Genomic DNA, 72089 nt, shown 5'->3' with positions numbered 1-72089 from the left:
CATATTTATTTAAAAGTCTATCATACTGCTGTATCTTCATTACTGAATTCAATAAGGTTTTCATGTCGCAAACATATTTAGAAGAATTAATTAAGAAGTAAGACTTCAAATGACACAAAGATGTTAAAAACAAAAGGATTTTTTTTTTAATAAGAAAACAGTTTATGAATTTTCTTAACTTGATTATTCATTCATCTAGAATAATTATAACATTATTGAGGAACCAAAATGCAGATTTTTTTCTTGTGCTGGGTGGATAAATATTTTAAAACCTTTTTTCTGCAGACAGTAAAGTTTCTAGGCATCTATATGATGACAAATAGAAAAGAAGTCACAACAGAAAAATAAAACTCTGATTGAGTTGGCATATATATCTTTGTATTGAATTCTGCCACCTCTTCCCCTTTTACTTAATACTACACTCCCTCTTTTTCTTCTTCCAATATTAGTAAATCTGGTTCACGGACTATGAGAGCTTGTCTCAACCTCCAGTCATGATGTGGTGGCAATGTTGTTATAAGTGCTATTTAAAGGTCCACTGATTCCAGCCTTATTACCATAAATCTGGGGTGCAACCTCTTTTCCACACATTAGCCTCAAGCAGAGAAAGCTTTCTTTATGGCCAGGCTCATGAAAAGCATACAGTCCATTACTTATTTGACCATTCAAAGTGAATGAAAAAACTTTTGCAGAACTTTAAATATTGTAAAATAGAGAGCTCCCTATCTGCCTCCATGGCCATCTTCACCTTCTGTGTCTAGAGGCTAGCCTTTGGCACCTGACTTGCTACCCACTCTTTTGTGACTTGTCCCCGGCTTAAAAAATCCTTCTTAACCCAGGCTTTACCTCCACACAAGAAGCAGCTTTTATGCCACCAGCTGCAAGGTTGTGTCCCACTAGGCACACATAGGTTTTAAATGAATACACCTCTCAAACACAGACCCTTCCGCCCTCTTACCAAAACAATTACTAAACCGTGGGCCAGGTTCTCCCTGGAAAGCAGGCTCAGCAGAAGCACAAGGTCAGCCCTTGGTACTCCCTCATGCTACAGGTTTCTGAGTTATTAATCCACCATCTCTCATGTGGGCACAGATTGGGACCTTGGACCTGCCACAGTGTGCAGCAGGAGACTTTTGTAAGGGCAGTGATGACTGCCAGCCACCTCAGCCACCTCACAGCACATCTGATGTCATGAAAAAGAATAAGTTAAATTTATTTATCTCCACAGCTACTTGATGTTTACATTGAGAAGTGGGGTTGAATGTCATGAATGAGCAGGGCAAATTCAAAGAAAATCCTGCTACCTGCTTCTCAGTGAAAATAATCCATGAGATCCCATACAGTGTCAAGCTGCTGGAGAAAGAAGAGTTTATAATGACATGAGTAAGTGTGCTAAAGCACTGTGCTGCCAGCAGTGGCTGTGTCTGGGCTCCCAAGTGAGCTCTCGAGTATACACCTTGGCCGTCTCTGAATTCCACGCTGGCATGAGACTGGAGTACACACCACCCCCAAGTGCCCTGGTTTCCTCAGAAATGAATGCCCTGCGACATACAGGAGCCTTTATAAACACCCAGCTTGGCCTCAGTCTGGACAATTGGAGACAACCTGCTCCTGCTATGATGCACAGCTGGAGATTAGCTTGGGTCTTTTTTTTTTTTTTTTTTTTTTTTTTACCTTAAAAAGAAAGACGTTGAGAAAAGCTCAATTCTCATCTGACACAAATCATGATGTCTTCACTGTGCCTGATGGGGCTTAACTGATTTAGTTTAACTAAGGATCTGGAATACTGTTTAGTTGCTGTATAAATAATCTGCAGGATTCCTGTGTCAAGGCAGATACTGCATTTCTGAATCTGATGGCAGTGTACCGCATAAACAAGCAGTAGACCTTAACCACTAGACATAAAAAATTATTACATTAATGATTATTGACACATGCAATAAATACCATGGCCTTCGACTGGGATTTCAAAAACATGTTATTTTACTGCCCTAATATGCCTTAATGGAAATGTAAATGACACAGAAAGGTAATTGTTCTTTGAAAAGCAAATAGCATCAGCTTTAAATTCAAGAATTTGAATTCGTACAACATAATGGGGAAAATCACCAGGTTTATGATACTATTTCAGAAGCAAAATGTATCCCCATTTCCCCTTCAGTGGTGTAACCTTCACGTCTTCTGTATCAAGCTGAGCTTAGTTCATTCCAATATAATCCAAACATTTTCATCTACGAAAAGTAATACTGTTGTAGGTTGCATCTTTTGTTTCAATTTAAAAATATCTAGAAAAGTTAAATGAAATGTTTAATGATTCTCCATCAATTATATTTAAATAGTGTGTCTTGCCATCTTAAGAACACTACCGAATGCCAATGACATTATCTGATAAAATTGATCCCACTTCACTGCAAACTGGCGTGTCAAAATTATATCAGTACTTTGCAAGTTGTGTCATATGTTCATTCATGCAAAATCATTGCAAGGAATTTTTTGTCTACAGGGTCCCATAACCAGAAGATGTGAAAATTTTAGCAGTTTTCAGAAATTATATATATTTTTACTTTGTTGTTGTGGTTTTTTTCCACTCTGAACTATAGGGCACTGAGGAGATTTTGTTAGAAATGGTTAAATTTTGAGTTCAGAATCCTTATTTTCCAAACTACTTCCCATGTTCGTATAATGGGTCTTTTAAGTAATTCACTGTATTCATATCAAAAATTTTACATATGCCTGATTCTGCTTACTTTATGCCTAATTTTGAGACCTAGTTTCATCTTAGTGAAAATGTGAAATTGCTAGTAAAAAGAGGAGAACCATAACTAAAATCTACTAGCTAGAAAATAATACAAAGGAGGAAGGCTTACATTAGCTCTAATTATTGAAAGATTTAACTAAGTTTCTTTAATGTGAACTAAGGAGGGAAAGGTATTGCTACTCACTTTCAAAGAAATCAACACTTATTATCAATTAAATACCAGTAAGCAATGAGTGCCTCTGATCTATGCATCTCTCAGCCCAGGCAAGAAAAATAACATTAACCAACTTACATGTGTAGAATGGAGTAGAATAGGATATGGACATTTGTCTCTGTATAATCACTCTATTGAATTTGTAATGATCTGTGAAATGACAAAAGCTGTGGTCTGTGCTCAAAAAATCTTGGGAATACCCCTGTTGTGCAGTTTATATGAAGACCTGTGCATAGGGCAAGAGCAACAACCTATAAGAGCAAAAAGAAAAACTGCAAGGAGACTGATCTGTTTATTTCTTGCATTTATTCTAATCTTCGGTCTGTGCTTCTGAAACTGCTGCTATTTTAGTTTAGATCATGTTTCAAAAATTCTGTTGTTTTTTTGGTTCCGTTGTTTCTCCCACTACCTGGATGAAATTTGAACATAAAAGTTAAAATACCAAGAAAAACGCAGCTATTTAAATTTCCCAGAATTTGCTTTGCAAAGTTGCTGTTGTGGAAATACAAGTTTCTTGCCTTCCCCCCTGCCACCCCTGCCCCCCTCCCCACCCCATAGTGCACTATTTGGGTGCCATTTCACCATGGCAATAGGATAGTGTTTCCTACTTTTGATCTAAATCTTCCATACTTGTTGTGAAAATTATAATTTACAAGAAAACAGTGAAAAAGGCTGACGAGGAAAGTAATGAAACCTCTGGACCCAATTTGCAATACAGTTAAGTTCTGTAGAAATGAACTGGAGGCGACGTCTCAGCAAGGATATTCCCAGTGAATGCAGGAGGGAAGCTGGCTCCATTATGACTGAAAATTGCCTTTTGATACTTCTAAAAATGGTAAAGAGCAGGGAGAGAAAAAGGGTGAGGGTTTGGGGCAACACTAGTTAGGAATAAAACACTCAGATGAAAACCTCCCAAATGGCAATATTTGTGACTGGCAATAAGCAGTGAGGAAAGTGACACCATTTTTTAATTTGCATAAGTACACCTTTAAAGAATTTTTCTTTTTCTACATACAGTTATGAACTCTTATATCTTTTTCAGTGACATCAAATACAGAGCAGACTGTACTGATTGCTTATAAACCCTTCCTTTTCCTCCCTTTCCTGCTCAGGTGAATCATATTTGTTTAGGTCGTTCTTTTCTCAGTGACTCAGTTATGTAACAATCAGTGATATGCTTCAGTAAAGCTTTTCCTCCATGATTTTCAAATTGAAAACAAATTTTCCAAGATCTGGTTTTAAGGACAGTCCTATGCTCAATTCCTCTGATAATTTTCACCTCCTCCAAATTTTTTCTGTACCCTCCAGAGGAAAATAGTTTTCTTCTAGACATAACCTGAATTTGCTCTGGAGCCCAGATCTGGCTGAAGGAGAAGACCTGTTTTGAGACACAGTGATTGCCGCACTGCCTGAGTCTCACATGAATTCACCTGGGCAGCCCATTCTGGTTGGGTACAAAAATTTTCAGGTCTTTGAGGCACAGGCTGAAAAAAATGCAAAACAACATTGAAGAAATTCTGAGACAAAATATATTGTGAATAAACCATTTGCTAGTTCATTAATAAATCCTTTCTTATGATAGCAGTTTTGCCTAAGGACCAAAAAGTAGGGCAAAATGAGCAGCATGCTGAAGGACTTGAAAGAGCAGTCCAAATCTAGATATCATACCATTTTTATAATACTAATCAATAGTTGAATGCAAGCATAATGCTATTGCTCATATGCAGCACTTTCCATGATGTAAGTAACTACTTAGCCTCTTAGATTTTTCGCTAAAGGAAGAGGGATAATTGGTGCAATAGAAAACACTCACAGCCAGGATGCTTAAATGCTTTGAAGGACATAAAAAACATGGATATGGTGTATGCATATCAGACCTGTGATAGCTGCAGCTGATGCTGGAAGAGCTGTTAGTTTTCTGCTTTAGAATGGGGAATAGAATCTAATATGAAGACAAAGAGGTGGTAATGTAGACGAACAAATCACTACATGAAAAGAAACCTCACAAAGTGAAAGAAGCAAAAACAGTTTCCCAAGCAAGTGATTGTGAATGCTGCTGCATCAGGAGCATCCTGCCTCCCCACCGAGGGGCCAAGTGACAGCACCTAGAAATTGGCCTGTGAGTCACTTGGTGAAGTGATAAATTGGCAACGTTAGTGAGAGTCAGCAAGGGAGGAGAACCCATTTTTCTCTGGTGCTCTTTCTCAAATGGTAAAGAAATATAAAAGTGTTTTAAGCACCCCATGCAGTGCTGAATCAGAAGTTTCATTGAGCATTAAAACGACTGGCTTTGGTAGCAAAGCAGCGCTCACCATTCGAGCGGGAAGGTGGGAGGAGCAGTAGACAGGCTGTCCCGTTTGCCAAAGGAGGGGCTCTAATTTTTATGGGAGTGGAATTGAACATTAAGCAACTTTGAGACATCCAGCTTTGGATGCCATAAATATTGAAGTAAGTAACAGTGAGATGGAGACACATAATGCCTTGGGTCAGAAACCAGTGGAAACTTAAAGACTAGACATAACGTGGGCCAATGCTGAGCCTGAATAATACTTTATCTTAGGCCGAGTGAGGACACATTAAGATCGGTTCAGGAGGAAGATTTAAATGGAGCAAGGAGAAAAAGGAGCTGAACAGTGGCACATTAATATTAATATACGCACTCTAGGGTGTCTACATAAGATTGGAGTTTGCTATTGGCCAGGCCTTTATAAGGCTATAAATTTCTTAATTGGCACTTTCATTAAGTTTAATTTGCTCATAAAGGAGTGCATTTAGATCAGGACTTCCCGGTACAAATCACTGCCCTGCAGCCCCGCAGCAGTGCTGGGGGCAGTCTTGGAGTACATCAGAGGCACATTTTAAAAGTATCACCTGAGACAAGGATTTTCAGACAAAACAGCCCCTTCTCCCTCCTCTCCCCTGTGTCTTTGGAAAATGCATTAAAGTGTCTTGTCTTGAGATGTGCAGCTGTGTCTGCTGACTCCTGAAAGTGATTGAATGTGACTGGATTTTCTGAGCCCCATGGCGCTGCAAAGCGCTAAGGGTAATCTGACTCTGTATATTCACATTGCTTATTGGAGGCGTATTCACATCCAAGGGCCACAGTTCCCATCTGTCTCACAGCAGGAAACATCAGCACCCTTCTCAGTCAGATCCAGAGCTGTTTTTTGACTTTGTTTCCAGGGCAGAGGGAGGACCTGGGTGCAGCCAGTGTCACCCCAGTGTTCCAGGTCTCTTTTGGTGTGAAAGGGTCCAGCACAATGGCTTTCCCTATAGCTCCACTTATCTCTCTTCAATCCCCTACGTTAGAAATGGGCAATTGGTGACTGTGGATCTGAGTTCAGAGTCTCACAATACACACAGATTTGAACATCTATGTCATTCTGGTGCTATATGGACCAGGGAAGAACTGAAATACTTTTGAAAAGAAGCGCAAGACCTGAAGATTTCCCTTCTTTTGGGTTCCTTCAAGAGCTGGTGGAAGAAACACAGCTCTGCTTCCTGTGCAATGCTGCAGTGGATTTTTGGTGTTGCAGAGAAGGAACCTCCCCAGTTTGGACCCCATTTTGCAGATCTCTTTCAGTCATTGCTACCAGCTAAGTCTCCAACTGGCCCAAATTTTGCATTTCAATGGAAAGATCTCTATAAGTTAAGTTTTGTTTAAAAATGTATGTTTTAACACAACACATATGCTTTCAATTTTTATAAAAATGTATTGGCATATTTATTCTATTTTACTTGCTTCATGGCTCTTTTCAAGTCAAAGCTTTCTTTTTCCAGAAGAAGGAAAGCTGCTCATATCATCATCTGCTTTATGCTAGAGCCGTTTACTATTTCTTTTAAATATCTTTTTTCACTGACTCTTTGTGGGTGTGTGCAAATTTCATTTTCTAACGCAGTAGTCCTAACGTGCCCTGCTTTGACATTCAGCTGCTCTGCTTCTCTGAGATTTTTGCTGCTTCCATATTTATCCGTTTTAAATATACTGTCCTTCCTTTCCCTTTCTTTTCACTGTCTTTTCAGAGCACTTGATTAACCCAGCTTTGATTGCTGGTATTTATGAATTGTTATCTTCTGGAGAATTACCATCAAACCTCTGAACTCCATGTATTTGCCCCACACACTCTGCTGATCTATCAAAATCTGCATTAACCCTTACGAAAGAGCCTGAGGCCAGAACCATCTGCATCTTTCACCTCTATGCACAGATTCCTCCAGATCATGCCCTTTTTCTTGCTTTTATATGCCTTTTGCTCTGGTCTTGCCCTGTGCACCCTTTGAGATAGGAAGGGGATTGATATTGCAAAAGATACATAGAAAACAAGGATTAATGAATGAGTGTAAGACAGCTAATTTCATTTTCTCAGACTGTGCCTGTACATTAAATTAATTTTACTACCAAGGGAAAATACAGGGTTTGCGCATCACTGTAACAACATTGCTTTTGTGAAAAAAAAAAAAAAAAAAAAGGCAAAAGGAAAAAAAAAGAAATGAGGACATTGCAGAGGGCACATTTACTTTAGTTTTTGAAGGCTGTCTCATGATAAGGTATGACACGACATTTTAAAGCTTTTGTTTGAAAAAATTCAGCACCATTCTGCATGTATTTCTAGGCTGGTTACAATATGCACTCCAATGAAAGTCTGAGTGTGCATCTGTTAAAGTCACTATGTACTAAAATCTTGCTAAAAATTCAGCACCCTCACAGAAATACGAGGGCTGGGAAGGAAGCCCAGGGAAATGATACGGAGTTGTTCTTTTCAGTGATCTTGGCACAGGTCAGCTGGTCAAATAGTTTCCTGATTAAGATAAGCAGATGAAGAGGCTTCCTACTTTTGCAGATATTTCATCTTTTTCAAGAGAGTTGCAAGACACTAGGGTTAAAATATTCATAGATATTTTTACCTCAGAGCTTTAATCACTCCCCATTGTCATGGGCACAAAGACAGAAAATCTCAACAATTTTATAAAGGTCACTGTGAACACAACTTTGCTGCAAACAGATAACCATCCTGACTTGAACAGGGAGAGAAACTAGCCTTTTAAATTACACCTTGGCACAATTAATCCGTAAGTGAATAAGATTGTACTCTGTTGCAATTCCTCCCTGGCAGTTTTCTCAGTTCCTTGTGGCCAATGACCTTGCTTCTCCTGCAAAAATCAAGTAAGGTCAGTGCTTCAGCGATAAATAGTCCTACCAAAGTCAGCTGGGACAATTCAGTGCAATCACACAGGTTGTGTTAGCAAGCATTAGTAAAATTGAATTTCATGGTATTTGTCACTTGTTCCACATGCCAGGGTGGTTAGACACTTATTACTGGAGTGTTGTACTCACTGTTGGCATATTCTGGCCTTGTTTTTAAAAACAGGAGATGACTCCGTGAGGACAATGTCCAAGAAATAAGATCTGATCAACAACATAGGATTGTTGAAATGTTGGTGTGCTCTATACTACATGGTGAATCATGGAGCAGACTGGGTTCAACACCACATCAACAACAGCTGCTGCATCCAAAAATTGTGACATGCAGGGCAAAACCCAAAAAACCAGCAGCTTGGATCTTGCAACTGCAAGGCTCAGGACTGCAGCAGTGCAAACCTTACATCTCTTGTCACTCAACTTCATAGCTCAGCAGCCAGTGCCCTGCTGAGGCTGTCCAGGTGGCTGCTCAGCATGCCTGCACTGCCAGCACTGCTGGGGCAGGCAGCACACTGGGACTGACACATACGGGGAGCCTGGGCCCACTGCTCTGGGGATACAAAACCAAGAAAGTCAGCAAATGTCTCAAACTGGCTGTATCTACACACCCACGGAGCTGAGCTGTGACTATGAAACACTGAAATGATAGAAAGGTCATTCTGTGCAGAAGTACCTTGGTTTTTGTGGAGTTGAATAGCTAGGTCCAAGATAATACCTAATCCTAATACTAACGAATGAAACCAGATTCTGTGGCATAGCAGTATGATCAATAACTAATAAAGTGCATAGCAGAAGAGGAACCACCCTATATACAAACTTAGGTGTCCACTGTTTTCCCCTTCAGGAAGAAGTTCATGTTTCCATGTTCCAAAACAAGATCATCAGTCATGGCAGCAGGGCTATAGACTGACCTAGATATAAATTACTGCCTGATGCTCCTTTTGAAAAGGTGCAGAAAAGAGTGTAAAATCTTTCTGACCCTGTCAAGTGAGAAAAGCAAGGGCATATTTCTGAGTGGCTGGCCCACCAGGCTCATATCTGAGTTGACCTATGTCTCTGCTGTCGTGCCTCTGCAAATAACAGACTATGGCTATCTTATGAGGACTGTGTTAGGACAGCCTTGAATGCAGGGTCCAATAATGCTCTGCCACTGCAGTGAGCTCTGTGACCCACAGTTTCTTGTGAGTTCTCATGGAACTGGCCAAAATTATGTACACATAATACTCTTCAAAGCAGCGCTGGATGAAGGAGACAAGTAGCTCTGTCTTCTGTTCCTAATGCATGGGACTATATTTTTGCAGCTCTGAGGGAAATGTTTTGGAAGGGAATAGAGTGACACTGCAGACCCATGATTCCAAAGCACAACAATTTTTGCCATATGCCTGTGACACCTGGTCCTTTCCAAGCCCCCCTGAGCAGCCTGATGTTGGCTGGGTAGCATGCAGAGGGATTAGGGGCTTTTCCAGAGCTATTGATTTTCCTTTGCTAATGTATTCAAGTGTCCAGGCCCTGTGCTATCTCTGAATCTTTCCATTCAAAAAAATTAATGAAATAAAGTCTGTTTAGAACTAACTAAAAATGCAGTGTATTTAGAAATAAGCCAAATCTTAAAATATTTAAAATCTTTGCATATTTAAAATTGATGCAAGCTGTGATTTCCCATTTAGAAATGTCTGTTAGTAAAGCCCTATTCATTTCTCACTCTCCATGAAGAGTTTAGCAAATTGAAACACTATCCTGTGGAAACTTGTATATTGATTTACATCTTCCTCCTATTTTCCTCACCTGTGCTGTCTACCTTGCATCATCAAAAACTCTGCCCCTGAGCTCAGGAAATACAGCAGAGTTTCTAAAATGGGAATATTCTAGATTCTGGGCTGGAGTCAAGGAACAGAGACAGTCTTCACTTATTGAACACTTTTTTCCAACAGTAGAGAAGCAATTCATGAATCATACAAATGCTGGCAAAAATAAATACACTTGATCCAATAATGACGAGCTCACTCCCTGCCATTCTGACATAGGATCTTTTCAGCAGCTGCCTTCCTGTGAGCCCGAATGTGGCCCTCTGCCCTCAAATGTTATTTGTAAAGCACCAAAGACCTCCTTGGTGGGACGTGTTGTGCAGTCAGATGCTGATGGAGAATGCAGCGCCCTTCAGCACCCTGGGAGGAGCTCCTGTGCTGCGACAGCTGGAGATGGGGGTATGACATGGGTTACTGTCCCAGCCTTGTCAACAAGCCCCTCAGACTGTGCATCCCAACCCCATCCTAATGGAACTGTGGGTGATGATGCTCCAGTTCTGTATGAAAGATAGCCCTGGGGATTTGATGGACATTCTGATGCTGTTTCACTTTGGAACTCAATACCTGCTTCCAATCGAAACTTGAAGCATGAATGGAAAATATTCAGGCTGGTAAAATCTTGATGTTCTTTGTAAATAAGGCATGACACACTTATTTTATTTGTTATATATGTTCTTTAGGAACATGATATCTATTTGGATTTAAACAATATAAAGCCCTTAGTTGCCCCATAGTGTAAGAGTGATTACTGTAATCCAGCAGTATTACAATAATCACTCAAAAGTGACTGTCACAAACAAAAGGAAAACTCTTCCTAAGTCTTTATTGTTCCAGGAATTAACATAATCTTAATCCTCTTTTGGACTAACATGACTAGTTACAAATTTCCTTGTTAGGAATTAGATTAGGATTGTCAGAGCCACCAAAAGGGAATGACACATATACTGAGAGATTAATTTCAGCAAAAATAAAATAGGGTAGCTTTTATTTTCAAAGTAGTATTTCCAATTTTATTTGAGTACTTCTTTACAAAAGAAAAATAAATGTAAAGGAATAAAAGATCCAGATCAAAATATTTTATCTAACTGAAACATTTCGTTTCGGCTCATATGGTGAAGTAAGAGTCAATTCATCCAACTGTTCTGAGGATGGTACTACTTTGTTAAAATTCACAAAATAATTGTTTGGGATATTTGAAACCTGAGGCTATTGATTCCCTGATTGCTAGAAATGTAAACCAAATTATTCCATAAGGGTTGCATTAAAGCCCTTAGTTATCCAAATTTTCACTGTGACAAAATACATTATCCTCAGCTGACATATGGAAAAATGAAAACAGAAAAGCAATCCTAGGAGAGAGTTTCTCAGGACAAATGAGTTAGTATTTCAGCACGAATCAGGAAACAGTGTCTTTCCTGGTTTTGCTCTCATGGTTTTATTCTTCAAGACTATGACATATTTCACACTGTTAGGCTGTCCTCCCCTTGAGTCCAAAAAAGAAGGGATTAAATCAATAAGGTAGAGAGAAATCACAATAACAGGTAGAATAATGTTTCATTAGTTTAGTCTTTGCAGGTAGAGCAGAGTAAACTCATTGGCAGAGCGCATGATCTCTATGCATGAAAAAGCTGACAGCAAAATTCTGGGATACATAGAGAAATGCTCTGTTAAAGGAAAAGGTTCAAAGTCACAAACATTACTTCAAGCAGAATAAGAAAAAGGTTCAGTTTTTGATTATCTTTTAGTATAGACTCTTGAATGCTGGAACAAAATCTGTTTTAAGAGGGTAAATTGTTTAACCTTGCTACTGGCATGAAGCTTTAACTATCAGATAGAGAACTGAGAGTCAGATGAACTTAGGAAATCACTAATGAGGTGGTATAATTCAGTGCCATTTCATTAAACATACTGGTTTAAATTTTTACTAAGAACCAGAGAGATAAAAGGGAGCAGTTCTCAATTTTGATCTTGCTGCATGAGTAGCTGTGTGCTTTCTGAATACTAATAAAGCACACATTGCAGTCAGTTTTATTTGCATACTTTTTAAATTATATTGGTCTTGTACTTCTAAAGACCCTACATGCAATATGTCTAGTATGTGAACGAGCAGTAAAAAATGCACATGGTTGAAATAACTTACATCAAAATTACATCAAAAAGGAAAAAAAAACTTGACTGTTCTGATTGGATGAACAAAAGTTTCTTCTATTTCTGAAAAATCAGTATTTTAAAGCCTATACGAAGAAGTTAAAAATGCAGGAAATTGTTTTTCAACAGAGTGTAAAGTGGATGTTAGGTGAATGTGTTGGTGAAAGCCCAACTATTTTTCTGAAATTTTCTCTGTATGGGATCATTCTTTACAGATGCCTGCCTTAAAGTGAGTAATTTTGTCTTGGGTGGCCACCTAGCTGCTTCCTGGAGCCAACACCAAGAAACAGTCCCCTCTGCAGAAAAGCTCATCCAAGTCAAAGAAATCCACATCTGAACTGTAGGGAAGGAGTTGCTCTCTGAAGTGTCTCTCCACCTCCATCTTGTTAGGTAGAATTTGGAAGTTCAGATTATAAGTTTTGGATGTCAGAGTACTTCTCGTGAAGAAGGAAGACTTAATGTTAGAATTTCCTCATATAATCTCCAATTAAGGAAGTGAATCATGGATCGACTAAAAGCTTTTATTTCATTAATTTTAACCATCTCTCTTTGGGAGATCAAATTTGACAATTTTCATTCTGCAATTCAGACAGAATTGGGAAAAGTTTTAGGTTTACAAAGCACAAAATTATGTATTAGATAGCAACATGCTCCCATTACAAAATCACAGATACACAGAATGGGTCAGGTTGAAGGGACCATAGTCATCTTATCCAACCTCCCTGCCCAAGCAGGGTCATCTTAGAGAACATCGCACTAATCAAAGACAAGTTAGTCGAAGTTACTAGATATCTCTGTCTTTATTTGATCCCTAAAGTAGCATTCTTTTACAAGAAAAGAACTGGCCAAAATCAAATGAAAATGTAAATTGACTACATATCTAGCCTAAATTTGTGTATTAATCAGATTGTCATAAGGTAATATGAGTAAGAATATGTATTTTCACTAATTTTTTTTAAATATTTCTTTATTGTCATTACTGTATTTTGCACTGGTCTCAGTAAACCCCAGATTTAGTTTGTGCAGAAGTCTAGTATATTTTTAAAAGTTCTCAGTATATATATTGCAATAAGGATGTATAGTGGAATTTTATTAGTGCGATTGCACTCTTTTAAGAAATCTGAAGTATTTTATATAGGAAAAACTCTGTGTTGCAGAAGTTTGAAAATATTTTATAATTATTTTTTCACATAAAACAAAGGAAGAAGAATTCAAAATTAATTGCTTGTTCTGATCGTGATAATGTCTGTTGTTTTATCACTGCTTTTTATATTTTTTTTTCCAACCTCACAGATAGGAGATCCCTAATCACAGGCCAGTTCTCATAATACATCTATCCTCTATCTGGATAATTTCAGTCCTAACAATCTATGTCTTTATAATGTTAAAGAAGGAAAAACATCTTAGTTAAAGTGTAACTGTGTATGACAAAAATATTTTGCACTTCCAAAATATACTAAATTACGTAATTGAGATTTTTTTCCCCTATTATTTCAGAATTGGCCTATAAAATGTTATTTATTGTAGGGGGGGAAAAGGTTTGGTTAACAAGAGTTTTTCTAAGTGAAAAAATATTCTTTTGAAGTCTCCTTAAAAATGTGCTGATTTTAACTTGAAGTCAAGACTAAAACAAATTTAATATACATAAAAAACAAAAAAGCTGCCACCAGAAACCAGTTTATTAGGACATGAGCTTTTACTGATGTTAAATGAACATAAATTTAATTGAATCTAATCTATGCATAAATCTAATCACAATTCCATTCCAGTTATAGTTAAGTGGATTTTCTATCGTCTCTGTTATCAGCTGAAGGTTTTTACAGATATCTGGCCTCTTTACAAAACTTACATGTAGGATATTTAAATTACAAGTCCTTATTTCCTTGGACAGAGAAAAGGGTTGATAAGAACAGGTTATATGGAAGCAAGTAGGTGCTTCTGGAGATGGCGTATAGATATCTAGTAATGGTAAATGAAAAATATTCTAAAGCTGTGGACCTACTTAATTTCAGCTACTCCTGATAGCAAAAGGAATTATTAAGTAAGAAAAAGTCTTTAACTTTCCACGTTCATCCTAGCCCTTCATCAAGGCTTCCCTAGGGACAGCCACAACAATAACACATTTCTCACCTGGTAAAAATAACTGAAAAGTATCGGTACTGCTCACATTTTAAATAAAGGAGAGAGATATTTTCAGGATATTTTTGGGTCACTGCCAAGGTGTTCTTAGAAACAAAAGTAGAGACTTTCTGTGACCTTAGTGATTTATTCAAGAATTTTGCAAGTATAATGAATACCAGGGATAAGACTGGAGTTTGTAGAACAATGCAGTTCATGACATCTCCCATCAAGAAGTTATGGAGATGGGAAGCAGAAATGTCAAAAGTTGCAGAAGTTTCCAGGACAGAAGTTTCTCTGTCCTATTTCATAAGCTGTGGATGGGATAGGGTCACCTAAAAAAGCAACAGGAGCCTCACAATTGAAAACTACCCACCCTAGAAAGCAGTTGCTGACAGTTCGTTGACAGTTTGCTAACTAGGTTGCTCAGATCCTGCATGGAAACTCAGCACTTGGCTTCTTCAGTACAGGCGTAACAACTGAGTGGCTTGGTAAGGTCAGTCATGGCATCTTCCCAAAGGAAGGGCTGTATCCCAAAGTATTTTGGCTTCTTGTCCTTTCATTTACTTTATATGTATAGAAATTTGAAATTTCATTATAGCAACTTGTGTCAAATGTCCTGTGGTCCTATCTGGCTTGGATAATTGTAAAGGGAAGTCATTCATCTCACCTGGGCAACAGGTCAATTAGCAGCAATAAGATATTCAGAAAAATCTGTATTTGTATTTTGCTTCAAGGGTACTAATTTAGACAGTAGAATAGAATTTTGTGTCACATGCAAATGCGTTTAGACTGTTGAAAAGGAAAAAACCCATATATATAAAAGATGTTATTTAAATTCTAACTATTTGGTTTGACAAAGCAGATAATCATCTTCATTTGGGGGAGCTTCAGATCTGGAATAAAAAAAACCTGAAATGTTTTATAGTAGTAAACAAGAGGGAGAGGAGCACTTCAGTTTTTGCTACCTTGACTCTCTCACAGTTCTGCCATGTTTTCTGCATGCCATGTGTTCTCTAACTCAGAAAAAGTAGGAAAGGTCATGAATTTCCCAACCTTTTGTTTTCTGAACCATTTGCCCAAAAGTGTCAGGTGGCAGGTATCTCAATGTGACAATGTGACTCACCAGACTGGGACCTATAAGCAGCTGCAAATTGTTATGATTTTGTGGCTTTTTAGTGGTGGTTACACATAACCCAGAATATTTTAAGCTGTTAACCTGTAGAGAATTGACACCTGTTGGGCTGTGGTGGACACATCTTCAGTCAAGTGATAAATCACAGTGTCCTCATGTGCAGAGACCAGCATAGATAAGCAGTGCTGTGGCATCACCACTGAACGCTGTGAAACAGGATTTGATAGCCAAAGCAAATACCCTGCTAGTACTCAAACTAACAGTTCTCAGCTCCCTATGATATTCTCATTATTGGAGCTCCAGGCTTTCTGCTCATTTGGGAATTAAAAGGGAATTTTTTCCTTTTGCATTAATTGGCATCTAATAACTTACTAGTGCCTGAAGCAGCCTGTAGTCAGGCATAACTATACAGGCTCCAGGATCGACTTGTTTCCCTCAGCTGCCTGTTCCTATTAGCAAGAACTTAATATTTATCAGACACATATGAGTGTACTCTCATACAGAGCCACCCATCATGCTTTGTGATTGCTTTTTGCTTTGGTGAAGAGATCAACAAAAGGGATAGAAATCCTAACTAGCTTTAAAAAATGCAATCCAACCAAATCAATAAAATGAGAAACAGAAAAGGAACAGCAAGGAAGAAATCTGGTTCAGCGCTACAGTAAGAGGAACAACTCTGCCACTGTACTCAACAAAAGCAATGGGCTCTGTATGTCTGTTATTAAATGCATAATATTTCATGGATACACTTTCAGATTTAAAGCTGTCATTACACAAAATGGGGCTTGGTTGTAAAATAAATATAGGCTTGAAGATGAAAAACAGATATAAACTTTAGTTTGGTAGGTTAGTGTCTGGGAATATACATTCTGTTCAGCTGTGAGGTCAGCTTTTGTCTCCTGACACACAACCAGACTCATCCCAAGCTTCCTAGCATCCCAAATCAGGGCAAATCGTATAGGTATTTTCTATTTACCCTGCTTTTTCAAAGGAAAGGAATTTAATAGTTTTAACAAGAACTGTTCTGTGCCTGCTGATTAGAGAATGGGCCTGGACCTGTTTGATTTACTAGTATAGATACATATTTCTTTATATATATACACATGCATTAAAATTTTCCATGTACAGGTGGGGCTTCATGTAGTATTTGTATTTTAATAAAGACTGATTTAGCATTTTAGCCAATGCTAAAGGGATGATCTGAATACAGCATGTCAATCTTTTGTAGTTTCCTTCTCACAGTTTAGAGACTCAGAAAAATTAATGATTGAGTTTAGAGATGTCCATGTTTGGTATTAGTGTAGGAAAAAAAAAGCTGTTATTGCTTTATTTCACTCAGCACTCTGGAAGAAAAACCCATCCCAGGGGACATCTGAAGGATTCACAGTGAGTTGCAGTCTACTGACTACAAAAGCCTTTCCTAATCACTTTTCATGCATCTCACAGAAATATTTCCTAGGTAGTGAAAATAATGTTTTGGCATATTTCCACTTGCTTCCACAAATTTTCAACCAATTTTAAATATTTGGAGAAAGTTAAATAATTTTTGCCTAAATGGACCTTGTTTTTAAAAAGATTGTATATTACTGAACAGAAAAAGAACAGTGATTTTTTTTAATGTAAATGAAAGGTCGTTTATGAGTATGTATCTCACTCTGGACAGCTTGGGAAGACCATGGTCTTCATGACGAATGGCATCCTTCTCAGGGCATTTCTCAATTTTTAGTGAACTGAGAGCAAGCAAAAGGACATCAGGATTTTTTAAGACCCCCATGTTTTATTTTGGAAAAGCATCCATGTTGTGACACGGATCAGTTTTGCCGAACAAAAAAATTGGTTATGAATATGACTGATGCCCCTAATTTGGCTAATGTTTGGTTTATTTCGGGAAAATGTTTAAACAAATTATAATAACTTTCCAAACATCTTGCATCTGTTACTTACTTCCTTTGAGGATCTTCTTCTTCCGTCTGTTACAACAGTAATTGGGAACAAATCAGCAGGAAGGAAATATACTCCCTGGTTTAGCTAAGACTATAATGTTTGTTTAAGTTAGTGATGCATGAGTGGTTTGCTAAAGATTAATTTTAAAGGTCACTTCCTACTTGGAAAGGAGCCTGTAATAAGATTTTCTTCAAGTGAAGAGAGCTTTTTCTTCAAAATTTTTATTCTGGGTGGTCTGCTTTATTCCCAGCTCCCACAGAAGTCAATGGGAAGGAATGTTCCATTGTCACCTGGGGACACTTCTGGCTCTTTGTGAAAACAAAGAATGTATTTCAAGGAGTGAAGGTAGGAATATAAATACTGTACAGTTCATATATATATAAAAAGGGGCACCTTTACCAGTATTGTTAGGACAAAAAAAAAATCTAGATCCTTTAATTATGTACAGCCAGAAAGAATTAAATAAAGCTTTGAGAAAATGGATGAACTGGATTATCTAACTCCCAAGTATTTTTCCTATTTTAGGTGGAACATAGCAGGAGGTTCTGGTGGGCTTTTATATCTCACACTCCTTGTAGAAAACATCACTTCCTCTAATTAGCATTTGTACTTGTTTGGTAATGATTTGGCCTCACAGGAATGTATAGCATACATTCATTGCAAGAAGGAGGGAATGAATTTCTAACACACTCAGATTTTAAAAAAAAAAATCTTCTCGAGGGCATAGCCAGAAATTTTGGGGTTAGTTTTTGAAAGAGTCAGAGCTGTTGAATGACATTTAGTCAAATATAAGTCCTGAGATTCAGACCTACTCTTTAGAAAAAAAGCTTGATATAGTTAGGGCAGATAAATCACAGTGACCCTGAAACTGTTGTATCAGATATCCAAACACAGAAAGGGAACACAAAAGAACCAAATTCCTGGTTTGGGGCAAAAAATAAGGCATTTCAGCATTTATTAAGCACATGACAATTGGGGAGGCATTTGTAGGAGGCAAAAAATTCCAAAGGGAGAGCAATCTGTTCTCAAGATTTGCCCATGTGTCATCATAATATTTTCTGCAGCATTACAGGACTTAAATAACCCGGTCTGCAGACTGTATCCAAAATGCTGGATATTGTGAGCACTCCCTTCTCCTCAATGACAGTTTCTAGATTTGCTCTTCCAATGAAGTAGATAGACTGTGGTTCTTTCACAGATTTTGAGTATTTAACTCTCTCCAAGCACTGTACAGGGAATTTTCATCCCTATGTCACAACAGGTAATTGCTGGTAATTAAGTGACATTTCACAGTTGTGAACCTGAAATTTTTAACACTGAAGCCCATTTCAGACCTGGCTCTGAATAATTTTTGAAGTTAGAATTCAAATTATTTGTTTCTCAAAGTACTGTCCTTGGTCCAGTATTTTTTACTGTCTTAAAGGCTTGAATTTAACCTGACTTTTGAACTATGGGAATTGTGTTTGCACAACTTTGTACTTGCCATAGTAGTTATGGACATAGTATCAGAGCTGTTGCAATAGAGAAGCCTTAAGTCTGCCATTTGTCCATTTACCTAAATTAGTGAGTGTTTGTGCTGTGGATTATGTAGTACAAGTGTTTATGTGTCTTCTATTGGCATGGGGCAGCTTTTTCAAGTCCCCACATCTCTCCTTGGCAAATGGAATTATAGACTTTATATTCTCAATTGAAATTAGCAAACTTTTTGTCACAAGAATGTGACTGAGAATGTTAATAGTGGCCATAGCACTATAAAACGGAATGAAACATATATAAAATCTCTGTTCAAGTAATGTTGGTACTGTAACGTATATAAAGTATATTGCTATAAAAAACATATATTATAGTGCTATAAATAAGTATATAAAGTATGGTGCTAAAAAAAATATCACCAGGATGTTTAATTAACGCTAAACTCATTGCTTTGAGAATAAGTGGGTTTATATGCTGGAGATGCCAGAACAATTCACTTGCAAAGACACAATAAGATGAGTAGCATGTACAAAGCATCCAGTGCTGTGACAACCTCTAGGAATCTACTGTTTTGTTAAACTGCAGGAGTTTTATATAAAATTCTTCTATTTTCCATAATGAATTTGGATTCTGTTGTGGAGATTTTCACCTACGGAAGTAGCTGAGTCCCTGAAGGAGGTAACCTGCATCGCAAAATACAGTCATGAACAAAAGGGCTTGCTGAAAAAATAGAGAACTGCATCATAATCTCACACCTGCACAGCAGTTGGCACTAGCCCAAACCTCCACATATGACAGTAATTCACTATTTCCTCTTGTCCTTCCTGCCCCAGAACCCTTAATCCTGACCATTTGCATTCATCAGGCAGGAGATTATTCCTAGCCTGCACAGCAAATAAAACATAAATAAATCTCACAAACAAATAAAGCAGACTGTGAAAGTAGTTTTCTAAGCCTTTTCACCATTTATTACACAATAGGAGAATTTTACATCAGTGGTTCACTGAATTTTGTAAGCTGTTATTATTCCCCCCTATAAATCTTGTACCTAAGAACCTCTCTTCCCCAGATAGATACAGTGTATGCTCAAACATGACAAGACACAATTATTAGCAAGGGAAATTTACTGTCTCCAACTTAAAACAGTTAAAAGTTATGGAAAAATATGGAAATCAAATGTTCTGTTAGCCAGGGTTGTTGTTTCAATATTTTAAAATGTACTACACAAAAAATATTTGACTACATTTGAAAACACTGTATATGGCATGTGTTCCATTATTCTCTCAGATTGCAAATTCAAAATTTGTCATGATGAGATTTTTGTTAATTAATTCACTCAGCAAATAATCTAAAGCAGTAAATTTAAGATTTTTTTTTTTACAAGAGCATCCCATTCTGCAAGGAAAAAACCCATCTACCTACTCTACTAGTTCAATACACCTAATTTTTAGAAATCAATATAAGAGAGGTGAACATAAACCCTCTCAGGGGAACATGACAGTGACATGGAATCACCTGTCATTCACTCTTAACTAAAGAGTGAATTAAATACTAGATTTAATTAAATTCTCCCCCATTAAATACTAGATTTCCAGCTGGAGGAAACGCTGAGCCATAAAAAACAGCAAACGTCTGCAAAAAGAGAAAGATTATTTCACATCTTATTCTGAAATCTCAAAATATAGACAAGTGAAAAATATTATTAATTTAAAAGAACCATCATTTTTTAACCCTGCAACCTCATATCTTCCTTGCTCTGTGACAGATTTCCTAATTGGAGGTATAAACTTCTGTGACAAAATCTGAACTCAAATAATGAATAATGATGAGGTATCAATTATTTTTGCCCAGGCCAGACACTTTTCAGGGTAATAGGCTTTTATGTCATGACCTGCAAATTTATTTGTGTCTTTGCATGGAGGGCAAGTTCCAGCAAAGAGACAAAACTCTTCCACTCACTTAAGTGGTCTGACAGGACCAAGAACATGTTTGACAAAGCCTTGAGCCAAAGACCCTGGTGAGACATAATTGTGCTAAACATTTTTGACCGCTAGAGTTTTTCAAAATTTTAAATTAATTTATTCTTCTCATCAACAATCCTCTGTCTGCAACCCCCTTAGTCTCTCATGTCAGAGAGCACAAATATCTGCCTATCATGCTTTCAATGGCATTGCCATGGTACATCTGTGTAGGGATCCTCTGTTTTCATCTGATATGAGTCAGATGCCATTAGCTCAACGGGAAAGGATCTTGACAGCTTGCTGCTTCCCGCAGGGGCTTTGCACAGTGACAGGAGAAGCCCGCAGCTAGACTGTGCAGGGGAAAGAAGTGATGTTATTCGTCTCATGCATTTGTGGGCATGAAAGGAATTGTCTTGGACTGCCCTTAAGATTAGATTTTTCCACCAGAATGTAGGGTATTGTGTCAATTTAATTTCCTTATATGGATTTTGAAGGATTATATAAATCTGTTTTTCTGCATTCAATTTTAAACAAAAATAAGAAAGGGGTCTGGAGTTTGTGAAAATTATTAGCAGCATAAGGATAAAAAAAGAACTCACTTTGCCTCAGCTCCACCACAGCCTAAGTGAAGAAAATTGTTAATATCAGAGTTCAAAATACAGAACATACAAGCTCTGCAGAGTTTGCTCAGCTGACAGCAAGAACATCCTGAGCATGTTTGTTCGAGGGAGAGGCAGTCTGCCATGGGAGATTAGCTTGTCAGCAGTGAGCAGGCTACAGCCAAACAGTACAACATTTCCCTTCTCAATGACCAGGAGAAAAGGGTCCAGAGTGAGGGCAGCTGTGGCCACAATCCTGCAGAAGTTGGTGCTCTAGGTCAGACTTCCCAGGGCTACAAGACACCAACTGCAGTAGGGCTGCCATAAATGGGGGATTGCAGCTTGCTGCTCCAGCGTATCTGTCTGCTGAAAGTAATTTATTTCAAAGACATGATATAAACATCCATTGTTCAGTGCCTGATTGTCCGTATTACAGTCCCACTTCAGAAAATAAGACAGGATACATGCTGTACATGTTCCAGTTCCACACCACATTTCTTCAACTCTTTAATCAAAGCTGTTACTGAAGACAGTGAAGTCAGCCTTTTTTTTTTTGTACCATTTCCTTAAATTCTGTTCTGCTCATTTTTCATTTAAGCAAAAGTTGAAATCATTTTCATTTTGCGCTTTTTTTTTTTTTTTTGGTTGCCATTGCAGGACAAATGTTTTGCCCCCAGAGATCCAGGAGTTTAGTGACATTTTTCTCTTATCTCACAAAATCTGACCCTACAGTAATGCTTCAAGGAGTGTTCTAGAGAGGCATCAAAACATGGGGGAGCTGGACTCTGAGCAGTATGCACCATGCGGCCTTTTCCTGAAGCTAACATACATATAGTGCAGCGTTAACCATTTCTCTGTTTGGAAAAATAATGTTTTTCCATTTTGAAAGCACATAGTGTTGGAAGTAGTAAATGTAGAGTGGAAATAAATGTGACCTCCACCTTGGGAATTTAAGCTAAGGGATCTGAGCTGGAGCTGGGTCTATTGAGTCCCAGACATTTTACAGCTAAAACCTAGAAGAGTCAAACCATATTTTGTCCAGGCCTAGAGTTTTATTTTCTTAGTACAGTAGCTACTGTGATTTATACAATTCATCTCATAAATAATGGATTTTATGATGACTCATAATCACTGGAAGCAGGATTAAAGTCTTCTTGATAAGTGAATTAATTCTGTACATTGCTAAGAATTGCTGGTATAAGCTACTTGAATCTGCCCTTTATGTTGACTGTGAATTAGTATTTAAAAATCAATGTGTTCATGCAGAAAGGACATCTCAAGTGAGGTCTCCATGATTATATTATGTTACAGTTAGAGTCAAGTGTGTGTTTCCATCATGAAGTGTATTTTTCTTGTGTATGTACTTTGCACATAAATAAAATTTTAAGTGCTTTGAAACACTCCAGAGTGTTTCCAAATAATAATAATAGAAAATGATAATAATTCTAAACTTTAGAATTAGAAAAGGATTTTTAGGAATTAATTTTTCAATGCAAATTTTGTCTGGTTCTGTACAGTCTATATATAGAAGGCATAAAATCCAAAGTTTACTGTTTAAAATGCTTTTGGACTCTTGAATTGCTCAAAATGTATCTAATTTGAAATATTTAGCAGTTCTACATGTACTAATCCATTAAGTGATTTTTAAATGAAAACATAAACACAATGAAATTATTAGATTTAATACATGCTTCCCCCCTTCCTCCCCCCCCTTCCCCTCATTCTGTTAAGGCTCATAATCTGGACAGAATTTTATGGACAAGTCTGATCCATATTTTAGCATTACTGATACATTCCTGTTGACGTTTGTACATCCCTACAGTGAGAACTTGTCCCCAGGGATATGTTTACACTGCAGCCAAATGTTTAACCACAGAATTCATAGAATTTAAACTCTTTAGGCTGGGGAATAATCCTGTTCTGTTGTGTCAGTCCAGACTCCAGCTGATGTTCATCTTAAAACCATGTATGTAAAGATAGCTTTGTCATTCCATATGAAAAACTCAGTGCAACAGCCAGACATCCTGTTCACACTTGCTATGGTGAATTTAGAGCAGATGAGACTACAAGTGCTGTACCAAACACCTGGATGGAAATGAACATCTAAGATACACTTTAAGGAATATTTTTATGCAGGGTATTGCTTATCTATTTCTCGACATGACTAAATTGTGCAATTGTGATGTGAGGCATGACTTATAAGTTGTGAAATTTGATGATTTGGAGGAGTTGCTACTGAGCCATAAATATGTTTCCCCAAATATTCATTTATCTTTGGTATGAACAATTAGAATATTAAGGCATTTTCCTGTTAGTTATAATTCTAATATTATACATTTGAAACTGGCTTTGGAAACTTGGGAAAAATGTTATGAATCAATGGTTTAAAAATATGGCACATACACTTATATCTGTAATTATAGTTCATGCAAATGGCAATGAAAAATACTCCTAGTGCATATCTAAATATATTGAAAAGGCCATCTTCCACTTCACAGAGGTTATAATTCATATAATGTCAGCCTTATTCTCCATTGTCATGTGTTCAGTATGGTCAAGCAATGTCTTAAAAAATGTTGTTGCTCTGTGAGAGCACCTCATGCTCTCTTTCTGTATCCATAATGCACATAAAAGTGTATGGACAGTGGAAACAGGGATTCTGTATAAATATATGCAGTCCTTTGAAACAGTGGGTCAATTGAAAGATGTTTTCACCACTACCTTTACCCATTTTTATTTGATAGAACCAGGACTCCTTTCTAGGCTTGAGAAGGGTCATCAGACGCTCTTTTGTCTGAAGCAGCGATAACCTGAAGTTGTCTCAACTTCTGTGAGCCTCATCTAGTCACACCTAGATAAGACAATCACCCTGTTTAAGATAGCTTTGCAAGTGACTCTGAGGCAGCTCATTGGGCATTTAGGGCTGATTGGGTTCCACTAACACAGGTAAATGTTGAGCATGTTTCAAGAAACCAGCACACTGATGAATTTAACACAATAACCACTTGATATTTCAGCACCCATATTTCTAATTTCAACAGCATTTATTTAACTATTCCTGGTTGTTGCTTGACAGCTGTAAGAGTTGTTACCTACTACTGTTATTATTTCCATATGGATTTAAGAAATGGCAGCGAGAAAAGACAAGCTCTACAGTCTGAAATCTCGGATTTGTTTGAAATCTCGGATTCAGGAATTCCCCTTTAGAAATTCATATACATTTACATTATAGATTGTTTTACACTACAGGTGATGACGATCTGCTTGACTCAGGGAAAGTCTTGGCAGGGCAAGCATATTAAGTTTGTAAGAGCAGAGTTTATTTTTTTTTTTCCAGACAATTTTCTAAACTCATGGGAGCTCATTTCCAAATAGCTGCCAAAATTTGAGTATAGTCCAAAATGAATTCTGCCTTTGGTGGGTCTAAATGAAGATGTAGACATTGCAAATTTTATCCATTCCTAGAAATATTACATATTCACTTAATATGTCTGTGTGTCTTGGAGAGGGTATCTTACTTCTGAAAATAAGGCCACTGATACTTGGCGCACATATGTGAGAATCTGGGCCAAATTATACCATTACCAGTTTTTATTTAATGAACTCAGTGAGGGAAATAAGTAACAGATTAGGAAAACTTAAGCTTTTTATTCTTGCTCTTTTTATAGTCAGTTTTCTCATCCCATGTCCTAGACTATTATTGAGAACCAACACAGCCAACATACATTCATCTGTAAGAATAAGCAACAACTGTAGTACAGATGGATTTTTTTAGAAAACTTATTTGTTTCCTAGGGAATAAAATACAAGTAAAAACTCCTAAGACAACAGAAAGCCTAGGATGGGGAAGAAAGGGAAGGAGGAGAAGGAAAGAGTATAAGTATTTCTTGGCTGATGTGCCGGTGTTGACCCTTTTTTTCCATAAAAAGTGCATAGCTACATCTCTATACCCTGTGCATTCAAACTGGCTCAGTATAATACAGTGGCTTGCTAGAAATGTTAATGTACCTGCCTTTTCCAATGTAAACTGTGATAGTGGTGACTCTTTTCCCTCAACATCTTAATGTTAATTCAACAGTAAGGCATTATTCACAAGGAAATTCTTCCTGGTCAATAATTGAAAAGTGTTGTTAACTGAGTGGTCTAGCCTATTAATGACTATTTGTCTTGGTTACACTGAACTACAGGGAAAGAAAGAATTCAGATCTAAGAAGCTTGTAAAGTGCACCGAGGTTGTGAAGACAAAGGGCACAAGAACACTGCAGAAATTTCTTTCTCCATTAGAAAATGGCATAGTATTTCAAAACATATTCTCATATTAAACCAACTCGCTACTCCAAAAATCTCAATAGTCTGGAATTCTGCTATTTTATGTCTCAATGTGATGTTTTGTGTGTATGCAACTTCTGTCATTGAAGAATGATAATTGACACAGACTAATAGCAAAGGAAAAGCAAGAAGGGAAAACAACCTCTAACTTTTCTTCTGACACTCTTCCATTTAGGATTTTGCTGATTTCTTTTCCAACATGCTGCACACAAACGAACAAGCAAAGCTTTGCAGACAATGTCACTATCCGCAATTCAGGATAAAATCTACTAATTTTTCCTATAAATGTACTTTGTAAGGCATCTGAGTTACTCTGAGAATGATACTTCTCTGCCATAGAGCTAAGATTATAACAACCACTTACATGGAATTCAAAATTTTTTCTTCACAGTAGCATCTGGGATACAGTATAAAAATCTGAGTTCTAATATAGTCAGTGAAAGTGTGGAAAAATAGCTTGTGTCTATAACAGGAAAAAATTTCATGACCATATGTATAAATAATTGGGAAGGGAATTTAACTTAGGCTCTGTATAACACTTTCTCTTTAAACACTGAAAATCCATTTGTCCTGCCTGAGCTCAATGATAGCACATGCTCAGATTCATATTTGGCTATATAATTTCTAAACTGAAGATCAAATCAGCTTGCTCTGAAAAAAAAAATAAAATCTGATAATTAAGGTCAGTGTTACAGTGAATGGGGCGGCATCAGACTGGTGACCTGTCACTACTGGGGTTTCACAGGGTTCCATCCTCAGCCCTGTGCTCTTTAACATCTTTATAAATGACTTAGAGGCAGGACTGGAAGAGATACTGAGCAAGTTCACAGACCATACAAAACTGAGAGGAGCTGCTGACTCCCTCCAGGGCAGAAGTCTCCCTGCAGAGACCTTGACAAATGGAAGGCTGAGCAACCACATAAAGTTCAACAAGGGAAAGTGCAGGATTCTGCACCTGGAACACACCAGCCCTGGGTGTACAGACAGACTGGGGAATGAGATGGTGGAAAGCAGCACCTGGGGATCTTGGTCAATGGAAGGTTGGATATTAATCAGCAGTGCCCTGGCAGCCAGGAGGGCCAACCCTGTCCTGGGGTACATCAGCCCAGCATCACCAGCCAGCCAAGGGAGGGGATTGTCCCACTCTGCTCTGCACTGGGGCAGCCTCACCTCCAGTGCTGGGGACAGGTTTGGGTGCCACAGTGTAAACAAGACATTGAACTATTAGAGAGTGTCCAAAGGAGGACAACAAAGATGGTGAAGGGCCTTGAGGGGAAGCTGCATGAGGAGCAGCTGAGGGCACTGGGTCTGTTCAGCCTGGAGGAGACTGAGGGGAGACCTCACTGCAGTTACAGCTTCCTTGTGAGGGGAAGAGGAGGGGCAGGCACTGATCTCTTCTCTGTGGTGACCAGTGACAGGACCAAAGGAATGTTCTGAAGTTGTGTTAGGGCTTAGATTTAGATTGGATACTAGAGAAAGATTTCTCCCCCAAAGAGTGGCTGGGCACTAGGGGGAGGAGTCAGCACCAGCCCAGGCAGAGTTCAATTTGGACAATGCTCTCAGGCACATGGTGAGACTCTTGGGAATGGTCCTGTGCAGGGCCAGTACATAGACTATGATAATTCTTGTGGGTACCTTCCAACCCAACGTATTCTGTGATTCTGTAAAAAAAAGCTTCTTTTTTCCAGGCAGAGCTGGGAAGGCTGCCATTTGTTGACAGGTATTGCAGTGTGATTTACCAAAGCAGGCTATTGAGACCTGCTGCCTGATGCAGCACTCTGTTTGGTTGAAGACTGCACCTGCACATTAGCCAGTGCAACCTCTTGTATTGCAGAGCAAGAACTTATTGTACTCATCAAAACAGAAATGTTAGGAAAAAAAGTGGATTTACAGTCCTGTCATGTTCTTGTTTTGATTTGTTTAAAGTTTGGTTGTGGTCTTTTTGGGGGGCAGGGGTTGGTTTTTTTTTTTTTTTTTTTTTTTTTTTTTTTTTTTTTTTTTTTTTTTTTTACGGGGGAAGTTTAATCCACTACCACTTCAAACAGTGATGTTATAGCAAAATCTGCCTGAGGAAATTCTCTGACAGCAGCACTGGGTTGGAATTGTGGATCAGCAGCCCACTTTCTGTAGTTTTATTGTCAAGTTTGTGACCTTTTTGGCTTTCTTTGTGGTAAGTGTTGCTTCTATTAATTTAAATGATTTTTTGCATTTCCTTCAGGGGATACAGCTTGTATTGTGAGTATGGAAACTATTTCCCCAGACAGAGCCAATGAATTTACTGAGGCCTAATAATATATGTATCCTCTTGCAATTCACAGCAGATTCCAGTAAACACTGGCCTTCATCTGAAAGCTTGAATACATCACTTTCCAGAGCTCTTGGCAAGAATGACGTGGGTGTGAGGAGAGCATATCCATATCTTGTCATTTATCTGTGGAAGAGGAATCTGTGCTGGTTTTCTGAACCTTACTTGACCACTGACCACATCAGATAGTTTCATATTTAGCTCTGCCAGAGAGCTACAAAGATGAAACATTCATTTTTCATCTTCCTTTTTTTTCCTTTTTTTCACAAGCAGGATCCAAAACCTTCTTCAGCTGCTGGCTCATGATCTCACTCTTTGCACTTTCTATTTGGGCCCTCTGACAGCAGTAGCAGATACAGAAGAGTGACATGGTTTAGATAACAATCACACTGCAATTCTAGCTCTGACTTGCTGACCTTCAGGTGACCCAGCATGTCCTTGAGTTCTGGTATGCTAGGAGCAAACAACTTGCAATGACTACAACTCATAAACATTTTTATAATTAAATAAAAAATGAAAATAGAAAGCCAGAATGTTGCACTATCAAGCTCTTACAATCTCAGAGAATTCTCTTGTAAACATACTAAATGGTATTTGAAGTACTGATAAAGTATATGTCCAAAAAGATTTATCCTTAGATTCAAACTTTGGGTTGTTCAGGTGGTCAGTTTGTCTTTTGTTAATCATCCTCTGCTGGTTAATTATAGCTATAGGTTGACTTTGTTAAAACATAACATTTGTTTATCAAGGTAGTACATGGGTGCAACCATGTAAAACCAGTTTACCATAACTTGGCAAGCAATGTATGTTATCCTGTGCAAATCCCTCTCTATAGAGAACCTGAGGCTGTTTTTCTCCTGGAAAATAGATGAATTTGATTTAAAAAATAAGTAAATTATTTCTGATTTTGGACAAGTGCCCTTGGTTTATGCTTAAATTCTTCCTTATGATAGGCCCTGTATCTTCATCAAACCTGGTAGACTCCTCTTTTTTGTATGTAGACTCCTCTTTGGCAGAGAGCTAAACTTGGAGATCTTCTCCCTGCATGTAGCTTTCCACATAGCTTTGTGACAACTCTTGGATCTTCTGTTTTACTCTCATATGAAATAACATGGGAGTGTAAGGGATGTTAAAATTCGTGTTGTGTGTTAGTCAGTTTGCAAGGATTAAGAATAATATATATTAGTAAATCAACTGGAAGCTAATTAATTGGCTGTATATGAATGTGTCATTCATTCCTTTATTGAAGAGAGGAAAGTAAAAAGAGCAGATTTAAGTTTAATAAGAAGACTTATTTCATTATGTCATGTTAAACTTTGTAAGGTGATGCCATTTCTGTCATGACTCTTTTCATTATCCTAAAATTAAATACTTGAGTGTAATATAAAGTAATACAGTGTTACAATATAGTTGCACTGTGATAAGTGTCTCTTCATATTCAGTTCAGATTTAACTCAGTTGCCTTCAACTATATTATCATGAGAGTAGTGCTAACTCTTTATTTGTCTTCCTGCTCTGGGCTTCAGTGGAACGAGTTCCTGTACTTAATGGCTTTACAAGTTTGTGATATTTATTCAGCATGTTTGCTAAGCAATGAGCACTTAGCATTTGTCATCTGGCATCTTTCATTTTCTTTCCCCAGAACTCTTTAGAAAGGCCGCATTTTGTTTGGGGGAGGAAAAAAAATACCTTGGCATATTCTGTGTATTTCCAGAGATACTATGCATTTAGCCAAGCAAGGTCTTGTAAATTTAGCCTCTTGCAACAAAAGAGTAGCTCCTCTCCACTGTCTTCAACCACCATAGCAAGTAGATATACTATTGAATAAAATCAGAGTAAAAGATGAATCAATATCACCACTCCTGCTTTCCAAAAGGCTTCAGAGCAATGTATGAAGTTTGTTTTAAAGTAATACCTGGTACCTGCGCAGTAACAAAATGAAGACTTCTCTAGAGAGACATCTGTTTCTGTTTATAAAATAGCCATGCCGATTAGCCATGGTTAACGGTCCAAAGTCTGAGCTCCCATAAGACATTTCATTCAGGCTGCAAAACCTGGCTCTTAGCAACACTGCTCATTAATTTTATTGTGCAGAAGCTGATTTACACTTTAGAGGACTATGGACACAGCATAATTTACTGCTTAGGAAGATATTGAAGGAAGAGGGAGAAGTTAAATATTCATAAATGTCTTATGTAGGAAACAGGTAAACATACAAATGTACCTTTAGAAGTCCATAAAATATACTTTTGCTACAGCCACTGTTTCGTAGCTGAGCCTTTTCATACAAATATACGAAAAATTTTCTTTTTTTTTGTTTATATTGATTAAAATTCAGAGTCTACATTTATGCATTTCAGGATGCTATGTCTGTTGATCACATTTGGAATGGAATGATGAAATCACTGAGAGTATTTTTGTAATTCTGAGTAGAGTTCTATTGGCTTCATAGTGGGAGGTACAATTCCCTTTACAAGTCTCTGTTTTCTGGGGTCCAGATGTTCTATTCTTTAACCATGAATGAAGCGTGGGGTCAAAGTCCACATCCTGATCCCTGTTAATACTACCATGGATTTTGGCTCCCAGATAAGATTCCTGAATGAAGAAAGTGTACTTCTGATTTTGCTTCATTACTCCTAGTATCCTGAGACTATAAAAAAAAAAAAACACCTCAGTATATTTTTATTAATAAAGACAGTAGAATGCTGAAGAATACACTATGCTACACAGAGGACTTTCAATTTTATAAAATAATGTGCAACTTGGGAATTCAAAGAATTATGTCTTGTTTTCCTGATCATGGGCTAAATATACTGTCTTTTTATTTTCTTTCAACTTTCTTCCTTCTTTACTTACCAAAATTGTTCTTGACCAATAAAGCTTCCCAACTTTTCCAGACCATTTTTTTTCAATTCTCTCAGTTCCTTATTACATTTCTTATTCTATCAGCATTGCTTTTGTGGTTCAAATACTTTAAATTATTAAAATGAAAGAAGTCTGACCCGAAATGATATATGGCAGCATATAGCATCTCCAGACTGCACCAATATAACAATATCATATAATGTATAATGTATAATGTATATATTATATATAATATAATACATATATATAATATATTATATTATTGATATAACATGATACAATAAAATAATTCTTGAAATATCATTGCTCTAATTCATTCAAGATTAAAAATAGATGTAGTTACATATGTTGAACTTTACAGTGATCAATTCTAATCAATTATACTGGTACTCCTACTTCCAACTTTCCCTCTTATTTGGATAAACTGTGATGCAATGTTTTGGAATTAATGATGAATTTATATGGATTTTTTTTTCAAGAGTTCTTCTCACAACAGGGTTTCTTACTTCTATCTGAAGGTAAATGTAGACCAGACTTTCCCATGCTCTCATCTAAAAACCCTTCCTTGGTTTTTGTTTCATTCTGCTGAAGGTGCCTGAGATAAGGTTAGAATTTTGGCATATTGGTAAACCTTTCTGTAATTCTCAGTAGTTACAATTGTGAGTACCACTTGTAGACACTGATCCGAGGAATAGCATGCCTGTGTGCTAAATAATGCATATCCTTTCTGTAAAGTATTAATTAAAATCTTCAGGATGCTGGAATAAACTTTATAATAATCAAGATAATGGAGGTGTATTTCCATGTTAAAAAAAATGCTTTTGAAAGCATCCTATTGTACACTTTTTAGTCAAATTATTCCTTTCAGCTTTGAAATATAGAACATTTAAAGTGAGACAGCATTGTTAAGTATCAAGTATTTAACTTTTACAACTTATACTTTGGTTTTACCGTCTGCCTTTGCTTCTATTAGGATATATGTCTCCAGTAAAGGAACAATGTTTGATTAATGAATTGTGCACAAATTAGAAGGATTTTAAGGAGAAGAAATCAAAGGTATCTAGTATTTGTTTTTAAAAAGGAAAAAATACTTGAAAAAAAGAGTCTGATGAGACTAATGGTTTTACAGAATGGAGTTGAACACTTTAAGTGGGTTTTGTCCTGAACTGTTTTTCACCTCTCCCTGATAACTGTTCTGTGGTCAAACAACATTTTGTCTGCATATTTCATAACTGGTCTGTCTGTACTTTTCACCACTTTCTTACACTTTGATCAGATAACTCCAGGAGCAGTCTGGTTTTCTGGGGTTACAGTCTTCCAGCTGCCCTTTGGCAGTGGGGAGTCAGCACTGTTTCTTGACATATCAGCCATTATTTTTTAGGTAAACCCGACTGAAATGAGTACCAGTGAGGAGATACCAGCACCAGTGACCGGTTCAGCTGGTGATGCAAGTTTAGAACAACAGTAAATGACGTTGTTCTTAACCAGATGGCTGCAGGTCAGCCCCAGCAGTGCTTTTGGACACAGGAGGTGTGGAGAGGGCTGGATATACAACTCATGACAACCCTCACCATCTTGTCTGGGTCAGCCTCCCTCAGTCCAAGGGGCACATTTCACTGATCTACCTGGGAGACTCCCATGACTGGCCTCCAAAATCCTAGAGGAATTTGGGCCGAGCAGGCCGACTTTAAAGCAATTATGGTAAAATCCTGATTGCTCCAAAGTCAACTAGTACTTTCAGTCTTTTACTCCAGAGAGGCAGAGGTTTTCCTGTACATTTAAAACTTAAAAACAAAAAGGTGTCTGAACTCTGGATCTTCACCTACAGATTTTTTCTCAAGTGTGTGCTTGGAATAACTTTTACTAACAAATACAGTAATATAGGATACTATACTGTACATATGGCTGCAGAGATTGTAACCAGGAATATTTTCATGATAAATGAAAAAGAAAATATTTTAAATATCTTTTTAGGGAACTCAGCTAGTTCTGGAATTAACAGATTTATTCAGTACATTTTGTAAAGGTGTTGTTTTACAAGGGGCTTGTTACATTTTGAGAGTATAATACTTGATGCAAACATAAACAATGGCAAACACAAAAACATTTGCTTGACCTTAGTTTTACAGGTTGAGATAATCTGTATCCCTGAACAACCCATTGCTGCAACAAAAATCATCTTCATTACCTTGAGTTTATACAAAGACTGGCTAGTTTTCATGGATACACACAAACCTGGCTCTCACTGTAGTATCCTGTTTTATACTAATGGATTCTGATTTGATTTACATGGTTAAAAGATCCCACATAAAACATAGATTCTTAATGAACTCTCAAATGAAAGTCTCATTTTCTTCAGTTTGTTTGAAGTCATTCACAGAGGTCAGACTGCTGAACAACTGCACTTTTCTGTGTTGCTAATTATGTTCTATTTTGGCTGAGAAAAATGCAGTCCTTCCAGTTCTTGATTTCTTTTGTTCAGTACTTCCATGAGACCATTTCCTTTGAAATGCACAAAGGTAGAATAGATTTTGCCCACAACAACCTGCTGAAGCATTCAGACTAGTCAGTATTTTTATGTTTTACAGCATGGAAAATGGATACAACAATCTCCTTTGTGTCCTTGACTGATCACCGTGCATAGTATCTGTTAAAAATATTCAAGTTCTGAAACAAAATTAGCAGTGAAACTCTGCTTTTGCTAATACAAAACACATGTTCTATAGGTTTCATATGATTTTTAAAGGTATTTTGGCCACTTTGGTTACACCTCGTGTTAACTCACTTGCACAAATTGAACTTATGGCAGGAACCCATTGAGTGCTCCACAGCACCTACAAATTGATTGTTTCTGCCTCACAAACTGTAAATACAATGAAATAAAGGCTGAACATCTGGGAATCTCAATTAGAACAAAATGAATGTCCGAGAAAAGTGAGGATAGTGTCACTGAGACATTAAATTATATTTCTTTAAAAAATTGGTAATTCTGTTGACATTTATATTTTCCCCCAAATCCTGGCATTTATAGAAATATTAGGAATTCAAGAAGAACATGCAAGAACTAATGTAAAATCTACATTTTTGGCTTCTTTGTGAATATGGTCATTTTCATTATGTGAACACATACAATATTTCTTGGATGTGTTAGAACTGTGAAAAAAGTCAATAGCAGTTTTGTTACCTGCTGTCTTGGGGGTTTCTCCTCTTTATTCATTTCTCCATTAGCTAAAATCACATTATTTGATAGCTGTCTCATTTCTACAAAAGAGCCATGTATAGCAGTTTGAGAACTTAAAAACAAAATTGTCTAAAGAGCACCACCTTGTCTGTATTGACAAGGCACACACACAGATTCCATTGATGAAGTCAAGTAATTTTTCAACTTTTTTAAATAAAGAAAAAAAAATTCTATTTCTCTGGAAACTGGTGTGTTTGCCAATGTCACATGGCACAATATTTAAGAATTTAATTTTCTACCTATCATTTTCAAAGACTATGTCAAGAAAGAGTAGTGAATAAGTTTAGTGATAAAGATTTTCTACCCTTTTTTGTATGTGCACCATAAAAAATGTTTTCCATGTCAAAACTCTTCAGCATAGAATTTTGAAGTATTAATACATTACTGGCCTCTGCAATTATCAACACTTTTACCAGCAAAATAACATGAAGTGATTGCATATCTTCCTGATCAAATAATTTCTATCTGGTCTGTTTTTCAAAGCAAAGACAAGCAACAAAACTTCACATTTCTTCTTATACATTCCTGAAGTTTAATTGCTGAATTCAGGGAATCACCTTCAACCCGTTGACTTCTACTTCACCAGTTACTGCTTGGCTTTGAAATTTTTTCAGGGATGTTCTAAGGATATCATTTAAAGCACTACATGATGATATCTCAAACTCATTTCTAATAGTCAAAGTCAGTAAAAAATTATATTGTTAACATTTGACTTATTAACATTAATTACTCATTTTCCATCCTTCATAAGAGCTCCTGCAATTTCCTCTGTCTTCTGGTTTTGCTTTTGAGTCTCAGAGCTTATGTTTAGCTGCATACATACATTATATAAATAAAACTATATGAATATAGATGGCAAGAGGCATTTTTGATAGAATATGGTAGAAAAATAATTTGGGGGGGAAAAGCAACAAAAATACAGCTTTCCTGAAGCTCTAATAGCAGTGAAAGATTAATTTTTTCCACTCTTCTTTTCTTTGTTCAACTCAAAGATGTGTCCTTTATCCTACTGTATACCTGGAGTTTAATATCCTTTTTTAATGAGCTACATGTTCATTTCTCATAGTTAGCCAGAGGCAAGAGAAAAACAACACTCAGGACATACAGGACATGTGGAATTTACCTCATTCTCCTTTGTCAGAGGTACTTTTATGGGAGGTATTGCATTTCAGTGTCTGTAGATGATGTTTCTGTTGGGTTGCCCAGTAGCAATAAAAACACCTACTGTAGTGTGGCCACAAATTCTGCAAAAGAGTATGGAACCCCCTGACAAAAAATAAATTATTCCTATGGAAAGCATGAACAATAGAATGAGACAAATGTTCTGGTGGATTGGTTTGCCTGGAAAATTCAGATTCAGTGAAATGAAATCATCTTGCGGGAACACATTAATTTTGCTAAAATCCCTGACAGACTCCAATCTACCAGACAGGCAAACTGGGCCTCCCTGCTGGTTTACGGGGCTCCCTACTCCCAGGAGAAGCTAAATCCATGGTCTGGTGTGATTTCTATCTAACATATCTAGCCAGCTGGCTCTGTGGCTTGGATTTTTTTAAATATTCCATTTTGTTCTCCCAAAAGAAAATATTTTCAAAATTTACGTTCCATGGAAAAGCTCAAATTTATGAATTTTGTTCCAATTTGGGGTAAACACCTTTTCATTGGAAGGAAATATTATTACTGAAAGGGTATATCTGTTTTCTCAGAGCCCCCAAAACCAAATGATCTTGGCTGCAAGTGCCATCAGCAGGCTGATTTAACAAATCCCTTATACAGCTTTATGAGAAAAGTGCATACTTGTCACCAAACTTATGTTGAATTTGCAGTAAAGCTTGAAATGAAATCTACTCAGAGGAAATGTGGATTTAAACCTGGGAATTAGTTTCTACCTTTTCAAAGAAAAGGATAAGGAATGTTCTTCTCTTTAAATGTTCATGTCATGAACTGTATTGAGACCATTAATGCTATATTTTGTTTTCAATATTAACTTTAATTCTCCAGCTCTGTTTTATTAATTCCATGTGAATGGTGACATTCAGGAAGTAGCAAATCTGCAGAAAATCCCTCCTTGAAAGTCATTAAAAGTAGTAGTAGCAGATTACTACATTAATTACTAAATTTGACTGTGGAATCCTTAAATTCACAATGTCATTGCAGTCCATTCTATCTCGGTGGCAATGTAAAAAGCCCTAAGGTCTTTCCACTGCAATCTTTTACACATTGTAAGATATGGCAAGCTTCCTAATACCTGGAATTCTCATTTTATCTTTTCTAACAAAAAAAAACAAAAAACAAAAAACAAAAAACAAAAAACAAAAACAAAAACAAACAAACAAAAAAAACAAAACCCACAAACATAAAAACCCAAACAAACAAACAAACAAAAACCACAAAACAAAGGCAAAAACAAAAACTAAACCAAAACAAAACAAAAACAAAACCCCCCAAAAGACCCCAAAAGACCCAACCAACCAACCAAAAAGGCAGAGACAGACCTACAAGAAACTAAATAAGACTCTGAAGTCATATTTCCCTCATCCATGTTTTTATCTCTGTCCCTTTAGAAGATACAGACAGGAACTGGAGACTCTAGACTCAAGACTAAGGTCTAGATTAAAAAAAATAGTTAATGTTTTTTTTAAAAAAGTCACCACTTCTTTCTCAAATCATTGAGGAAGCAAAGTTATTGAAGAAACTCAAAAATAAACTTAGGAAAACATTTGCTGTATTTTTCAGTCCTAATAGAAATGAACTGACATTTTTCTGGTTTTTTCACATTAGAAGAAATATATTTATCTTATGTAGAAATGGAGATTCTATTTTTTGGGAGAAACAAAATAATCATTCACAAGAATATTCTATTAACCAAATTATAGTGTGATTCAAACAAGAGGAGAATGCTAATTGGAAAGCAAAAACAAGTTGAAAAAAAAATATTATTTGCCAAAATCTGTTTTTCTCTACTTAGTTTATCATGAAACTGTCAAGATGCCAAGCCTTCTTGCTTTTGTCCTCCGTAGCCCCAGGAGAGTTCAATCCTTGACCGAGATGCTGTTATCCTCTGGCTGGAAGAGTTCTGAAGCTGCTTGATTCCTATGACTGTTTAAAACACACTGTTCAATCCATACACAGGTTCCAAACAGATGCAACCCATCCTATTCCTGCTGCTGGGATCTGAACTCAAATAGCTCTGAAAAATAAAGTTAGGTGCCCATCCCCATTTTTAGGCATCTGTTACCTCTAACAGTAGTCTGCATTGCTTTAGATCTTGTGCAGACACTCTAGAATGGAAAAGATTGAACTCTACTTAGGCTAAATAACATTGAACTTACAGATTATGAGTGCAAGCATTATAATAGAAAACAGCAGCTGTGTTGTTTCCATGAAGTACAGAGGGAATTGATAAGATACGTAGTTAATGATATCAATCCTGAGGTAGTAATAGAACAAGCATTTAAAATAGGACTTAATGTATGAATCTTATTGACTCTCTGTCTCCATCTCTGTAAGAACATCTCTGGTAAGGACAGCAGTTATTTTAATAAAAAGAGAAAATAGAAAAAAAATATTTAGAAGTAGAGAAACATCTGGTCTGATTCCTCTGTCATTGGTACATGCAATCCTGCAATGCAATGCTGCTGACTGAATGATTTTCCTTCTGTGCTAGAATAAAAAACTGAAAATAATATGACCCAATTAACCCACCATTTCTCTTTGTTGGCTCTCCCCTTTGGACCATTTATAAATAAATTCTTATGTACTTGATATACTCTTTATAACCTTCATATGGGAATGGAAATATAGGAAGCAGAAAGGGTTTGAAGAAGCATCAAGTCTAGGAAAAGAAGGGAAACGCAAAGTTGGTTTATTATTTTAGTGGCTTCAAATGAGTTTTTTTCTCTGATAACTGAAACAATTTTTACATCATTGGTGAAACAGGTTTCAAGGTATTTCTTCTCAAAATGATGTTAAGTTTAAAATGCTGGAAAAATCACATTGTGTCAATTTAAACAGGACTGGTGGGTTTAAGGTTTTTGGGAATATATCTGTTTTTCGGGTCACTTTAGAACTTACCTTCTTAGTGCTTGTTGAAACTGGAGCTGATGTAAGTTCTGGAAATAGTTGCAAACCTGACAAAACAAATTAGATCTCTAAAAAGGATTCTAAAATGAAACATCAGGGGAAAAATTCTATTTATAAAGACAATAGTAAGAAGCTTTTTATCATAAACAGCAACTGTGTATGGATAGCCTTTCTGATCGCATTCAGTCTTGTCAGTAAATTTTTTGCTCTTTGTAACTTTTCTCTTTACTTAGACATTTGTATCTGAAAATCTGTAAGAGGCATGAGGAGGGCCTTGAGGTTGCTCACTGTTTCCTCCAAACCTGCCAAACCTACTCATCTGAGGAACTTAGTAGAGGGCTTAAACCTTTCATGTCTCCTTACTCAATTTGTGATTTTTGTGCCACTTATCCAGCATAAATTTTCCTAAGTTTCAGACAATTGGATTCCTTAATTTTTTTGGTGAGTAATTCATTGTGACAAAGGTGTAATTTCTTCTATTGATGCTTGTTCATGGCCAGGATACCAGAATGTCCTAAATGTTGTTGTGAATGCAAAGAAATGTTGCATACTGTTTTTTACTTAGTCTAGGATTCTTGTTGTCTTTGGAAAATTCTCCCCTCACAGACCACTGTCTCTAAAGTGAGATATTTGGGTAGAATATTTTATTTACATGTGCTGACAATATAAAGTGTTAGTTAACTCTATGTTCTCATGTTGATAAACCCTGCAGCTGCCTGACAAGATCAGAGGTAAGTAGAAGGGCATTGTCACAGGACAGCTGAGGTTGACAACAACACTCAGATGCCCTGGCCAACCCCCTCCTCAAGCAGGGCCATCTAGAGCTGGTTGCCCAGGTTCACATCTGGATGACTTTTGAATATCTTGAAGCAAGGACGCACCATAAACTCCCCAAGCCGCTTGTGCCACTACTTGGTCACCATCACAGGGAAAGAGTGTTCCTTGATGCTCAAACAGAACCTTCCACGTTTCAGTTTGTATCCATTTTGTGTATCCGTTTGTGTTCCTCAAAAGAGTTCAGTCTGGAGGTTTACCACTTCTTTGGATTATTTCTAAGGTTTCTTTTACGCAGATTGTTCTTTATTCCCTAGCCCAGATTAAGGTCAGTTAGAGACATCAGGAAGGGGAATTCTGGAGAAAAAACCACAAGGGTACATTTAACACTACTTCTTTGTCTCTAACTCTTCCATATCTCTTTTCAACCTGACAGTGATGAACCTGACCAATATATGTATTTGTTGTATCACATGTGCAGTATCTCACTTGAAGAACTATTTCTAGGTAGGTTGCCTGATACCTATACAAACAAATGTGCTATAGAGTTGATCTGCATAACATGAATCTTGTGTTTAGAAGGTACTGGATGCACTGCTCAATTGTTCTCTGGCTTTTTATCTCACATGCTCAGAATTTCCCAGGAAGAGATCCAGAAGTCTTAGGGATAAGCCATGTTTCCTATTGGTGGCAGGTATGCATCCAGAAATGGGACAGCAGCTATGAATGACAACCTGCTGTGAAGCCACTCTCTGCATCAGTAAGTGAGGCTGCTGATTTTTTATAAAAATGTACCTCACCCTTAAGGCACCTGAAAGTCTACAAATGACAAGGAGACCCAGAAACACCAAGGATAAAATATATTTGGTAGATACTATCTGGCTTGTTTTACAAAATGGAGTAGCAAACTTCATTGTTACAGCTGATGTTTCATGGGCCACCTGTGAGATTCAGCTCTGCCTACTTTAGATAATCATCCTTGATTTCTAGTGATAGCCAAAATATTCATTATAGTAGAGAACAGAGCTTGGCAAGTTAATTTTGAGGCTACATGAACCAGCATCAAAACTGTGTCTCTGTTAATAAAATCAGAATGGTAGTTTCACAAGAGGTGTAGTAAACTTGTTCAATTTGCTTACTATTTTTTTTAATCGATCCTCTCACATTACAAATAAAACTAATAAAACAGATCATGGCAAAGAGTACAAGCCCAGATTGCCAGTTAGATCTACCAAAAAGTAAAAAGATCACCATATTACATGTAACATAGAACCTGACATAGTCAAACCTAAGTGATTCCTAACCAGAAGTGATTCCTCTTTTGTACAGACATTCATGTAATACTGATAGGATTTGTTAAAATTATTTGGCTTACAGTTATTTTCATATGTATCACAATAACTTTCTGAATTCAGAAAAAATGTCAGCCTGGAAAACTAGTTAATAATAACTGTATTTATGTAGATACATATGTATTTTGAGATTCTATCACATGTGCAATTTTCAGATAGGACTGTGACATTTCAAGAAATCTAGGTACCACATTTCATTTTCAAATCACTTCCATTATCATCCTTGCACACAGCAGACGTTCAAAGGCAATTTTTCAAGACGAGAAAGTAAAGCTTGTTGTAACTCATGCTGCAGTGCTCTGACCCTGGAATGCACTGCAGCACAATGTGATGTGTCTGCATCCTGAAGGTAAAACAAAATAAAGCTCCAAAAGAAAATGGTAGGTCAAGTGTAATAATGAATTATGATGCTAAGAATCCCTCTGATTCATACATTCAAACCCACATAAAGCCTCAAAAAAAGTAATTTGAAGTCCATTTTCTCTCCATAGTTTTGCAGATCTGTATTTTGTGAACAAAATTTACATTCAGAGAAATAGGAGAAAGATCTAGGAGTCAACTAAAGGAACTGAGAAGGAACAGCTCTGATATGCTGTAGATGTTACCAAAAATATTTTAAAATTTTGGACAAGAAGTCTCTTGAAACTACTAGTTCATAGTAGCTTTCCAAAACATAGGCACTGAATGTCAGGACAGGCTGCTGTCAATTGAAGTATTCCCTCTGACAAAAGGAATGGGTGAATTAAACGATTGCTTCACCAGTGCATTCAGTAAGCATCCTAATGGTGGTAATCCTTGTCTGCCCTTGTAGTCAACCCCCAAGGATTTTGAACATAGATGATGGTGAAAGATATAACTGGAATTAGATGGCTGCATGGGGGGGGGGGGGAATGTTTTGGAGGTTCTGCAGCAAAAAATCAGGCTTATTTCTGCAGCTGTTGAAAGAATTTGCCTTGCTTCCTTGTTCTGTGCTGCCTCAGAGTGAGACATTGGACATAGGCAGTCAGCTTCTATCAAAATAAATCTCAAACTAGTCCTTTGTCCACCTCTGAAATATAGATATGACCATTCAACAATCAGTTTACACTTTTACCTTAAACATTTAAATTGTTCCAGTATTAAATTACATGACTAGGGTAACTCACATCTTCTTTTCAGTTTCTTTTCCCTTTTTGACAAAATTTATTTTTCTGCCAGCAGACTGGCTTTGCTCTGAAATCACCAATTTGGACCAAGCTGACTTTGTTTCATTTACCCTTCTGTGTCTTTATGAATAGATGAAGAGGCATTGGGACATTGATTGTGTTTGGTGACTATGTTTAAACATCTTGTTGAGAAGAAACATCTGGAAAAGCTGAAACTTTTGGTAAAAATCAATGTTTGGCTGTTGTTGGCAGAAAATCCTGTTTACAGATAAAAGTCATGGGTGTAACTTTCCATACAAAATTCTTTTCTTTACTTAAGAAACTGGAGACAGACTATCCCACTGTGGGGGTATAATGGTCTAGGGATATGATCCAGTATTGCATTGCACTTGGGACATGTGTGTGGCACTAGTTCTGATGAGCCTGAAGCTAATTTGTTGACACAGCTTCAAGATATATTTGACCATGGAACTGATGAGTTGCTCCTATAGATTGCACAGACACTTACCCTTTAGAATTACATAATATGCCATATTAAGAAAGTGCACAGTGGAAAGAGAAGAGCTGAAAATGCAAAAAAAAAAAACCCTACTTCTTTGCATGAGCAAAAATGCAATGGGTTGGTGTCTGGATTGGTTCCTTTTCTTGTCCATTTTAAGTAATGAGTACTAATTTTATTCTTAATCCTAGTGTGATGTAGAATTGGAGAGAATCATATTTTCTGTGCTGCATCTACTCAGAAGAGGAGCAACGTTTGGGGAAAAATTCCAATTATCTTAACAAGAAATTTGAGTTTTTCTTTCAAAGTTATTATTTCTTTCTCATAAGATATAATTAAAAGTGCCTGTGATTAAAAAAAAAACCAAACCTTGTAAAACTGAAACTTCTGCTAGGGAAAAATATAAATGGAGCATTTTCAGACTGAACAACTAGTTACTTTGTCATTTTTCTCTCTGAAGTAAAGAAATTCTTTTATCCTAAATTAGTCAAGTTTTTTTGTGTGGGGTTTTTGTGTTTTGTTGGTTTTGGGGTTTTTTTGGTTGTCTTGTTTGTTTTTTTTTTTCTTTAACTAAATTCCGCATCCTGCTGAAACAACTGAACTGTACTGATTACCTGATGGCTATCCATTTCATTAACACAAATATAATTTTAAAACCCCCAAATTTAGATGAGTTTGAGAAAAAAGTTTTTAATAATCTGCACATCTTTCTTCAGAGAGTGCATCAACTTGTTGAGGAAAAAACTGAAACTGAATTGTAGAAATTAATTTCTCAACTCTTTCAAGGCTAATGTTCAGCTTTGGGAATACATCATAGTGACTTCTCGCTCTAGGGGAACTTAATGTAGTTATTCTCCCAGTTGATGCGGCCAAATCAGTGTGAGGGTTAAAAGAATACTTCTGCTTTTAAATTTCTTTTTCCCTGCTTGTATGCAATTCAGTTCAAGTGAAGGTTCATTTTACAAAGCCATGAAATAGATAATATATTAAATCTTCAAAGCTAATCTAAACAGTTCAGACACTTTCACAGCCTAGATTTTAATGCTGATTTAATTGATTTTTATTTAGACTGTGGTCCGCACAGTACTCTATCTTCACACTGTGGTAATTCATATTACATTTTGTTATTTCAGTCTTCCTTTTAGCTGCAAACAACCCCTTAATAAATCAGACTTCAATACACAGAAACATGAGAAACGGCAACATATTCAGTTTGGTTAGACAATTTGTCACATATCTAAAAATCTTTCACAGTCGATATGACAGAAGCAGCAGTATCACCTCAAGCATCAGCTGAACATGTAATTCAAGTGGATTTTTGAAGGACTAGTGCATGTTCAGGGAAAACAAGAAATGACTTTGAATATTCAGATGTATTGTTTTTCTATTTGCAGTGGTTGTTTCTGTGTACATCAGAGAGCTAGAGAAAGTATGGCATGGGAGTTCAAAATAAAAATAAAATTTATATTTTAAAAGTAGGCTGTAAACTTCGGGTCTCAGTATTAATGTTTTATTCCATTAAAAGCATTAATAACTTAGGAATCTATGTACAATTATGCATTGAATTTGCAGGAAAGAGTCAGCTTATGAAAAACTAATAAATTCTACAGTATTGTAATAGTTCCACTCAATATTGCTTAATTTTCCAAGGAGTCACAAATTTTGTAAAGGAAAAAATGTATGGTTTTAAGAGACTATCTGGAGGAGGAGGTAAGTAGAAATTATTTTTCACTGAATGCAGACAAGATGCAAAAAAAGAGAAAAAAAACTCTAAATTTTGCGTCATATGGGAATTTCTTTACCTAACCATGTAATGCTTCTCTTAGTAACACTTGTAGTCTCAACAGGCTTTGCCTGTGAAAATACATATTCCAAAATAATGTTATTTTTGAAACACTAGAAAAGTCTAAATATTTCACACGTCTATTAGGAAAAAAAATAAACTGAAAATTTGGCAATATTCCCATATGCAATGTCTTATGTTTTCTTTATTGGTTTATTGTTGTTGGGTTTTTTTCCCCTCTTTTAGAAAAAGAATGGTTCAGAAATCTCACCTAGCTGTGAGAAATGAGCAATGCCATATTTCCACACTACTCCCCAGAGGTGTCACCACCTCATCTGGGGGGCTCAGCCATGCCCTGTGAGGTGTCAGTGGGATACAGCTGGAGCTGGCAGTGTCCTCTCCTCACAGTGACCACCCTGCAGCTGCCACTGCCAGCACCTTGCCATGGACGCCCAGCATATCAGCAAAAAACTGCCAACACCTGCTAGGATTTTAGCAGCTAAAAAAAAAAAGAGAGAAGACAAAAAAATCAACAGCCAGAACTGAGAAAGGGCTCTCCAAATGAGAAGCTTAAGTGATAAATAGAGATTTTGGAGTTAACGAGTACATATATTAAAGAAGGCTTGGGAGTGGGGGGAACCTGTAAATGGTAAGACTTAAAGGACACAAATGTTCACAAACAGCTGCAAGATGTTATACACATCATCAACTATGGATGGAAAAACAGGAACAGAACAACCAGAGGGGATTAAAAGGAAAAATAAAATAAAATAATGGGAGATGACTTTGTAAAGAGAGAGAAAGAGAATTGTGTAAAGATAGAAGACAACATTGAGAACAGTCCAAAACCGCTGAATGCTACAAAAATGGGTAAAGTTCTATGTGTGTCCTAGGACATGAGGGGACTTACTTAACCAGGCTGAGCAAATCAAAGCTCAGAAATCAGGACAAGTGGGAAGGCACAAACACAAAAAGGAAAGAAAAGAAAGAAAGAAAATGAATAGGAAGAAAATGGTAGAATGAACCACTCTCCTCTCACCCCAAAAACACCTGTAGCAAAGAGTTCTCATTTCAGAGAGAGAAAAATTGGACCCTGATAGATATAACTGTAAGACACAGGATGAACCCAAAAACACAGGCGCCGCTCCAGTAGCTGTTGGCCTGCATATGTCATATGATATGTCCAGAAAGGCCTTTTTGGCCCTGGAAGTCTTCACAAGATGTGCAACTTGATGGCAAAAATAAGTGTCTATTTGCAACTGTCAACATCCATTTTAAACATTAGGTAGTTTCATAACATTTTGTAAAACAATTGCCCTATTTTTAATAGGTGAGATATTTGTAGTTCCATGTAGAACATAACAATACCTATAACCTTAACAGAAATGGTCATTTAACTTTCTTTGCAGTGTTACATATGGAAATCTTTGAAGCAAAGCAACAAAATAAATACCACAGGAAACCCCTCAGACAGAAAATCCCTGGTCTTGCAGCTAGACACTATGCAGATCTCATTTATTCTGTTTCTTTACACAACTGATACACAATTTTATTGCTTATTTGAGAAGCTGACTAAGATGTTCTCATTTACTCTTGGATTGCCTCTTTCTTTGAACTTTTATTTGATTGTAAAGATAATGAGTTTCATAGGGTTTTTTATTTCCAACAAAAAAACCTTCCAATAGGTCTTGAGTCCCAGCCTGATGTGCTGGGAAATGTGATATAAGTGAGCTACATATAGGTAAGAGCAGTGAGAAATGTCTTTATATAGGGAATATTGTCATGGTGCTAATAGAAACCCAGAATAACTGTCTGGAAAAAAAAAAAAAAGATTGCAGGACTATTGTTTTTATTTTCTTTATTTGCTGCTTTTCTTCTTGTCTTCTACTGTCTTCTAATTTTTAAGTTAAGTGCTGTGGCAGTGAATTCTTAGGAACATTTAGCTTTCTTATTTGTTTACTGGGGAAAGGCCATGCTTTTTTTTTTTTTTTTTTTTTTAATCTTTCTCTTTCCTTTTACTTTGTTTTGGCTATGCTAAAAAGGAGGGCTTCTGAACTCCAAACAGTGTTTTAAAACAATTGCGGTCACATATATAAAGTTTTAGCTAAATTGAACTGTAGCTCTGTGGAAATACCAAGTAAACACTCAAAATCAGAACTGAGCTTTTGTACTGAGGGGCCTTCAGTGATACTCACAGCTCAGATACGAGCAAGGTCATCTCCTGATGTGTCAGTGAATCAGGCAGGGATTTACTCATTCCATTCTTCAAACACATAACTTATGCATCTTGAAGATCATCTGCCCCTTAGAACTGCAGCATGATGCAGGACATGTAAATAGTTCTGTTCTCCCCCATGATTTCTTGTGAAACTCGCACAGGCACTGAATAAAACTGCTGGCATCTTTCATATTTCACCCCAATAAAATCTGTATTTTACAGCTGAGCGGTTGTGGATTTCTCTGGGTTTTGAGTTGGTTCGGGTTTTGTTTGTTCGTTTTGTAAGGGCTGTTTATTTTGGTTTATTTATTAATCAATATTTGTCCCTATTACTTCCAAGAGAGCAGTAGGAACACTTGTAACCAATTCACTGTGGGAAGAGGAGTGTACACACTGAGAAAATGTTTGCTGTTAATATTAGAATATTATTGTCAGCCAAGGTTAGCTAAGATGTAAGATTTCATCTACAGTTTGTAGTGCTTGTTCAAAGAGATGAAGATTGATTGTTGCTATATTTAAACACATTCTTATTTTCTCCATTTTTTGTGTTGTCAAAGCCAGGAATTCTTCTAGTCTGAGTTCAGCTAAAAACTTTTAACCTCTCAAATGGTCCTTGGCAGTACTTTCCCTAATTCAACTGAATTGTATTTGATGCTGGCTTCCAATTTTTTTTTTTTTTTGAGCATCCAGTTAAGTTGCTGTTGTATCTGACATTTTCCTCTTTCCAGAATCTGTGCATAAGCATGGACACAAGAATGTGCACAGAGATCTGGTGTCAGTGTGGGCTCACACTGTGTGCTCAGGCTGTAAGGATTCTCACAGCTGGGACAAATATCCTCAGCTCACACTGACCTGAGTTTCTGCACATGTCTCTGGGGGCCAGATGTGCTACAATCTAGGAATTGGTAAGTTTTCAAGAGTTGGGACACTCTTGTGTTTGGAAGCATAAAGCTTCCTAAAACAAGGGAGGGAGGTAAAGAGCCAATGTTGCACATTGTTCACTCATCCTGTATTCTTATCGAATGGAAATCTTATGGAGCTTCCAGTTTAGTAATCTTAGTTTGCACCCAAGGCCCAAAAAGTATCTGAATTTGATGGACACTTACCTATTGTCTTCCTAGGATCCTGGTATCAGATTTTAAGCTGACTGTGCCTTGGCAATGAAGAAGCTTTCTCCCCTTTTCTATAAGCAATCCACACATGCCTTTAAAAATTACTTTTTGGAGGTGATCAAAAATTTTCATTTTTCTTCTAGTGAAACGGAGTAGATGAGAATGTACTGTTAGTGTCTCCATTACTGGTCTCTTTGATAGTTCTTTAGCCAACTTCATTCAAATCTAATGAGAAGCAAAAGTCTCAGAGACATTCAGATGCTCTTATTTTAAAGAAAAACATCAGCATGAGTTGTGAAAGCACACATTGCTCTTGTTAACTGAACAGCTGAAAGTCAGGAGTGGAAATTGGGATGCTCTGGTCAAAGATACAGGAGGGAAGTGACACAACATTCAGGAATTTTTTTAAGGAATTTGGTAGAGAAACCAGAAGTGGATGAGACAACGCAGATGTCAACAAATTACAGACATGAGAGTTTTATCTGTTCTTCTGCTCTTGGAGTAATTTTGTCTTTAATACCATCAATGGAAACATATTTTAATTTAATTACTTTTTTCATGCCAACAGGATGATTTTTTGGTGTGTATGGGCAACATGTTTATAAATGAGTTTTTAATGTAGATATGCATAAAAAGAGAAGCTGAGTATATCTACAAAGTTAGATGGTCTTTTCCAGAGGGTCTTGATTCTAATATGAATATCTTTATTTCTGTTTTAAATCAGCAAAATGATGGAATTATATAATTGAAGCTAAAGAGAGGTCTTTGTTTTAAACTGCAGGCTATTCGAGCAAAATCTTTCAGGACAATATATTTTCTGTAGTCTAAGTCCATGGCAATAGACAATATATATGATAATAATTAGGAAAACAAAAACCATACTGAAACATCTTTTAATGTCTCTGTAAATGCTCCTAAGATTAATTAGTCAACTAATAAAGTCTTTAACAAAAGGCAAAATAAATTGCTTAAGCATTTAACAATAGATCTCCTAATGATAAAAATTTAACATTAGAGTTGCTAATTGTAAGCTGGTTCTACGTTGTTTTTCTAAATTCAAGAATTGAATCCTTTGCCCTGATGACAGTGTGAAAGTAAATTTATTATCTTTGTGCTCTACATCAAGAGTGTCAGGAAATCATTCTTTCACTGCATTTTCTTACATCTTTACAGGCTACAGCTTATCTGCAGTGGTGAACCACTATAGATCTCAAACCGTAGAGAATACCACGCACTTCAAACTCTTCAGCACAATTGTGAAAGTTAATGGCATAGTTAAAGTACATGTTCACCAGATGGTCTGAGCTGTTTGCCATGTAAACGGGCACTACAACACAAAGAATTTCCTTTGTGTTTTGATGGGCAAACACTGCATGGATGGCATAGGAGCACAAGGTCCTATGGCCAGTCTATCATGCAAAGTAACTGCTTTGTTTCCTCAGTCTAATTCTTTGCATTTTCTTTCCCCTTAATTCCAAAGTTAGTCCCTTTTGACGCAGATGTCCTATGTTTTATTAGTTGTTCAGAGATATCTCAGATAAATAGAAAAAAGTGGGTGATTTTTTTGGTAGGATTTTTTTTGTGTGCTTGTGTTTTTGTTGTTGTTTTGTGGGGTGTTTTTTTCTGGGTTTTTTTGTTGTTGTTGTTGTTTTTTGTTGGGGTTTTTTTGTTTGTTTTTATTAGTTAGATTGTTTGTAAAAATGAAGATGTCAAGAAGCACATTGACTTTCTCTATAAACTTTCAGAGTTCTGTAACTTCTATTAGAATTTCAGGTTCAGGCAGAACTTATGACGGTTCTTCCACAAAGTTCCTCCCAAACCCCTAGAGTGAACCTATATTAAAATATATGGATCTAATTTAGTCTTTTCCTACCATTATGTTATTCTCTGTGAATGCTTCTTTTAGCTCTATAGTTTCTTTAGCACTCCTTCTATTCCTGATATGCTTGAAAAAGATGCATTAAAAATTCCTGTGGTTTTTGCAATTTTTTTTATCAGATATTTCTTTGATATGCCATATTCTGGTTTTATATTTAGACAGCTTGAGTTTATAGTTCTTTCTATTTATTTCCCTCATTTTGATAAAATTCTGATTTCTATAACCATATCTCTTTATTTCTGTATCTACCCTCCTTTACCCAGCCTTTTTTTTCCCTTCTTCCTCCAACCCTCCACCTCCATTTGAGTTTCTACAATTTCTATGCTGGTTTAGATGAACTAGTAAGAGAAGAGGCTCATAATAGAAGACATTGGAATGAACAAGAGCTGTCAGATTCTAAAAAGAAAATACATGTAAGAGATGGGTAGACTGGACAGGGATTGATTTCACATAATGTGACTATCAAAAAGTAAAGAGCCTGTCTTACTTGATCATCTAGTCTTCCTCTATTGTCACGGAAGAGAGGATTGTCTGTAACAGGTGATCTTTCTCACCCAAAGAGACATCTTGGAAGTGCATACTTATCTTTGTAAAATAAGGACAGACTGGAAGAGTGGGTTGAAATTGAGGCTTAGGAAATGGCTTACTAAAGTTAGGTGAGATGTAGGGTCATGACCCAGGAGTGTCAGTCACTTGCTTTTTTGTTTTGCTGGATTAATTCAATATGAAGAGTTGAACTGAATGTGATTTTCATTTGCATAGGCAAAGTTATAGAGTTAGAAAACACAATCTATTTTCTTCTCAGTCTCTTAACACATCTCTTTATTTTAATACTTTAGTTTTACAAAATCATTTACTTATTCAATTAGTCTACAAGTCTAGTTTCACTGCATATCTCCTGGTGAAAAATTCCTTGGCTGTTGCCATAATTGGGAACAAAACAATTCAGACACCCTGCAAAGAAAAATGGGTACCATTTTTTGTCAGCTGTCAAGACCTCATATCATTAATAAATCCTGAGGAGGAAAGGTTTCTTTCTGCAGCTCACTGCTCAGTGTCTCAGATTCTCAGCCTGAGGAGAGCTTCTGTTCTCTGGCTGGGTTATGAAGTCATGTCAGCTTCATACCTGCCGGTGAACAGAGATCCGGGGTACAATGAATCATTCAGCCTTCTGTATGAGGAAGGAAATACTTGGATGGCTAAAGGCAGGGTAGAGTTTCACTCAGAGCTGCATGAATTTCCCCAAAACGTTCTTAAGAAACAGTGTAGTGCTGATTTTAGTGTGTTCTATTTGTCATTCAGAAACACAACCCATTAGCAGCTTTGAACTCTCAGGTACTAAAAATATATGTTACATAAGCAGATTGAGAGAAAGACTCAATGCTTTCAAACTGAAAATATTCTTAAGCATCTTTCCATTGCTCCAGCTAAATAGTGCAGTTCTTGCAAACAGCAGAGCTATAGACACTGAGAGAGTCAACCTGTAACAGAGAGTATAAAGAGACAACTGAATCAAGGTAAATATTTAGACAGATCTGCAAATTCAAGAAAATATTTATTTATTTCTGAAATAAAATGTGTCATTGAACCTAATAGGTTTTCTTTTCTTTTTCTTCGAATTTGCAGGTATTTGCCTAGGCTGTTTTATTCATTCTTTGTTTTCTCCATTAGTACCTTTTTTTTCAATGACAAAATTTCTAGCTGAATTATACCATATAACAGCAAGGAAGTGCTCACATAACATTAAGGATTTTATTTTACAAAATGCCAATCATAACAAAATCTTTGAATGAGCCTTGTTTTTTAAACAAAATTCTGTGCACAGTGTTAGTGAAATACATACTATCAAAGGGAAACTATAATTGAAATAAATCTTTAAGCAGCATTTTTGGTCAACCAAATAAAGTGTATGCCTGTTACCTTGCTCTAAATTTAAACCAACCTTTGTTCATAGCTGCAGGAAAAAAAACCCCAAACCTCAGCTAGAAGGGAAAAAATAATATAGCCAAATAAACCTGAATAGCTATGAAACCAATAAATGTAGAGCAGAAGGGTCTTAGAGAAAAAAAATACGTGAAATTTAAATGTAAAATCTCCAAATGAAAAAGAAAAAAAAGTAAAAATATGTTCTTAATTAGCAACAGACATAGACATTAAATAAAATGCAGAGGGGCACAGGATATAGGAAACTATTTCAAATATGTTAGCGCTTTAAAATGTCAGACAGTTTGAGACAGTTATGAAGAATTTATTCCTTGGTTTTGGAAGGCCTAACAGACATGCAATAAAATTCACAGGAGCACTGCTAGAACAGAGCAGAATAGCAGGAAGAGTCAAGTGTAGCAGTAATAGAATCCAGTATTTAGCAATTTTATATTTCTATAAAGAGGATGAATAATGGTGTAGTTATTTCATTGGTTTTGAATGGGTTTTATATACATGCAGGTAAGCAGAATCTATATAGAGATCAGAAGTGCTATGTTATGATGGTTTTAGGAAATCTGGTATATCTCAAATTAAATCAAATAACCAGATTTTCTCTAATCCTATGAGGGGAAAATGAGAGTGAAAATGTCAAAGGAATAGCAATTTTTAATTTTCAGGAGAAGCAGCATAAATCTCAAAAGAAAACAAAAGCCTTCAAAATGAAAATTAAAAGACCTAATGAACACTTCACTCTGAAAACCGTGAAGAGTTGCCAGAGCACTGAGTTGCAATTTAAATCAAAAGCAACACATTGATGTTTACACTAAATACATTATCTCTAATGGAATATTTGAAGATGCCTGCAATTAGATTTTATTGTAAGTGTTCACAGTGTCGTAAGAGCAGAATGCATTTACCTACGTTCCATGAGTACATTATATACTGCTACAGCTCATTCATCATACTGTATTTGCATTGGTCCCAAGGCTGTTAGAGATATCATTTAAGGAGTGAGGACTTTTTTATTTCTTTGAGAAGATGGAACTTTTTAATTATGAGGTGACATTTAGTGACATGGTATCTGTAAGAAACAAATACTTTTTGCTGCTAGTATTTTCCTGTTTTGTTTTGGGGTTTTTTTCTTCCTAAAATGAATTGAAAATACTTCCATCTTCCTACTTTGAATTCTGGTATCTGGAAGAAGCAAACCATTCAACTTAATGGCCAAAATATTTCAGAAATATGCAAAAAACATCATTCCCTGCATTTCTCTTTTTTTTAAAGGAAAACCTGAGAGCCAAAGAAATGAAGAAGAGATGGAATTTTACTTGGAAAATGTAGTCAGCTATATACTACTGTAAGAACAACTTGCTCTATTAAGGAAGAGGGTCCCTGGAATGATTCAATTTATTTTTTTAAGCTCAGAAATGTGGTGAAACATTTCATCCACACTGTGGATCCACCTAGAAGCGTTCCTGTTCCCTGGATGCTGTGGGACCAGCCAGGTCATTACCACTATCTGTTCCTCCATGAGGACATGCTTTGATTTGCCCCATACTCTATTTCTCCAGGTTAGCTGGAGAGAATGTGGCAGATCCTTTTACCCATGGCCTGGCTCAAGCTGGGGAGCTCACTAAGATTGGGATTTTTTTCTAAAACATCTCAGTGATTTAGGAGCATGGGTTTCTGTTGACTTTTGATGGTTCATGTGAAATGGAGATCATGTGTGTGCCTACAAAATTCCCATCCAGAATTTTCCTGCCAATAGCCAGATATAACATATTATAGACAGCTCTCTATTGGCAAGATCATTTAGGGTAACTAGAGTTCACCACATTGTCCCAGATGAAGTGGACATTTAACCCATCTGTGCCACATTGTATAAACCTCCTGACTTATGTTAGTCGGGATAAAATATGTTGGTGTACATCCAGGAATTTGCAAAATTGACCTGAGAACTTTGGAGATTGTGTGGAACACCTGCATGGCATGAAAAATAAGCATTAGACAATAATAAGAAACAAAGCAAAACAAAACCAAACCACTCCAGAAACTGCATTGCTGAAACTGCTGTCTTAGCAATTTTCTACTTTTGTAGCAAAACTAGTTTCCAGGAGAAAGATTCATAAAAATATTTTCACTATGACAGCTGATGAGGAAAGGAAAGTCAAGAAGTGTTCATGCTTCATTGTCTGAGCAGAAACAATGAACTGGGTGAAAACCTCATTCTTTATGACAAAATTCTCAGACTTCACCTTACCCAGGTTTTCACCCCAAATTCCCACTGAGAACAGACTTATTAGTCTCTATTTTCTTTGTATTTATTGCATCTGAAATGTACTGAGTTTCCATTTCTCTTCATCTGAGATTGCTTTTGTTTAGGTTACATGGTTTTGAATACCACAGAGACATGGAAATAAAATAATTTTTTGAGGTAGAGCCATAAGAAAGTCAGGGATTTGTCTGCTATTGTAGAATCTTTGCACAAACCTTTTACACTTGGAACATGTGTTTGGGAAAAAGCTAGTACTCGCTGCTCACTGCTTGAATATAAGGTTGTGATTAGTAAAATTAACAAAATTAATATTGACCGATAATAGTTTAGGGTTTAAATTCACAAGTAAATTTTCTTCACCTTAATTTTTTAAGTATATCAAAAAGACACTTTTTAGTGTTTTGACGGCACTGATTGGTATCAGGCTTTTCTTCTTTTAATAAGAATTTCAGTATGCTTCTAGTAAAGCATTTTAATACAAAAAACTCTCTAGCATCCATTCAGCTAAAGAACCTAAGCCTGGCTGAATTGTTCTGAATTATTTGATGCACAGGACTCTATTCTTTCTGAGAGAATACTATTAAGTAAGTGTGTAAGGCATTGTACACAAACCTCTCCTTTTCATAGTTGTATTTTACCTGTGACATATGAATTTCATGTGGTTCACATGCAGTTCACATCTCCCAAGGCTTGAAGTCCTTTTGTCCTTATGCTTCCTCTACTTTGTTTCTTTAGAGGATTGTGTCTTTTCACAAGGATCTCTCCTACAGGAACTGAACCAATCCCACCCCCTAGTTAAGGAAACATTTTGCCCTGAGGACAATCCTTCTGATAATCACAAAATTAGTGACAGGCAATTCTAGAACCATTTTGATTGATGACGTGACCCTGCCACTGCATTCATAATGACATAGGAAATAACACTCTTATGGGTAAGGAAAGACAAATGAAAAAAAAAAAAAAATAAAACGCTGTCCAGGGAAAGAAGAGAAAGAAAGCACCTTAATTCTGATAAACTGCAGATTTCTCCTATCCTCTTCCTAGAAGTGTCTTCTAATCCCAGAATCAGAACCTGTTGACTGAGTGAAGCCCAGAACACACATTCAGATTTCGTAGGTGATGTCTTGCACTGGGTTCTCAGAAGTGTGAGCGCCTCTGGTGGTGTTGTGAACACAGCAGCCAAAAGAAAAACCGGCCCAGCACCTACAGATGCATGAAGAAACCCGGCCAGAACGCCGGGGCTTGCTTTGAAAAGACCCATTGTCCCTGCCCTCACCAAATTCTTTCTCAGCAGCTTCTGCAATTGTTAACATGAGCATTAAGGGCCCTTTGCATTCTAAATGTGCAAAGAACTTTTCTGCTTTCTTTCCTAGACATGAATTAGAGCCAGATGCACATAAGCCTAGGATTTTACAGGTCTGATCTGAGCCCAAGACTGCAAACATTATCCAGGCTCCATGGAAGTCAAGTAAGAGGCTATTGGCTGAACCAGTTTCCACTTGGAGCCTGATGTAACCACGGAGCAGGTGTGAATGCAGACATTGTACCCACCAGAATGAGGATTATGTAAGGCTTTCCTTAAAAAAAAAAAAAATGTAAAGCACATAGTGCCTTAAGACATTTTCTTTACATAGACTATAATGAATTTAACAAGACTAAAATAAAATAAAATAAAAACAACTAAGGAGAAAAATAAAAACCTACTGTAAATTTGAGCAACTTGTAGGATTAAAGAAGTGGCCTCCCCTTTCATCACACTGTCCACTTCAACCTGCTTTCTCAGTGCCTGCCAGGAAACTATTTAAAGTTCCTGTGGCTTGTAAAATGGCCAGTCTTTACAAAGAAAGAGATTTTTATCTGACCAGCCAAGATCTTAGAATGTCAGTACTTGGCTCTGACTAATACAAAAATAAACAAATATGCGTGCACAGGCGCAAATAATCTAGGATGGAGGTCTACTGATAGGTAGTTAGAAAGATTGGACTGTTCCCTTTAATTATGGTAAAATTCAATAAGAAATATAAAGGTAAGGAAGAAAAAATACTAAAAAGATCACAGGGAGCCTTGGAGCCTTCCATCCTTGTGTTGCACAGCATATGATGGTCAAAATGATGTGTCTCCATCAACTTCCTAAATCACTTGAGTATCAGTCATGACTGTCATCCTGGTAGGTGCCTGTGATAGAACACTTCTCACCCCCCTGGAGACATCTCTGGTCTAGCCAACCCAGCTTCTCTAGGCAGTAAAGGGAATTAGAACATGGCTATTCAGATCCAATGCAGTAGCATCCTTTAAACAAGGTAGTTGTACTCCAGGAGATATTATCCCCTCTCCAGGGAGTATAAACAATAAGGCTTCACTCTCCATGAATAACCAATCTTTCCATGCACTCGAAGATCAACAAGGGCAAAAAATAGAAGTTTTACCCTAAAACTCCTTCACTCTGCTGTGAGAAATACTAAATTCTGGGCTCACCATCCAAAGATATTTAATGTTCAGCAATCTACTCCTTTCACTGATACCCTTTCCAGTGAGTTCTTCAGTCCAGTTTGACTCACATATATAAAGTAATACGTGCAACAGGACAAGTGGATGTTAAAAGGCTACATTTTGTTTCTCAGTTGCATGTGGAAGTAGGTACCTGAAGAATTTGAGATACTCAGATTTCAAACTTGAGGGAAACTGAGAACATTTTCAGATGAATTTTGGAGATTTATGAAGTGAAAGAGCTTTAATGTTTTATAGAAGACACAATCCAAAACTCAAGAATCAGGTGTTAGTAAAACAAAACTATCCTAGAAAGTTGCCTGTCATCTTGAGCGCAAACATAAGACTTATATTACATAGGGAAGCAAATCCATAGATTACCTTCCCTTCAGAATATCTAGCAAGGGACAAATCAGCTCTGGAATAGCCAAGGATTCTCTTTTTTGGTGGCCCTGATACTCAAAGGTACTGCATGTTAGAGACGCATGGGAAGGATAACACAGAGGGCAAACATATGCTTTTTCTCTAGGTAAAATAAGAATTTCAAGTAATATTTCTCTTATTTTATTAATGAAAGATAAAACTATACATTTTGAAACCTAGTGTAAATATTTTCCTTCTGACCCCCTCCCCTTGAATATATTTAACATAATAAAATGGGAATATTTGAAAATATAAAAATAAAAGAAATCCAATCTGTGAAAGCAATTATATGTTTTCATACTACTCAGTTCTGATGGCAGAAGGGAGCAATTTTTCACTTGCTCCAGCCTCATGGTTAAGTCTTTTGAGGCAGCAAGTCCTCCTTAAATTAAGAGATGAAGCACACTGTAAAGGGCTGCTAGTTGGCATGCCTGCTCTGTCTTCGCAGCACACTTAATCTATACCAGTTGAGAAAATTTGGAATTCAGCAAATGCTTTTGTATCCAACTCTCTTCCACAGCATACATCTACAGCCATGCTATTTGAAAAGCAGAGCTCTCTTAAGAGACCAATTTCAAAATTTTGCAGGTTCCTATAGGAGCCGATAGCATTGGCCATTCTTTTGTACTTGCTTCTCCAAGATGACTGCATTTATCCTTCAAAAGCTTCAATTTTGATTTGATATGTTTTCTTGATCTTGCTTGAATTTGCACCTTTGCATTCAGTCTTTTATTTTGAATTCTTCTGGGTTACTTTTTTTTCTTTTTATTCTTTTTTCCCCATTATTGTAATAGTCAGCTGTTCTACATTAATCTAAATGAAAAGAGTTTTTCCTCTTTGCTTTAACTATGTTCAACCGATGCATTTGATTTATCTTCTTCAAAACTGTATCAGTATTATTTTAAATGCCTGCATTTACCCCAAACACTGATTCTTTTAGGTATGCATTTATCCAATTCACCTGGAAGCTTTCTTTCATGCACTCAAACATAGAAGCACCACTTGCATTTCTGAGGCATTTATTATGGGATCTGAAAACTCAACAGCTAATAAAACAGTCAGTTTTGGATAATGATCAGTCCAGAGAGGCCATATGGGGACACTAAGGACACTGGGGAATTTTTACTTCTTATGGAATAGAAAGAAATGGAAAATTGGATAACCACTTATTTGAAATTGCTTGTCATAAATTAGACAGCATTCTGGGAGGATTTGACAACTTTGTGTCATTTCCATTGTGACAGTCAATTTTGAAGTGAAGCACAAATGAAGGAAGAAACCCAGGAGATCAGTCTCATATGTTCTTGATGTGTTCCTGAGACAGGAATAAATCAGCCTGCTTAGAGGGAAGTGAATTTGCATCAGAGAAAGCCCATCTGTTTTTATAACCTCCAAAAATGCTGAAACAGTTGCTGTTGCCAAGTTCTCAGATCCTTTTGTTTTCTTCAAGTTCTCTCACCTTCATGTGTTTTTTCCATGCCACTCCCAATGGAATTATTTCCATAGCCCAGACCTTGAAGATCCATCTTTCTTCATTTAGGGTCTGATGCAAACCCATTTAAGTCAATGGAAAGAGTTCCACTGACTTTAGTGGGCTTTGGACCAATCCTCACATTCCTCCAGAATATGCTTTTCCTTCCAGAAAACAGTGTCAGTTTTACATAGTCCAGATAAAAGGAAAAAAGAGAGGGGGCCCATCCTACATGAAGATGTCTCGGCATAGATATAGAACTGTTACTACTCCTCAGTAGCTATATGTAGATCTATTCTAATTTGGGGAGAAAAAAAAATTAAAATCACTGCATTGTTTTTTCCTTCAAGTGTTAGTCAGCTATGTTTATGCTGATCAACTAATCTAGTCAGGACAGTCTCAAGATTTCTCCTAATATATTTTTGCCAGTTTCTTAGCATATTTTTATCACTCCTTTAAGATATTTTTATCTTACACTCCGTGGTCTTTCTGCCTTTTGAGCACTGTGAACACAGCAAAAGCCTGCATGCCAGAAGACATTTAGTTAGCTACCATCAGACTGCTGTCTTCTGATGTTTATTGGTGCTTGAGAGAATTTTGGTCACTTACTTATCATGCAACTACTCCATCAAAATTCCTGTATGCAGAACACTCTGTTCTTTTTCCATAACAGGAGGCTTTCTCACAGATCCAGTCACAGTATTTGTGCTCCCACTGCAATCACAAAGAATCTGAGAGCTTCAAGAGGAGTGGAGTATTACATCCAAACAAATGCAATTGCAAATCTAGTCAAAGTGGAAATGAAGACTTCAAAGGGACAGTGGAGATGCTCTTATTCTGCAGGGGTAAGGGCAGGCAGGTGTCAGCCACTTCCCACCAGGAGTCATCGTGTACAAGCAGGTAGGCAGAACCTGAGCACCGTCCTAGAAATAAAAAGAAAACCTCTGTTGGATGTTGGCCTTTTTTTCTGAAGAAGCAATTTTGTAGGTTTTGGGGTCAGCCTTTAAGTTTTTGCAATACTGATGATTTGGCTAAATTTTTTGTGGAAGTGGAAACTCAAGGTACCATCCAATGCACTTTCAGCACTACTATGTTTTTAGCAGAAGGAGGGAGCTGAACTCTGCATTTACTGACTTTCAAAGTAACTTCCTTAGAATTAAACTACTTTTAGACTAAGTAAGAAAGAAAATATATTAATTTATTGGGAACAATCAGTTCACAATTACTCAAATTCATATCCTGCTAGAATTCTCGATCAAGATTTTAGTAATTCAGTTTTAAACACTTGAAATTTTACATTGATTCATAACTATGAAAAAAATATTTCAGATGCCTTTTTTTAAAAATTTTTGGAAGAGAAATATGGATTTTAATTCTTTTAGGTAGCTCAGATTTCCCATTTGCCCCTTATTTCTGCTCCAAGGAAAAAGGGAGGTATTTTTTAGAGAATTTAGTAGAAACTATTAATTTTTCATCACAAAGCAGCGAAGAGTGATGATTCTAAGACAGTATCACAGAAGGTATAATTATCTATATCTGGCCATGAAGGAATTACAGCAATCTTCTTAGAGATCTATAAAATGTAGATATAGATAGACGTCATATAAATCATCTTTGGTGACGGCCAGGTATTATATGACAATGAACACCCTTTAAAAACAAATACTGAGTCATCAGGTTTGATGCTGAAGAAATGAAGGTTATGATAAACTTATGTAAGAACCAATTTAATTTTATCTCATGTCAGTGACTCATCCTTCTCCCACATAAAATAGTGATTCTGACTCTTCTACTGTTTTTGTCCTTCTACAGTGTGTAGCAGAGAAATTTACTACCTAAATGCTTGTGCTTTATGTTTATAGAAAACAATGCAAAGAGGAAATTGTTCCTGAACACATTTCAAAGAGCAAGGGGCCAAGAGACAATGAACCAATTTGAAATACATTTTTGGGACACTGGTGTTTTAATTTGAAATAATTTGTTTTGTGTTAAAAACATCCTGAGTATATCCACTTCAATGTCATGCTTCATAAAGCCTCTCTATCACTTTCCACCATAATAACCTACACAGTTTTACTAGAAAACTCTTAGAATATGCTGAACAGTCCAAGTAGAAAACTCAAGGAGTAAATAGGAAGGTATATTTCTAGAACAAGAGGAAACATCCTGTAGATGTTCATCTGGCTTGTCTGTCACGTGCTGACATAAGAAATGTCAGATGCTGGAGAGAAGATGATATTTCCTCCAAATGCAGCATACTTCACTCAGCCAAGACCTCAATATTCTGTTCAAGGAGGTCTGTCTTCAGTGATTCTCTCATTTTATTCTATGTATTTAAATTGTTTCTATGATAATATACTCATTTTTTATTATTCTTTATTTTTTTTTTTAAACACTTTGACATAACTTAGGTTTGTATGTTTTTTGCGTTCCTGCCTCTATGGTATGAAATGTCTTTTTAGTCTCCTCATCAACAAAAAAGCTCCTCATGATTACTCGATAAAATATTTGAAGTAGCAGTGCAGAAATTCCCCCTTTCATCACCCACTTACACATTTGTCAAAACTGGTTTTAGCTTTATTTTGCATTTATTTGTTCTTATTCAGGTAGCATTGAACTTCATAGTTCTGCTGCAAAGTGAGTTCAAATAGTTTGAATTGCTTTTTCATTCTATAGTATCTATATTATCTAATTGATCTAGAAATCTTTAGCTTCTCCCTCCAGAGTTTAAGATTCTTTTTGTACACTTGTTCATAATATAAGATGTTGTTTAGAACACAGCACTGGATATTCATAAAACTCTTTGTCTATGCTTTTTCCCCAATTACTCATCCTGCCAGCAGCATATTTTCCATCTTTTACTACTAATAATCTATTTTGCACCCTGATAATCATGTTTTATGCACTGGTGATGATAATTCTTGCCTTGACTCCCATATCCATTCCCCAGCACTGTGCCTACAGCTCTTGAATAAATGATGAAATATCAGCTTGTTGTATGTGGTGTTCAGCCTGAGCCACTGTCCACTGTTTGGCTGCTGTGTTGAGTGGCTGGGTTCTCTGTGCCATGGCTCTGGACTCCCACTGCAAACCAACATGGCCAGTGCAGCAAATGTTCCTGCTAGATGTGCTTCCTGCAAATTTTGATGAGATTCCTTGCCCATGCCTTGTCATGAAACAGAACTAGAGTTGTCTCAGGAAATTTGAACCTCCAACATGCAAATGTGTCCATCTCAGGTAGCTACTTAAGACTTCCTTTATTATCACTGGTAAGAAACAGGCAATTCTGGGGCACAATTGTGACATATTTTAGATACCTGCAGTAGGATGAGATGACTCATATCCTAAAAATGCTTATTTCTCTCTAGTCACTGTACAGAAAATTTAAGACAACTAACTTTCAGATGTAGACATCAACATTATAAATACCCACACTTCATCACGTGATTTTTATGCATGGAATCTCAGGCTGAGGCTGGTGAAAATGAATCTTATCCCTGATTTAGATGAGTGGCTCCACCAAAACCTGAGCGATTAGCCTTTCTAAAGGACAAGAGCACTGTGCCCTTAAGTAGAGGCAGCTACCAGTTTTGAGTTGTTTTGGGAATTTTTTTGGTCTATGTCTGACCATTTAATTTTAGAGATTCAGACTGCAAAGAACCGTGAAGAGCATCAGAAAATCAGGCTTTAGAAATTCCTTTTTTTTTCCCCTGCTTTCCATATATGGACAAACATGTGATAGGGAATGTGCTGAGAATCACAGCTCTGGAGTCTAGCCTTGTCCATGAGGCACAACAAAGTCTCTATATATAATTCTGTTATATATAATTCTGTATATATCATAGGGGAGATTTGTATATATAATGGAGAGGAATAATAAGAGCTGAAGACTTGAATATTAGGAACTCTTCCAGTTTTGCATATTGTTTCTTTGATTATTTTCAAAAGGCATAGAATGCTTACACAGAAAACAAAATATTTCCTCGTGGTGTCTAAGAAGAATCCATCATACTCCACCTGGAATTCGCTTTGAACTTTCATTGTCCAGATGTGGATGGCTTGTCTAGAGGAAAATATAACTTATCTATATACTTATGCTATGCACTTCATGATATGACTTGCAATAAAAACAGTTACAGACATACATATTGCCGTTATATAAAACATGGGATGGTTTAAAAGCCCAAGAACAGCAAAGAGAATCTGATTTTGATTTATACAATAATTTACTTAAATTCTGTCCTAATCAACCTCAGTGACAAAATTCCATTGACTTAAGCCATGCTAGAAGTTCAGTTCATGTTACTTTGTCTTTTGCAGTTAGCAAATGTTTTCAACCATATTCAAAAAATGAATGGAATTTGAACGCTTTTCTGTCTGATGCATCAAAAATGCACTTTGATTGGAAGTGTACTGTATCAGAATGCAACCTGTTTGATGGCTTATTGGGCTACCTAAAAACAGAAGCCAGACAAATTTGAGGGAGTAAAAAGCCATTATTTTTATTGAAGGACCTTCAGGTACATTTAGGATGGACAAAGCCCACCCAGGGGCTACACCTGAAATGGATGGTGGTTCACAAGTTTTAAGGCTTTTATAAGTTTGGTCCATTTGTACATTGGGGGTTAATATTCCAATTATAGCTTCAGGTGATGAAGTAATTTACCCCAAGTTTGGTCGACCCCAGAACACTTTTGTTTACACCTCTCGGGGCCTGGGACAGTAAGATGTCCTTGATTTCCAGGCCTAGAGTGGAATTGCTTTTTCTGACTAAAATGTGAAGACAGCAGCTAACACCCTACATGGAGTTTACAGTTATACACTAAAGAACTGCAGGATTACAAATATATGAAAAATATAAAAGCTGAAATCCTAAGGCATGAATTTCTATAGCTCAGATTCTGGAAAATCTCATTGAATCTCAAATCTCATAATTGGAAAAATATAATGGTAGGTAACATGAAACAGATATTTGTGACAACATAAGCATGTCAAATATGTAGTTTATTACCAGTCAAAAAGCTTGTCTTTACCTACCCATGTCATAGTCCTATTCAGTGAACATATATAAAGCACATTATTCTTGTAAAATGTGGATTTGTGGTGGCCTGGCTTACAAAAATTACATTCTCATGTGATTCATTATTCCTTCTACATTGGTGCTGTAAACATGGTATTGTAAATGAGATACGTTAGAAAACAGCTGAGGGACAGTATTTTAAAAGTGTTCCTTAGCTGTAACTGCTCCAAGTGAGCACTATGATTTCTTCTTTCTGAAAGAAGCCAAATAGCTTAGCTTAAGCTGAGCTTGGAGATAACTTTATCTCACCTGTTTGACTATGTTCTGAAAGGAATTAGAGCACATGCACTATAATTTGAGAGGTAGTTTATCATCTTTTTATTTTTTCTCAAATAATAGTTATAGCTGAGATAGGTAGCTAACTCTTCCAATGTCCATTTCTGTGCAGAGACCTAGTTTGTGTTCCTGCCACTGATTAAGACACATTCTTAGAAAATGAGAGGCTGGTCTTTATCTACTCTGTAATGACTCATTTGAGCATTCTGAGTATGCTGTTTAAGGAGTAAATTCTGTACCATGAAAAACTGTCTGTGTAGGAATTCAATGTAAAAAAATGTTCAGGCTAAAACATGTGCTTCTTAGCTAGTAATGAAATTAATAGAATGGAATGTGCACATTGTCTGTTTGTAGAGATGTTTAGACAAGTTATTGGAGGTGACTGAAAGAGAATATTAGAATTTGTATTGTGTTTAAAACTAATTTTGTTTTCTTCAGATTTCAAAGTCACAGATGTTGAAAATAATAATAAAAAAGAAGCAGTCTTAAATATTTCATTATTATAAGGCAGCTTATTTCCAAAGATTTCTATTAAGAAATGTTCAGGGCATGATTATATATTCAGGAATTTGTGAGTCAGTATTCTGACAGGTTATAATAAAAGAATAATTTAAGAGAGAAATTTGGTATTTTTAATCAGTTATTCTTCCATCTGTGACAGCTAATGAGTTTGTAGTGTTGGCTGTAAAATTAATGTGCAATGTTGGAATGCTTTTATAACAAAACTTTTATTTACCTTTCCCTAGAACCTTGGCATCTATTTTCTCATATGCTTATAGTCTATTCATCAGATTTTGAACTGTTCATTCAGGTTACAAATGAAACCAAGCCCAAGATTAAAGCCAACTCTTCAAAGCAGGTACATGTCTAGTATGATATGTAAGGCCAAGATTGAGAAGCATTCCTGTATACACTCAGATTTGAACACAGAAAGAAGTGTTTCACTGAAGTCACAAAGAGATGAAGATTAAAAGTTGTTATGGTGAATGGACATTTGCAGCCTATGTAAAAATCACAATGCTTGTGTGAAGTAGGTGTGTGACACAAGTTTCAAAGAACCTTGCCAAAATCTTTAGAGTTTTACAGTGCTGAACGCATTCCAAAATATTTGTCATACTTGGTCTTAAAAAATAACTTGTCTCACGGTGCAGCTTCTCTAAAATAGCTGTTTTACGCTGGTTTTTAGTGGGTCTTTTCCAGACAGAGCAGATGAAGTCAGAGCAGAGGAATTAGGGGCCTTTGCAGGCAGCACAGCTGAGCTGGTGTGCTGAAGCGTGTGGAATGGCTGAGTGTGCACTCGCTGCCCCGGTGATGTAAGGAGCAGACGTCCCCCATGGCGGCTGTCGGGGCCACAGCCGGACACGGAGCCTCGCTGAGGTGAGCAGGGCTGCTCAGCTCCCTGGCCCCCGACCAGCATGATAATCATTCATGCACAGCAGGATATTTGCTCGGGGAAAGGGGATACAGTTAGCAATGGATTAGATCAGCTGAAAGTTCAGCAACTTTTTTTGCAGAAGAGTGCAATGCAGAAAGTGTTGTTTGATCAGAGCTGACTTTCATAGCAATATCTCTTAAATTATAAAACTAGCATATATGCTACATTATACACCTGTATGTGGTTTTGGTACTGTCATGAGCGTTGCTTCTGTGCAAAAATCCTATTGGTCTTACTTCTAAAGTGGTAGTAATGACTTTGATTTGAAAATCCAATTCTACACGTTCAGCTGCCTTTGAGACAAAAGATCTGCAGTGTACCTTACCCCAGCAAGAGAGCAGACATTCTGGACAAACAGTTCTGAGAGATTTAGGTATGTCTTAATAATGCCTTGGGGCCAATGAGTAAAATAAGAGACCTCTTGATGCTGTCCAACCTGCTCTCATTTTGAATGTATTGCCAAATGAATCAAATCAAATCAAATCAAATCAAATCAAATTAATGTATTGCCACACATTCTGTGGCCAGGTTCTCAGGTGGTTCTAGGCCAGTTTTATGCAGCTGGGTTAGTGGCCTTCTGCTGACTTCTGTTCAGAGCACATGGCTTGGATCTAGTGGAGCAAGCCACAAGGTACTTCACTTCCCTATTAGAGAAGTTCAGTACTGAATCAGAATGATACTTTTTAAACTTACTAATTGAGGACTATTAATTCCAATGTTTAAGTCAAACCAATAGGTTCAAATCAACAAGATTCACACGTGCTATCATACTCTCTGTAAAAACAAATGCTTGTCTCATGCTCCTAAAACCAGCACCCAACATTAAACCAGGGCTGAAAAAACTCATGTAAAATGAAATTGTCTCATCTCCTTTAGCTGCAACACTCTTTGCTCCTTCTGGGGAAAAGTAGAGCAAAGCAGTCTGGCTGGAATCTGAATGCAAGATCCAGACAGACTGAGTTTACATGTTCATTGTGTTTATTTTCATGCCAGACCCTTAGCTAGAGAAACAGAGGTAAGGGTTATATTGAAGTATTTCCTGGAAGTAACTTATGCTTTTTTTTTTTTTTTTTTTTTTTTTTTTTTTTTTTTTTTTTTTTTTTTTTTTTTTTTTTTTTTTTTCCTTTGTGAAAGGAAGAGGCTATTAAACAGACATTCTTTGCTCCATCTTCTGAGAAAAGTCTATATCACCCATCTATATATTGCTAGATGCCCAAGTAGGCACTGCATCGACAGGGCTGTTGGGTACCAGACTGACAGGATTTGGTGTAAAATCTGCCTGAGTGATGTAGGAGATATATGCCAGCCAAGTCCTACCCAAATTGCTTCTAGAAGCACTGATTCCCTCCTGCTGCTCCAGTTTACAGCTACCTACCCATCCCTTGGGTCACAGCTAACACTTCTTCCTGGCTGCTGGCTTCCAAACCATTCAGAATGAAGTTGTTCATTCAGAGAAGTTGTGGATGACTGTTGTGTTTGAAGCCACTTTGCATGGATCTCTGACAAACCTGGTCTAGTGAAAAGTGTCCCTGCCCATGGCAGGGTGGTTGGAACTAGAGAATCTTTAAGGTCCTTTCCAACCCAGGCTATTCTATTATTATAAGTTAGTCAACTGGTGTCTCTTACACCAAAAAGGAAGGTACAAGGCATACATCTCAGTGTAGCTTACTAATTTAAAAAGGTTTGGGTTGGTTTTTTGCAATGACTTCTGCAAATCCCATTCCTGTGTTTAAATCTCCTCACTTGTGCTTGGTGACAGCCAGGTCCTCCTTGAGCCTAGATCCCTTTGGTAAATGGAGCTTTTAGTCACAATGAAAGAAGACTTTACACTTCTCCTTGTTCCCTATTAATTTCTCTGCTGTCTCTTTTCTAGAGCAAAAAGGAGACTAAAGAAAATCCTACTTATGAAGCACCCCCATTCTTAGCTCTCCTGTGCAAATGCTGCCACTTCCTTAATTCCACAGCTTCTACCTCAGGGAGTTTATTTTGGACTCTCCTTCCATTTTTGCCAAAGAGCTCACTGTTTCCAAACAAAACAACCTCCCTTCATGACCTCTTCAGTCAGGACATTAGCTTTCTCCTGAGGAATAACGTTACTTGCCCGATAAGTGATCTCCTGCTCTGGTTTGTGCCTAGTCTGCCTGGTGTGCCCAGCATGCTGCCAGCAACCTTTGAAGAGAAATTACAAAGTCAGAAAGAGTTAGCAGAATTTCTGTGAGATGAAGACCTTAATAGATGAGGACAACTCCTTCAGCCATGTTATCCATGCAGTTTAAGCCAGGGAATACTTTGAAAACTATGTGTTTTACTAATGCAGTTCTATGTCAGTCACAGGTACATGCTTGAGTATTTGCATGTCTTATTAATAGCCTTAAATAACCTAACACCCAATCCATGACTCGTTAACAACTTCCTTGGAATAATAAGGGATGAATAAATCACTGTGTTTGGGTAATCATGCCATTAACCTTGAAAAGAGAAAAGAAAACAGATGGGAAAGAACGAGAGACAGGAAGTCTCAAAAGACTTTACTTCCTGAGAACATAACATCAATATAAATTTAGGTGTAAATTTTTGTAGTGAAATTAAAGCAATACAGAAAAATTAATCCTTTTTCACACCTTATTTCAGAGGAACAGCAACATTTATTTGTATTTAATTGAAATAATTTAGTCACAGATTAAACTGAATCAAACTTAAGTCAGTTGTTCTCAGATAAGAGAATGAACCCAGACAATTTTACAAATATAAAGGCTGATTTGAATTATACAGGTCCAATTTTTTGTTGTCTGTGAGTACTTAGAGCAAATGAGCAAAGGCAAGTGTGATCACAAAATGAAGCTGTAGCAAATTACTTATTTATGGATCTCTTCATTGTTTTTTATTGTACTACCCATAATAAAGTTAGCAAGGGAGAAAAGGTCAAAATCGGAATAGTAGCAATATAGTTAAGTTACACCTAATGGGGACTATGCAGAGACAGCAGAGTAGGAAGAAAGTGTTTCACTGCCTGGAACTGAGAGAAGGCTGGTTCAGTTTGTCCTGCAGTTGGTGACAATGCACTGGCAGAAAGTCTATCAACTCATTTGGCTTTCTGTCTGTGGTTCTTTCTGCCATCCTGAGTACTAGACCAAAATCAGTTCTGCTAGCAAGTGTAGTCATCTCATTTTTATTTTTTTTCTTTCAGTTCTTCAAGGCGTATATAGGAACTTGTGGAATTTGAAGATTTTTCTCTTTCACTAGATTACAGTGTATGATACAAATGAAGTGAAACATTTGCTTTATACAAACTTCAAAAAGACATGTATGGTCAGATAGTATAATCCTTACCTGCACTTCTTGACCTCAACTATGCCAGGTTAATGTGACAAACCTTTTCCTGGCCTAGGAGAGAGACTGATTAGAAGTAAAGGATGGATCTTCCTTCACCTGGGCCTGCTAACATCACAAAGAACTGCAACAAATGTGCTGCCATTATTGTTTATCACTTCTCCCTGCCATTATGTAGTTCTTCCTAATGGTTATGAAGTGTTGTCAGTGGAAAGTCTGAATTCTCCAGGTAGGTAATATATTTCTTCCATTCCAATTGTCTAGAAGGTAGTATTGTGGATTTGGGTATCACAACACTTTATTCACAGATATAGGGAACAGAGGTCTTCCCTGTCTTGTGGGGAAGAGAGTGCAGTAAGGGAGAGAAGTTGGACAGTTTAGCATAATAGTTTCAGCCATGAGATCCTTGTTCTGTGTGCAACAAGACACAGTCCCAGAGGGAGGCTGGGCAGGTCAGTATGGTGGCTCTTGCCATCCTGAACTTCACCCTGGCACAGGCACATGAGGTTGCCTGCTCTTTTTGCCTCCTCTCTGACCCACACAATGGTCCTGGATCTGGATTCAGGACTGTGAGTTCTCTACTTAAGTCATCAGGGACTACTGGGAAGATCCCAGCATTCACTCCCAGTTTCCTCAGTTACAGGATTAGGTAGGAAAATACTCCATTAGCATTTTGCCTGAGCAGCTTGAGCTGTTGACTTCTGGTTTGCCATCACCACAGCTGGCAGAATCTATAGTCAGTTTGTGTCAGGTATGTCCTGAACAATTCTGCATTTCCTGACAATTAATTTTTTGTAGTTTTACTTTCTATTTCCTGAGCACACCGAAGTGCTTTGATGTTTGGGATAGGTGGTTGATTGTATTTCATCTACCACAGCAGAAATTTGGTCAAAGTTCAAGGGCTCAAGCAATGGTAACTTAAGATTAAAAAAATAATATTTGGAATAACCCATCATAAAAGAACATTCAATAATTTTGTCTGGTAAGGACTAGATCAATGGTAAAAAAAAAAAAAAAAAAAAAAAAAATTGCAGAATGTCCTGTCATTTTGTAGAAAATATCTAAAGACTTTGGTCAGTTCCCTTGGTCAGCTGCACACAGTCTTTGCATGGAGTTTATCTGAATTTCAAACAGTTCACGTTGTACAGTAAATGCAGCTACCATTTATGGACTCATTACCAGTTCATGATTTCTTAGTAGCTAGTGTCCTGTCCATTTTTCAGGTGTGGAGAGTACAAAGAGCTTAAATATTACTCTAAAGGCAGTGTGTATTTAGATAAGGAAATGAAATTCATATATGCTCCAGTGACGTACTGTGGGTAAGTACTTAGAAATTAAGATGATGAGGCAAAAAATGTATTTTCATTGACTTGACTATATTATTGTTTGGTAAGTAAACATTTGCATTCAAATCTTTGTTTCCCATCTCTGCTATTGCTAATTTTTCTGTTAAGCAATTTCCCATCTTTGTACAATACCATGAAGCTTTTTGTACACCCTTCCAGTCCTATACTCAACAGAAACAGAATAGATCAAACTAATATTCATATAAAATGGAGCTTATTTTGTTTGAGTGGATTTTTTGGTTGTTTATTCTTAATTAGAATTGAAGAACAATATTTGTGCCTATCATATGTGAAAATCTTGTGTTTTATTTAATAAGAAACCTGAAAGGCTATGAAAAAACCAAACCCATGTTCTGTAAGCTAAGATAATGTGATTTATCATAAGGAGATGGTTAATAAACCGAGTTATATTAAACTATTCTTCAAGTCTGGCCTGGTTGAATGAGTTATTGCAATTGGACATTTTCTGGGAGAGCACTGTGTTTAGCAGAGCTCACACATCAGGACTGAGCAGGATTATGAAGTCTGAAGACCAGAAGACCCCTTCTTGGTGCTTGTGCACATACAAGTCTAGCCATCCATATCATTACTCTTTCAAGGGTGCTACTGCAAATTAATCTGCAGAGTTCAGCACCACCAAGGAAACAACTTCTCTTCTGGATGTCTTTCTGTGAGACTGAATCTAGTAACTCATGTGTTTCATCTGCCCATCAGTAAGGAACCCAGTAATAGAAAGATGCCCAGTGACCAGTGGGAGTCAATTTCAAAGTAAATGGAGAAGTTTAAAACACTTGTTAGAATGTGGGTCTAAGAAGCTGCTAGTCTCTGATATTTGGATACATAAAAAGATGGAGTGCAGCCTGGGGCTTGAAGGACAAAATGCTTGGAAGTTTTAGTGTTTGAGCAGCTTAGCACAGATATACAGAAATGAATGTTTGGGAGTCTCCAGTAGTTGCAACAGGCCATGACATGAACATTTGAGTGTATGGTAATTAGTTAATTATTTCTGACCTATGACCTTTTCCTTTCCTATTAGGTATTGTCTATGCAAAAGTGATTAAAATGAGGAGACTGCACAGACACCTGAAAGGCTAGAGGCTGTTCAGATGAAATCCAAATCCCCTAAGCTTTTTTACCACATTCCACTAATGCTATGAATTCTCTTTAGCTGATGCCAGCATGGGTTTATTCATATTAAATTTCTCAAAGTTTTATTTGCCTGGTTTAAATAAAAATAAGAATTGATCTAAGCCTTCCAAGAAAGAACCTTAAAAGTCTCAGATTTGAAGTACAAAAAGATGAGGTAATTTAAAAGGAAAAAAAATGACAGAGAGAAGTAAAAGGAAAAAATAGTAGTAAAAGGAAAAAATCAAATAGCTGTTTCAGATTATATTGTTTCATGAAAAAAAAGTCTGTAAATAAGATACCCTCTAAATTTCCAGTGTAATTTTTGAAGCCACAGATTTGAGGGCTTGATATGTACTTAAATTGAACATTTTATTATTCAATCAGTCAATATTTTGAGAAGAGACCAGCATCAACTCTCATCAAGACATCTTATCCAGTGTTTTGTTTTCCAACAAAATTTGCAGATTTGGCTTAACTGAAACATTTAGTATGTCCAATTATTTTCAAGTAAAATAAAATCTTTTTTCAATCCAGTATTATTTTTTTATTGTTTTGATCACCTAAATATTCTTCTAGTATATATTCTTCAGAAGCAAATTTTCTTCAACCAAGTCATTTTAATCAAAGATTACTAAAGTTTTCCAGCATCATAACCTATGAAACTCTGTCCTAGCCTTGAACCATGGTACTGGACAGCAGAACAACTACTGAGTAGCTACGGGTGACTGAAATTCTGGCTCCATCCCAAGGTGAGGCTGACTCGGTTTACAGGTTTTGACGCATTAATTGATCTTTATTCCTCTGCATTGCTGCCCATTTCACTGTGTAAGAGGCACCTGGGAGAATGGGCTGCCTGGGCCTTGGGGTGGATGAGAACTGACACCACCACACAGCCCCTGGCAAGGGAGTGAGCAGCACCCTGCTCTTTGCTCAGATGACCTCTGCGAAGTAACCATTGCAAATACTCAGCTTCAGCATCCTTCTGGAGGTGTGAGAATTACCAGGTTTTGCCTTTGCAGGGCCTTTAGCAGGAGTGTAAGTACATGAAGCAGTATTGCAAATCCCAGCTACACTTCCCTCCTGTGTATTTCAGGTACGGCAACCATACACAAGCCCTGCTACCATTAGCTTTAATTACCATGGTGAAACATTTTATAAAGAGCAACACATTTCCTGAGTGTTAGTAATGATGTTCATTTAGTTGCAAGGAATGCAACTATCAAAGGCAAGAGCATTTACAGAGTCTCACAATGTGCTATAAAAAATAAACTAGGTAAGTAATCAGGACTTAATTTCCATCAGAAATTTTCTTTAATTTTCTTAAATAAGACACCAAAAGAACAAACTCCTTTATTTTTTCTTAGCTTTCTCCCTATAAGATGATTCAGAGTAACCCTTACTCACCAGCAAGGAAAACCCCTGTGGATTCTGTGACAGGGCTGAAGACCAGCATTTAGCTGCTGAAGTCAGAAGAGCGGTTTCAATGTTCCCCAAAGCAGTTCCCACCATCGTCTTACCCCATCAGGAGATTGACACTTGTGGAAAAAGACTGAGTTTTTCAATCCCACTGTAGATCTTGGAACACAGAAACCAAGGATGAAATTTTGTCTGAAATGAAGGGGCTGTGTCCCCTGGTTACTTGGCATGAGAGCACACATGGTGCTGGCTGACCTGGGGAGTGGGAAGAGAAGGAAAGAGATCCTTTTGCTAGTCTTCCTGCCCCAAAGAATCAGGCCATGTTCCTGTTCCTAAAATGTGATGTCCAGAAGATGGAGAAACACAGGCATTGTGAACACAGTTGCACCAGCCTGCATTGCTTACGCTAGTGCTGGAAAGGGCAAAAATAGTGCCAAAAACAACAGGTGAAAGAAAGCTACTGAAGCCCTCACTGAAAAAGAGGAACCACTGAGCAATTACAGAAACCAGGAGAAGCCTGGAGGCCCTTTTGGGCCTTAAAATGTCCCGATCGTTC

The sequence above is a fragment of the Sylvia atricapilla genome, chromosome 3 (assembly GCF_009819655.1).
Source record: "Sylvia atricapilla isolate bSylAtr1 chromosome 3, bSylAtr1.pri, whole genome shotgun sequence".
Classification (NCBI taxonomy): domain Eukaryota; kingdom Metazoa; phylum Chordata; class Aves; order Passeriformes; family Sylviidae; genus Sylvia; species Sylvia atricapilla.
Note: the sequence above shows the minus strand (reverse complement) of the source record.